At 30.5% G+C, this 72,089-nt stretch overlaps 4 protein-coding genes and 1 pseudogene across 5 annotated transcripts; 2 read left to right on the top strand and 3 right to left on the bottom strand.

The window, feature by feature from the left end:
- Positions 1-31,041: 31,041 nt before the first annotated feature.
- BDBG_17198 (uncharacterized protein) lies at positions 31,042-31,478 on the top strand (the record flags this gene model as incomplete). Its single annotated transcript, XM_031724976.1, has 1 exon — positions 31,042-31,478. Exon 1 carries the CDS (start codon positions 31,065-31,067, stop codon positions 31,476-31,478), a length of 414 nt encoding a protein of 137 aa, XP_031578778.1. The 5' UTR covers positions 31,042-31,064.
- Positions 31,479-51,425: 19,947 nt separating this feature from the next.
- Positions 51,426-51,514, bottom strand: BDBG_17199 (annotated as a pseudogene). Its single transcript has one exon. The product of its transcript is annotated as a tRNA-OTHER (tRNA).
- A 1,477-nt stretch (positions 51,515-52,991) lies between these two features.
- Positions 52,992-53,816, bottom strand: BDBG_17200 (uncharacterized protein; the record flags this gene model as incomplete). The annotated part of the gene is made up of 2 exons (XM_031724977.1): positions 52,992-53,165; positions 53,784-53,816. 2 exons carry the CDS (start codon positions 53,814-53,816, stop codon positions 52,992-52,994), a joined length of 207 nt encoding a protein of 68 aa, XP_031578779.1.
- Positions 53,817-68,782: 14,966 nt separating this feature from the next.
- Positions 68,783-70,006, bottom strand: BDBG_05148 (uncharacterized protein). The gene has a single exon (XM_031722011.1). The coding sequence runs from the start codon at positions 69,948-69,950 to the stop codon at positions 69,645-69,647; it is 306 nt and encodes a 101-aa protein (XP_031578780.1). The 5' UTR covers positions 69,951-70,006; the 3' UTR covers positions 68,783-69,644.
- On the top strand, positions 68,893-71,753 carry BDBG_05149 (uncharacterized protein). The gene is made up of 3 exons (XM_002624334.2): positions 68,893-70,446; positions 70,519-70,829; positions 70,938-71,753. The coding sequence occupies exons 1-3, from the start codon at positions 70,432-70,434 to the stop codon at positions 71,338-71,340; spliced, it is 729 nt and encodes a 242-aa protein (XP_002624380.1). The 5' UTR covers positions 68,893-70,431; the 3' UTR covers positions 71,341-71,753.
- The last annotated feature ends 336 nt before the right edge of the window (positions 71,754-72,089 follow it).

Here is a 72,089-nt window from a genome sequence, read left to right on the forward strand (position 1 = left end):
TATGATGAAGTTCAATATATGAGATAACTATTCAGACTCTTTGATTATATCAGATAATTGATCATTGAGTGTAACACTCTGATTAAGAAAAGATTCAGATGTTGAAACTTTCTGATATGAAGTGAACTCAGTTGAAATATATGATTGATTTACTGTTTCAGTTTTATAAGATAATGAAGACAGTCTCAATCACTCATGCATCAATACTGCAGTCAGCCTGATGAGTGTATAACAGTTTATTTACTCATCTTGAGAAGCAGTTGAATCACTTAAAAAGAAATTCAGTCTGGGATAATGCTATAGTGCAGGCTATTATTGCTGTAAGAAATAAACTGGTATATTATTACAGCAAAACTGAACAATCTTTTGCAAAGTACTATACTATAGCAGCTCTACTAGATCTCTTCTGTCAAGTTAATATCTACACTTCTCAAGATTGAATAGAGGAGAAATAAGACTCATATATCAAATTAGTCTGAGACTACTATAATATCAACTATCAGAGATTTGAATGAGCAGATGTTAGAGATGTAAAGATAGTGAAATATAATTCTCTAATAAGTACTGATCTTTGATAATACTTCATATTACATAGAACTATAATACTAACTTTGAAACAGAACTTGCATACATTGATTGTAACTGAAAATCAGGCAAAACTATATACTTGTAAAACTGAATTTAACTGCTATCTTCAAGATAATTCAATGAATTTACACATCAAATCAATTCTAGAGTTATGAAAAATTGTTGAGAGTACATAGTTAACTGTTACACTGATAATATGTGATATTCTAACAATTTTATTGACAGTGATGAAAATGAAGTAAAAGTTCAACTCAAGCTGAGATATTTATCACTATCACTGAGAACTATTATAAGAAGAAACAATCAAGAAACTCATGATTGTAAAACATGAAATTATTAGACAGTTCAATATCTCTGATCACAGTATATCAGAGAAGTGTAGTTTTCATGAGAAAGTGAAGAATAAACTTGTACAAGAATGTATTTAGTTGTTTCATAAGCATTATCAATAATTATTATCAAATTCTGATTATATAAGTAATCACTGAATGAACTGAATGAGACTGAATTTAATCTTCAGTTTTAGTCTTATTCTGATTTTGAAAGAATGATCATCTTTCACAGTCTATTCTAAGAAATTACTCTCATTTCACTGTTCTTGCATTAAATCTGATCATTTTTCACACCATTTCTCTCAGAAATGATTCATTTTCAGATTTTTTTGATGCTTGATCCTGGTGAGACTCACGCCAAGAAATGTATGAGATCAGACCAAATGAAACTAAATGTGAAATTCATGATCTCACCGGCCTGTCTAATTACTCTTATTAATGAGCATGTTAATAAGCTTCAGAACAATCTTCAGTGTTTAACAGATAGAAGAAGTTAACTAATAGTAGACTAATTATCAAGATTATAAATTTCATGTTTAATTTCATTTAGTCTGATCTTATACATTTCTTGATGTAAATTTCACTGAGACTAATGATTAAAAAAACATGCAAAGTAACTATATATCAGATCTCAAAATGAAATCATAACTTAGAAAAAATAAGAAAGTAATCTCATTTAATTTCATTTAGTTTCATTCTTAATATAAAGTTACTATTTTTAGACATTTTAAGGTTTTTTTTAGACTATTTTTAATTTTTTAAAAAAGTAACACTTTTTGATAACACTTAAATGAGATTTAAAGTCATTTAAAGTAATAAAAATAATTTAAATTGACAAGTGAAAATCATAGTCTTATTTGAAAAATATGATAAGAGTAGACAGTAAGTCTCACTGAGACAGTATGAAACTACTATCTAATCTTAAAACTGTGTAATGAGATCAGTTAAATTAATAATAAAATCATTAAATATTCTGATTCTAATCTCAGACACGGTCACACAGTCAGTCTAATTAACAGAGATATAAAGTATCTTTCATATAGAGAAAGTAGCACTCACTATTTAAAGATAAGAGCAGCAGTATAAATATTAACAGTAATAGAAGTAACTGACTTAAGTTAAAAATGATGATTTTCTCACTGAATCTGCACAGTGACTAAATGTCTTATTTAAGAAAGACTTCAAATCACTCTCTAGAACTCTGTGAACACTTGTAATCTCAAGAGAACTGTGTAATACTGAGTGAGATATGTTCAGAAATAGAACTTACTACTCAAATGTAATAAGAGATAGATTCAATTTTATATAAGAGACAGACATTTCACACTTCATCTATAATATAGAAGAGAATCAAGTATACAGAGAATAAGTATATACAGTACTCTTAAGAGAGAAGATCTGTCTCATCTGTGATTATTATGACGGGCTGCGCTCAATCAATTATATAGACTATTTTATTACACTTTATAGATTTCTATTCTCCTGCTCTGAAGCTCCGATTCTCAGCTGATCATAGATTCTTATTCTTCCGCCCCGAAGCTCCGATTCTCAGTCATCAATTCTCAGCTGAAAAACTCACAGAATTTCTATTCTTCTGCTCTGAAGTTTTATTATATATGTGTATAAATATTCACTCTGATTGCTGATTTCTGCACTTTTTCTTTTTTTCTTCTCTAATGTTTTTCACTTTGTTATATAAGATCTATAAATATCATACTGATCTATTCAGTGTAGGCCTCTTACACTTGAAAAACATTCATTGTCTTCTTATTAGAAATAATTATTCACATTTATTGTCTTCTTATTAAAAATGATTATTCATTGAGAAGATATCTGAACATATAACAATATGTAAGAAATAAGAGAAATGAATAATCAGTTAAGCAGACACTGAGTTCTTAGATAGAAGCTTACTCATCAGTCACTCTGATCTCATAACAAGATCTTGTGAAAAGAATAAGATCTTATAAAAGAATATCAGTGAAAGACTCAAGAGCTCTGACATCTTAGATGTATATATTCATACAATTACACTTCTTTCAATTTTATAGATATCATATATTTAATAAACAATATAATCATGTCTAATAATAATATGAGAGAACTCTCAAATGCAAGCATAGACACAGTATCACAGTGACTCTGAGCAATGTTGAAATTATAACAACAATAAATAGCTGATATGCATGTAACTCAACAACATCAATATAAAGAGATTCAATGATTATCTCAATAAGAAACCTCTGCACAGATAATTTCAACACTGACAGAATTGAATATGAATATAATATAAGCACTGAAGAAATGCTTAAATACTTCTGCATATTTTAATACTTCTGATCTCACTGTCTACTTATCATGAAGGTTGAAAATGCTCATGAAACTAAGTATAGATGAAGATGTCATCAGTTCACTAATTAATTAAGATTGATATATCAATGAATAATTGAAGAATTGTATGAGACAGAAGTTTTATTCATAGATGAAAGCATGTGAATCAGCATTGCAAATATCTGATAATACTATTAAATATCTTGATATTCTGTTCTGAGACACTGCTATATAACAGAAAGTATTAGATTGATTACAGAGTATCTGACAGAGAAACACCTTTCTTATAACATTCATTTCTGACTTTGACATCAAGATTCTAGAAGTAGATAGTCAATCTTGAGAGAATTGAATGAAGATTAGTATACTTGAGAAGATATTAACTTTTGAACTCTTACAGACTCTTATAAGTGAAGATAAAGACCTAATCTATGAAGGCTTCTGCATACAACTTCAGACATTGAATAACTGTCGTATCAAGCTCAAGAGTATACAGAACAGTGATAGAAGATATTACATCTCAGTCACTTATATATCTGCACTGAAGAATGACAATGCAGATGTTATGAATTGAGTGAACTTAAATGTCTATATATAAACAAGAGTTTTTACTGTCTGAACAGACTTCTGAGTCTCTGAGATCACTTCTGAAGAAGTCACTGATCAATGTTAATAAGAGATGTATATCAATTGTAATCAATCAGAACATATTGCTTTCAACTGTCAATCAGTCTATATATCTTCTTATCTAAAAGAAAGATTAATGCTGGCAGTCCATGCTAATCACATTGCATTGAAGAAAGATTCAGAAGATGACTATAAGAATGTCTCAATGAAACAGGGAAAAGATTAGCTTCTGTTCAAATTCACAAACAGAAGCTTGAAGAGATCAGATGATAATAATTTAAAGAAAAAATGATAATAAATGTAATTCTTATATCTACTATAATGAATAACATGTATAATATGAAGACTATGATAGATAGCAGTCTATGTCTCTATGCAATGATTAAATCTTCAGTTATAAGATATTATAATCTTCAGCATATCTTCTTATCAAAACTCTGACTTCTTGCAGAATTTAATGATTTAAAAAACATTTGCACTTATTACATGATGAAACTAAATATAGCTGTTGAAGAATATCAGCATGAGAATACTTATGCATATAAAGTTGACAATCTTGACTATAATTTTATGTTAGAACTTGTCTAACTATCTGAACAAGGCATCTTGTTAAATACTTGAAACAGAAGCTTGATATTCTCTAACAATGATAGAATTCACAAAGATGACATTTATAAAACTATGAACCTGACACAGATCTCTGTCAATACTTATAAAATGCTCTTTAAAAGAAGTCACTGATAGCAGAATTATGTGACAATCTATTTCATCAGTCTAATCAATATTAAGAAAGCTCTAGAAAAGTGATTCTATACTATAATAACAGATTCTTATATTAAACTCTCTTAATAATATCATGAATATCTAGATATCTTCTGATAAGATAATATTATGAATATACTTCTTATTATTATTATTATTCTTCAATTATAGATGTATACAGTCAGAGACTATGACATCTATCTGAGAACTTTTAGTTCTCAGAGTTTTTCCTATATAGACTGGCCGTGTGACCGTGTCTGAAACCAGAATCAGAATTTTTGATAGTTTTATTATCAATTTGACTCATCTCATTACACAGTTTTAAGATTAGATAGTAGTCTCATACTGTCGCAGTGAAACTTACTGTCTACTCTTGTCATATTTTTCAAATGAGATCATGATTTTCACTTCTCAATTTAAATTATTTTTATTGCTTTAAATCACTTTAAATCTCATTTGAGCATTATCAAAAAGCATTACTTTTTAAAAAATTAAAAATAGTCTAAAGAAAACCTTAAAATGTCTAAAAATAGTAACTGTATATCAAGAATGAAACTAAATGAAATCAAATGAGATTACTTTCTCATTTTTTCCAAGTCATGGTTTCATTTTGAGATCTGATATATAGTCACTTTGCATGTTTTTTTAATGATTAGTCTCAGTAGAATTCACACCAAGAAATGTATGAGACCAGATCAAATGAAACCAAATGTGAAATTCATAATTCCGGCGGCCAGTCTATTTCTATATCTATAAAGTCAACTATTATACATTTATCAATTTCAGATATGCAAAATCAGAAAATTTCAGCTCAGAATATAAAAACTGTTTACAAATTGCAGTATTTCAACATCTTCTGATACTTTGAAATTATTTGAAAATATCATGACAAAGGAAAAGAGAACATAGTCTTAAAGATAGACATATTAAATAGATAGATAGAAAAGAACAGAAATGAAAAAGTATATTAAAGAGAGACTATAACAAAATAAAATTATTACAAGATAGTGTAGAGCTGTTTTAACAGATTATATCTAATCAATTTTCATGTCTTTAAATTCAGATACTTCTGAATTCAGTCATTTTATTATAGCTGCTTGAGTTTCTGATAGAAAGTCTATTAAGTATTTAATTTCTATCTCAGTTGAGAATAAGAACCTTATATTTAATTAATTTAAATCATACTTCTTCTTCAATCTGACTCTGAGACTATTATATAATACATAATGCATTATAATATGCTCTGAATTTTCATTTGCATTGCAGAATAAGCATTCTGTTGAATCAAATCTATCATTAAATCTTTATATATAGAATTTGAAATAATCATGTTCTAGTTTCAGCTGAATTATAGATGAGAATACTTTCTTTTTACATTTAATTAAACAAGATTTTCACTTAGATTTTGTCTCAAATTATGAATAATGTATGCTCTTCTTTTGTTTCTGTCAGCTTTCATTTCACTTGTTTAAATAAGATTCTTTTATCTTTCTCTTTATAAAAGATCAGAACACTGTTTTTTAAATAGATCTGCTTAATTCTCAACTCTTTTTTGCTGCTGAATCAGTCAATTCATTGTCATGAATATTCATATGAGTAGAAACTTAGTGTAGATGAATTATTAGTTTTAATATTCTTCTCTTATGAACTTTTATAACAGAATTTAAAATCAGTTTAAGATTCATTTGATCATTATGAATCTGACTATTTTTAAGTCTTTTCAAAGCAGCTTGACTATTAGAGAATATTCATGTCTCTTTCAAGCTATTTCCTCTTTTATAAGATTTTATCTTAATAAGTTTGAAGACTTTTACTATTATAAATAGTTCAGCATTGAAGACTTCAGATTCACAGCTTAAATTTCAGAAATCTGAGATGAACTTGATATCATCTTCAGTATAAGTAATGTCTGTATCTAATCTGTTCAAACTCTTATTTTTTGAGTCATCTGAGTAAATCAGAATAGAGTCTTTTATATTAATTGTAGAGATCTTCTTCAAATACTGTTTATATTCTCTCTCTTTAGATAGTTCACTTATTTATAAGTCTATAAGAGATTTCACCTTTTCTCTTCAGAGAGATATCTTCTCATGATTAATTTTCTCAATATTTAATAAAGAAAATTGATTATTAATCAGTGAATATAATCTATACAGTTGAGAGAGCATTTTCTTTGAAGAATTATTCTTATTTCAATTAAGAAATCTATTTCAATTCAGTTCATTTTCTGAGTTGATTGATGAAAATGAAGAAGAGACTCTTTCTCTGATTATATAATTTAAGCTCATCTTCATGACTCTCAGAGTATAGTTCATACAGGCCTTTTCAAATTGAATAGTAGAAGGTGAAATTGAAGCTTCAATTTTCATTGCTTTAATAGAAGATGATTTGAATGCTCTCAGAATTCTTCTGAAAGTGTCATTCAAAGATTGCTTAAGCCAGCGTACAATTACAGGCGTACGCCGGCTTCTTATATACGTTATCTAAATTAATTAGTGGCCGCTAGGGCCCCCCTTTACATTCATAAGCGTGTTCGGAAGCGGCCGCGTTATTATCCGGCGGTCGTACGTTCTTCTGAATCACATTCTCTCTCACCAGATTCAGTCACGCTCACATGACCATGACATACACTCTAACTTCATGCGGATTAGCGCGTCACTAGTGTTCATGATAGTGTAGTCTATTCCTGATTCAGCTAGCATTCTGTGTACACTCTTATAAAGAAACTTTCACTATATTATATTACTTATTCACTAACTTTTTTCCTTCTTCAATTATCTTCTTTATCATCATCATATTGAATATTATTATCTTATTCAAGATTTCTACTTCTTCTTCTATTCAATGCTTTCTATTTGTTCATCTATTACATTATACACATTTCTGGCAATGATCTCTTATTCTCATAACAAGTGTTATTATAGTGTCTATATCAGACAGTTTATTAGCAGTAAGTGTAATATGTTGTGAAACATGATCAGAACTTGTTTTCTTCTAACAATTATCAGAACATATTACTATAAATGACACATCTTCTTTATCTTCTTATACACTCTCAACTGCTTTTCTTCTCAGCAGACTTCTAATCATGTTTTCTAGCATAATTTTTGCGTAAATGCAGATGCTGATGTTTGTTTTTATTCACATAAAATCTTCACATATTGACAGATCTGCATTCACTGATAATAGTGAATATCTCAATATTGAATCATTGATTAAAAACTTGAAGAACATGATAATGAAGAAATTGTTTATATCATGTATAATCAGATCTTTCATATCTTTCTCTATTTTCTCTGTTTCTTCTTCTGTTACTCTCTATTAATCTTCTACACCTGTCTCTGTATCTGATTCTCCTGCTCTTACTATCTCTATTTCTGTAACTCTCACTCTCACTACTTCTGCTTCTTCTGCTTCTATTATCTCTGCTTTTATTATCAGCTCTTCTCATTTCAAGAAGATGTTATATAGACTTAATGAATTACATTTCTCAGTGTATATACTTCTGCTCTTCTTATCAATCTCTAAAATAATTTATTATATGAAGACTGTGTACAACACAACTATTTAAAGCTCAGTTATAGACATCAATTATTATATTCATTTTAAGTATTTATAATGAGATAATTATTTATTCATGTTAAAGAATCATCTCTCTTCTTAACAGTATTAAAATTATAAGTCTTTTCTTTTTTCATCTTTTCTTTCTGATACTGATTTTTCTGTTCTTAGAAAAAATCATTATAAGTTTTATTATATATGAAGTTATATATTTATGATTAAGAAACTTTTTATAATCATCAAATTCAATATTGTGAGTATATTCACTCTGATAAATATCTTCAGAATAATTAATCTGTATCAGTCTATTCTCTAATATTTATTATCTGACTTTGTAATGCAGGTGAAGAAATATCTGTGTTTTCAGAAATGAGAAATACAGATATCATACTTTTTTACATCTATAGATATAAGGCTTGTACATCTTATCTGAGATGTTATTATGAGAATAAGCTATTCATACACTGTATTCTACTTTCTGTATTCTCTCATGTCTCTCTCTCTCTTTCTGAGAAGCCTTGTGCATGTTATAATTGTATGTACAACTCTAAGATCAGCAGGTTTTCATTCAGTAACTATTCTCATCTCTGATTTTACAGTTTTCATATACTAATAATAGTTCTTAGTTACTCTGATGCCAGAGATCATTTCAATTGAAGATGATTATACTGCTGAGACTACTCTCTCTCACTCTTAAGCTTCTCTTATCACTTTCTCTTTCTTCTCTGTGAGAAAGGTTGTGTGTATATTGAATTATAAGTATTCAGTCTCAGATGACTTCTGCTATCATTTATTCAGTTCTGTATCTTCTTCTTCTTTTATTTCTTTCATCTCTGTTCTCTCTGTCTTGACTTCTAATTCTGCAGATTTCATGCTCTTCTTCAATTTTTCTACACACACATGTATGTATTTCTATATTAGCATTTCAGTCAATCTTGTGATAAATGATATTAATGTTGTATGCAGAGTGATAGAGAAATCAGAGATATATATAATATTATTATAAGAGTGGCTTACAGCTCTTGAATTTCTTACAGATCTCAAGTTTTGAGATTTTCTTTATTTTTAGTGTTATTCAGATGATGTGGCATTAAAAATAGATTAAATATATAACATATGAAAATGAATGAGATGTACATGATAATATTTATCTTTTTACAGCTAATTCTTACAGTTGATAATCAATTCATTATTTCTTCTCTTTTCTTACACTTTACTTTGTCTGCTAGTCACTACTCTTACACAATCTTTATATAATACAGGATTCAGTGACTAGATTTGACAGTTTTCATCTCTTATAATTCTGTCTCACACATTATACTATCTCTCTTTGCCTGCTCAGATCACTACAGTGAACAGCTCATTGAAACTAATCTTACTCAATCTCTGAGTATTCTCAAAAATTAAGATGACTTGATCTTATATATTTGTGAATGTTTCAGATGATTCATTCTCTGTGATCTCTGCAATTGAACTGATGTAAACAGTGAAATTCAACTCTGAAATTCTTTTTCTTCTGCAATCTGATTCATATGTAAGTCTGCTACTTTGAGACTACTCTTTACTGTGTTATGTCTGCTATCTGCAGTGTATTATCATACAATCAGCTACAGTCTTATTACTTATTAAAGTGTAATATTCATCTGATTTCTTCATTTCTTCTTATTCTTTTCTTATAATCATGAAAAGATTGAAATAAGTGAGATTATCTGATTCATAAGTGTCTATGATTTCTCTTACTTTGTGAAACTTTTTAATTATAAGTTTCTTCTTTTTTAACACTGATAATAGTGCTGCAGATAATTATAATTCACTCAGATCTTATATCTTTACTTTTATAAGATATAAATTATTTATTAAGTTGTATAAGATCTGTCTCTCTGATTTCTTTAATGTATATATTTTCAGAGAATGTGATTTAAGTATTTTATAGAGCTTAAATCATCTAGATTGAAACTTCTCAGAACTTTCATTATATACAAGAACTCATATTTTCATCTTGAGACTCAATTTCTTAACTAGTGAGTCTCATATTCTTTTCAATTGAATTGCTCAGTTCAGAAGTAACTTATTAGCTTTTGCATGTACATGACTGATCTCTTTCAATCTTGATTTCACATTCACAACTGTTGTGTTCACAACTGCTGTTTTCTTTCTCACCTCTTTCAAAACATTCTTCAGAATGCGCGGATGCAATTCATACAACAGATAGAATGATGAACACTTGAAGACTGCATACTGCTGAATTCGCATGACTAATAGTGCCTGACTGAGATATTCATCTCATAATTGCATCAGCTTGCTCACTAGATATTTCATCAGTATGTTACTCAAGATTTCATTCAAGTATTTTATCTTTTCATTTGTCTGTGAGTGATATGACATTGTTCTACAATATCTTGTCTGTAACTAGCTTATGAAATGCCTCACTACTTCTTCTATAAGATTCACACTATTATCAGTTAGAATCTCACACAGTATTTCATAGTTAATATAGATCTCATTGTATAGAAACTTTATCACTATCTTCTCTATCATCTCTGAAACTGCTTTCATAACTGATCAGCTAGTAGCATAGTCAATAACAGTGATTATTCAATGATTTTCATTTGATATTTGTGATAATATGTCTATGAGATTTATCTCTTATTATTCAAACAGTTGTATCATACACTTCATCTGATGTTATACTTTCTCATATTCTAATTCTTTCTTAGATTCTTTTACAACCTGATAATTCAGACACTTGTAAGTATATATCTGAATGTTCTTAGTCATGCTTGATTAGTACACTCTTGATTTGAGTATACTCATGAGTTTAGAGCTTTCTAAGTGACTGAATTCCTTGTACATGTAAGTCACTAAGTCACATTTAAATGAATGTTCTAGATAGAGAGCTTCTATATATTCTAGATTGTAATAAAGTATAATATTGTTTTTCAATTTTCTCAGCTTGAAGTTCAGAAGTATCTCTTCTACTACTTTTATAAGACACTTGTTATTCAATATCTTATCATTCTTCAAGTAGAAGATCATTGTGTTCACTCATTCTGATTTCTTGTATTTTCTCAGTATATTTAATATGAACTTCTCTTATATCTGATTCACAGAATCCTCACTTATGAAATCAGATCTGTAACTGATTATATCAGATATCACAGCATCTGATCTCTTTCAGTATTTAATATATAGATTATATACTTGAAACTTCGAGATTCAACATACTAAGCATTTGAAAGATTTTATCATTAATTGTAGATAGATAAGGCTTTTATAATTTATAATCACTGTTGTTATATGTCTGTTGTTGATATATCTATTTCATAACATTAGCATGTGCTTGATCACTAGTAATTTCTTTTCATATACTGAATAATTGAGCTCAGCATCTGATAGTTTTCTATTATTATACACTATCAGATGCAGCTTGCTGTTCTTATTCATCTGTAGAAGAGTGTCTTCAATAGCTCATTTAAATACATTCATCTCAATATAGAAAGGTTTATCACAATCTGATTAAATAAGCACTGAAAATGTTATTATATATTCTCTCAGTGTGAGAAAAGTCTTCTCACACACAGCATTTCAGATAATTGAATAAAACTTCTTCTTTCACAGATTTGTCTCTATTTCTCTTAAGAGATCTGAGAGTGATACAGATATTTATACAAAATTCTTGATAAATCTGCAGTAATATGAGATTAACTCAAGAAACTGTTGTACATAATATATATTTCTCAGTCATAATCAATTCACTATAACATTCAATTTCTTCAAAATGAGATATATACAGTCATCACTCACTGCATATTCTATAAACTACAACTCTTTCATTTTAAACACATACTTTGTTGATTTGATATAGAGCTTATACTCTGTCAGAGTTGTAAGCACTTTATCAAGATACTTCAGATATTCATTATATAGATTTGAAAAGACTAGAATATTATCAAGATATATAAGATATGAGGTTTTATTCTATTTATAAAGAATCATATTCATCATCATTTGACAGATAATAGATGCATTTATCAGATTAAATAATATTACTAGAAATTTGAACTTCTCTCATTACATATTAAATGCAGTTCACAGAACTGACAGTTTATTTATACAGATCTGTCAGTATTCTGAGAGAAGATTGATTTTTAATAGATATCAGGTATTTTTAACTGTATTCAACTGTTATTGAATTCATGATAGTGAATATTCATTCTTAATTATAAGCTTATTGAGTGCTTAATAATCAATACACATTTATCACTTCTCATCTGTCTGTTTCATAAATAGAACTGAAAAGTCTTATATACTTGATAAGAATTGTATAAGATCACATTCTAGAAGGTTCATAATCTGATACTTCTATTCTTTAAGATGCATTTGTGACAGAAGATACACATTCTGATTGACTGATTTCACATCTCTCATGTTAATCTTATGTACAAATTCTCATTTCAGTGATAATTCTGATGAAACATCTGTTCAGAAGATCATCTCATGCTTCTTCAGAAGCTTCTTCATACACTTGTTCTTCTGCATATTCTTTATCTTGATTTTCTTCACTTCTGAGTTCTGTATGATGTACAGAATGCTTTCAGATGAGATCTTGTAAATCATTCTCTTTACTTATTAATACATAAGCAGATTTAACTCTTCTATATCAGAGATGTGAAATGTTCTTCTTATATCAGTTAATAGAATCATATGAACTGTTTTCTTCTTATCAGTTAACTACATATAATATGTACATCATTGAATCTACAGATTGAACCTTTAAAATCAATTAAGTTTAAGAATAAGATTGTATTTCATGTTCTGCAGCTCTTATACTTAAATATAGCAAGATCATTCTCTGAAGTGTAAGAGAACTCTTACTCTTACAGATGATATTAAATATTAATTATCAGATAATCTTATATATCAGAAATTCTTCACTCAGCAGATTTCTTTCAGTCTTCAGATTATATAATCACTAATATATTATATAGAAGCTTCTATATTCACTAACACTTTTACAGTCATCTCTCAATTTCTACTCAAGTGCTTTTTATATATTAACATTTTAGATCTTAAGATATTGAGATAAGTATCTGCTTTATCATTCTCATCTGTATCTCATTCAGAAGCCTGCTTTCTCTTGACATTCATAGAATTCAGAGAGTCATCTAACACAGACATCTCTTTCACTTTGAAAACTTTTCATAGAATATCAGTGAGTGTCTCTGAGCTCACTGATTCTACTAGTTTTTTAACTCTCTTACTTCTCTTGACTGTGTATACTGTGTGCAATCTTTTATATCATGATTTTAATATTCACAGTTGAAGCAAGCTCAATACTTATAATATCAAGATTTTCACTCAGTAAATTTCTTTTTCAGAAGATTCAGCACTTTAGCAATGATATTCAAATCTAGATTTATCATATTCAGGTGTGTGACTTGTGTTATTAAAGTCTGATGATCTAGTCTTCACTGAGATATACTCAATTGCAGTATTGTCTATTACAATTGACTCACTTATTCTCATATAATGAGAATATTGTATACTTCTTTCACTATATCTGATTACAAGATTAAGCATTTTCATTTCACTCTTAACTCAGATGTAAGATCATGAATGAAGATCTGTAAACAGAAAGATATTGAAAGCTCTTTATTTAATGTGAGATAGTATAAACTGAAGTATATAAAGTATGATATAAGATCACTTACTTATCTGCACTCAGTGAAGTATTTATAACACTTATCTTATATATTCACTTTCTCAAAGTTATGTAAGATTCATTTGAAAAACTCATTTCATATTCATGAGAATGAATATCATTTCAAGTTTGTGACATTTATCTGTTCATCAGTTATTTATAATGACTTCACTTTTTCACATAGAAACACAGCAGATCTTAAGACTTGTTGAAATTTCATTGACTGTCTGTCTGTGAGTTCATATTCAATTCAATAATATAATTGCATCTGACTTAGTCAGCTGATTACAGCATTATTTTTTCAGTTATCATTGAAGCTTAATGACTACAGCAGATCTTCTGACTTGATATATTTCATGTTCAGATTCTTATTCTACACAGTAGTCTCAGATAGTGTGTACACTTCTGAAGAGATCATGAATAATCATGATAAGATCTTCAGATTCAGTATAGTTATCTGTCTGTATAAACATTCAATTTCTCACTGCAGATCTAAGACCTGATTTTCTCTATTCTTATTAATAATAGTAATTGCATCAGTGAAGCTCTTCATAGTGAATGTTTAATTCACAGTAAATGTCAATTATTGTTTAACTTCTGTCTTAGCCTGCCACTGCATACACAAGGCCTTGATTTTGTTTAGAATTCTCATACATGTACAGAGCTTCAATTTCAGTTCAGCAGTCTCAGTCACTTTTCTTACTACTTTAAGTAAACTCTCTGAGAGGTTCTGCATATCTTTCAGTTCAGATAGCAGAGAAGAGTGTTCATATTGACTAGAGAAGATGTTCATTTCAGTGGTTTCTCATTGATTATACAATGTCTATCATTATATTGCTATATTATTATATGATTTCTATTATCATCATATAACTTCAGTGATGATTATCTCTCTTTTATTCTTCTGAGTAGAGAGCAGTCTTCTTTGAATCTGGTTCATCACTCTCATTCCTTTTCTCACATCTCATCTGTTTGCATACATGGCATTCATCTGAGTATGGAGTTTTTCTTCAACAAGCAGAGCAGTATCAATCAGATGCTCTTTTACTCATCACTTTTTATACACTATCTTTTGAGGCATTTTAGAACCACACTGGCATTATAACTATAAATTACTTCATAGATGGAATTATCACACTCTGAAGAAGCCTGCACTTCTCACCAGTTTTTAGACATGCTATCAGATGTGATTCAAAGGTTGCTTAAGCCAGTATACAATTACAGGCGTACGCCGGCTTCTTATATACATTATCTAAATTAATTAGTGGCCGCTAGGGCCCCCCTTTACATTCATAAGCGTGTTCGGAAGCGGCCGCGTTATTATCCGGCGGTCGTACGTTCTTCCGAACCACAAAAGCTCTGTTTTACAGACTTTGAAAAAGTTCAGTGAAATTATCTTGATTATTTCATCAACCTTGAACTTCATAATCAGCTACGGAGATAATACAGACTATGTATAACTGTCTCATAGTCTGAAAGAATAGACCTCTCTCAGTATTTAATAGTCTGATTACACTATTCAGTAGTCTCTCTGTCTTGATGATTCTTTGTTGAATATAATATTTAAAATTCAACTTGAAGTTTAACCATACTTCTAGTTATTTGACATTCAAACTGGGTTTAATCTCTTTATTCAAAGGAGTTAGACTTAGTTCTTTCTCATTGAATCTGGGAAAAAAGTGAATTAACTCAGTTGTCAACTGATCATGTGACTGTGTCTGAGATCAGAACCAGAATTTTTAATAGTCTTATTATCAATTTGACTGATCACATTACACAGTTTTAAGATTAGATAGTAGTCTCATACTGTCTCAGTGAGACTTACTATCTACTCTTATTACATTTTTCAAATGAGATCATGATTTTCACTTCTCAATTTAAATTATTTTTATTGCTTTAAATGACTTTAAATCTCATTTAAGTGTTATCAAAAAGTGTTACTTTTTAGAAAATTAAAAAGAGTCTAAAAGAAACCTTAAAAGGTCTAAAAATAGTAACTTTATATCAAGAATAAAACTAGATGAAATCAAATGAGATCACTCTCACATTTTTTCCAAGTCATGGTTTCATTTTGAGATCTGATATATAGTCACTTTGCATGTTTTTTTAATGATTAGTCCCAGCGGGATTCATGTCAAAAAATGTATGAAATCAGATTAAATGAGATCAAATGTGAAATTCATGATTTCAGCGGCTAGTCTACTCAGTTTTATTCATATTAAATTGAATTAGATTGATATCTGCTCTAACAAAGATTTTCTTTGTTGCTTTTTCAATTACTTCTAAATTCTCTTTGATTGTCTTTGAACTGTAGAGTAGATTAATATTATCTACATAACTTGAAGATCTCACTATTTTCATCTCTCTATTCTTGAATAGATATGCAGTGTATATTGCAAATAAAACAGATGAGATTGAACATTCTTACAATACTTCTATTTTTATCTCAGTCTTATCTTGTTTCATTTCATCAAAGAATAGTTGTATAATTCTTTTAGATATAAAACAGTTAACTCATTTTATTAGACAAAGTGTCAGTTTTAACATCTTCATAGTTTGCATCATCTTAGACTTTGAAACATGATTAAATGCACCTTTTATATCAATAAAAACTGCAGTTGAGACCAGGTCTTCATGCTTTACTACTTGAATATTATAAACAACTGAAAGAACAGTGTTAATTGCAGAACATTGTTTTCTATCTCTCATTTATTTATTAAATAGAAGAGAATCACTAATAGAGCTTATAAAAGATAATCTAGTAGCTATTATCTTTTGTAGAATTCTTTTCAAACAGTTCAACAGAGATATTACTATATATAACTTAGAAATTGAAGTTTTTCTATTAGGTTTTGCAAGGATTACTTCAGTAGCTTCTCTTCAGCATTCAGAATGATAATCATTTTTTAAGAGATTGAAAAAGAGCTCAAAATATTCATTTTAAGTAGAAATATATGTTTTGAATAATTAAGTGATTGATTGAATCAGACCCTGTAGCAGTTTTAATTGAACTTGAGAATATAACTGACTCTAGTTTATCATGTGTAACCTCAGATCATTCTCAGTTATTTTCATCAATATATTTATTAAATGACATATTCTTCTCTTCTTAATATGATGAGTTTGAAAGAGAATTCTTATAAAAGCTTGACACTTTTTCTCAAAAGAGTTTGCTGTATATGATTCATTCTGAAATTCATATTCTAAGATTAAAAGCTTTGCTACACTTCTTGTTTTAGTATAGTTGAAGGCTTTAAAAACTTCTTTTTCTTATACTTCTTTAAGAAATTTGTTTCAGTAGTCTGTTTTGACTCTTTTAATATCTGAAAAATACTCATTTTGAATAGCTTTGAACTCTTCATCAGGTATTAAGTTATTCTTTCAATCTCTCTTAGCAGTAACTAATTATTTTCTTTTAGAAGTGATATTCTCATTTCATCAAGATTTAAAATACTTAGAAGACTTTTTCTTTGAAATATTTTCTTTAATACTTGTTAGAAGAATAGATGTAATCAGCTTTACTCTATTCTTAAGCATTTTATTTGAGATATCTTGACTCTGATTTCAATAGAGCTCACTCTGCTTTTTAGATTTCAGCTGTTTTACACTTTCTTTAACTGCTTTTCAATCTGCTTTTTCAAAGTTATACTGATTAGAGAGAAGAGGATTTTCACTTCTTTATTTTTCACTCAGTTTAATATTAAATTGAATGATCTCATAATCTGATTCTGAGGTCTCATTTGAATTAATAAACCAGTTTATAAGTCTTTTTTTAATTAGATTTTGTAATATGAAAGTTTGATCTATAATAGATTTCTGTTTCATATCTTTTCTAAAGAATGTTTGTTGATCAGATTTGTTAACTAAATCTATTGAATATTTAAAAGTGTATTTAATCAGTTTATCTGCTCTTACTGCTCTTCTGCATTCTGAGTTTTATCAGAAATGATGTGTATTGAAGTCTTCTATAATTATAGAGTTTTTTAAGAGAGTTATATTTAAAAATTCTCTGTCAATTGTTCAGATATTGTTGTTTTCTTTCAATGACTTTTCATTATAGATATTTATGAGTTGAATAGTATCAAACTTATTCTCTTTATCTATAATATTACTCACTAGAATATTAAAGTCAGATATAATATCAAATCTCAGATTAAATTGATATCTTAATCTTTTTCTCTTATAAATCACTACTCTTGATTTTATCTCAGATTTTTCAGGTAGAAAGTAGTAATAGCTTGAATGAGAAATAATGTACTTTTACTCAGCATCAAAGTTTGATTCTTGCAAAGTTAACTTTTTATTCAAATACAATCTGAAGATAAGACTAAATGCAATTTGAGTTTCTATTCACATTGTTTTGAATAAATGTGATTTTTGAAGAGTATTTAAACTTTTTTTATTGTTTTTATTGTATATTCATACTAAAAGAGAGTGAAGATAGAGTAGAATCTAATCACTAGCATCAGATAGTAAATTATAACTATTATGAAAAGCAGAAATCTCAACTACTTAGACTGACTGCTGAGATCATGAATTTCATGTTTAGTCTCATTTAATTTGATTTCATACATTTCTTGACATGAATCCCGCTGGGACTAATCATTAAAAAAACATGCAAAGTGACTATATATCAGATCTCAAAATGAAATCATAACTTAGAAAAATTAAGAAAGTGATCTTATTTGATTTCATTTAGTATCATTCTTGGCATAAAGTGACTATTTTTAGACATTTTAAGGTTTTTTTAGACTATTTTTAATTTTTAAAAAAGTAACACTTTTTGATAACACTCAAATGAGATTTAAAGTCATTTAAAGCCATAAAAATACTTTAAATTGAGAAGTGAAAATCATGATCTTATTTGAAAAATGTGATAAGAGTAGACAGTAAGTCTCACTGAGACAGTATAAGACTACTATCTAATGTTAAAACCAGGTAATGAGATTAGTTGAATTGATAATGAGATCATCAAATATTCTAGTTCTGATCTCAGACACGGTCACACGGTCAGTCTACAACTACTTACATTCTATCTAGTTTATCATCAGAGTCATTTCTCAATTCTCTAATCTTAACAGATGTTTAAGAATTCAAATTCTGTTTATATTTAACTGAAGAATTGAAGTTTGAAGATTTAGATAGTTAAGAGTTTCTTCTTTTTAAGCTTGCAGTTGTAGATTTACTGGCTTAACTTTTCTCTTCAGTTTTAGATTTACTTTAAGCTTTATCTTTTCTTCAGTTCTTCTGAGTTCTTGAAGTAAATATATATTCTTTTGAGCTAGATGCATATTTTTCTTTGCAATTGAAGTATTTAAGCAGAATATATTAACATATTTCATCTCTTTTTAAGTATGTTTCACATTTATACTCACTAGTTTTATGATCTCTAGCACAGAATGCGCATTTTGAGTATCTGAAATAAGAGATTACAAAGTGTTCATATCTCTAACAGTTTGAACACTGTGTTTGATAATAGAAATGCTTTAATTTCTAAGTCATATAGAGTAATATCTCTGTTGAACTGTTTGGGAAAAATTCTAGAAAAGATAATAGCTACTAGATTATCTTTTATAAGCTTTATTAGTGATTCTCTTCTATTTAATGAACAAATGAGAGGTAGAAAACAATGTTCTGCAATTGACACTGTTCTCTCAGTTATTCATGATGTTCAAGTAGCAAAGCATGAAGGCCTGGTCTCAACTGCAGTTTTTATTGATATAAAAGGTGCATTTGATCATGTTTCAAAGTCTAAGATGATTCAAACTTTGAAGATGTTAAAACTGTCACTTTCTCTAATAAAATGAGTTAATTATTTTATGTTTAACAGAATTATACAACTATTCTTTGATGGAAGAAAACAAGATAAAACTGAGATAAAAATAGAAGTATCACAAGAATCTTCAATCTCATCTGTTTTATTTACAATATATACTGCATATCTATTCAAGAATAGAGAGATGAAAATAGTGAAATCTTCAAGTTATGTAGATAATATTGATCTACTCTACAGTTCAAAGACAATCAAAGAGAATTTAGAAGTGATTGAGAAAGCACTCAAGAAAATCTTTGTTAAAGCAGATATCAATCTAATTCAATTTAATATGAATAAAACTGAGTTAATTCACTTTTTTCTCAGATTTAATGAGAAAGAACTAAGTCTAACTCTTTTAAATAAAGAGATTAAACTCAGTTTGAATGTCAAATGACTAGAAGTATGGTTAAACTCTAAGTTGAATTTTAAATATCATATTCAATAAAGAATTATCAAGACAGAGAGACTACTGAATAGTATAATCAGACTATTAAATACTGAGAGAGATCTATTCTTTCAGACTATGAGATAGTTATACATAGCCTGTATTATCTCAGTAGCTGATTATAGAGTTCAAGTTTGATGAAACAATCAAGATAATTTCACTGAACTCTTTCAAAGTCTATAAAACAGAGCTTTGAGAAGAATTCTGAAAGCATTCAAATCATCTTCTATTAAAATGATGAAAATTGAAGCTTCAATTCCACCTTCTGCTATTCAATTTGAAAAGGCCTGTATGAACTATGCTCTGAGAGTCATGAAGATAAGCTCAAATCATATAATCAGAGAAAGAGTCTCTTCTTCATTTTCATCAGTTAACTCAGGAAATGAACTGAATTGAAATAGATTTCTTGATTGAAATGAGAATAATGCTTTAAAGAAATGCTCTCTCAACTGTATAGATTATATTCACTGATTAAAAATCAATTTTCTTTATTAAATGTTGAGAAAATTGATCATGAGAAGATATCTCTCTGAAGAAAAAAGCTGAAATCTCTTATAGACTTATAAATAAGTGAACTATCTAAAGAGAGAGAATATGAACAGTATTTGAAGAAGATCTCTACAATCAATATAAAAGACTCTATTCTGATTTATTCAGATGACTCAAAAAATGAGAATTTAAATAGATTAGATGCAGACATTGCTTATACTGAAGATAATATCAATTTTATCTCAGATTTCTGGAATTTAGACTGTGAATCTGAAGTCTTTGATGCTGAACTATTTACAATAGTGAAAGCTTTCAAACTCATTGAAATAAAATCTCATAAAAGAGGAAATAGTTTGAAAGAGACATGAATATTCTCTGATAGTCAAGCTGCTTTAAAAAGACTTAGAAAAAGTCAGATTCATAATGATCAAATGAATCTTAAACTGATTTTAAACTCTGTTTTGAAAATTCAAAAGAAAAGAATATTAAAACTGATAATTCATCTACATTGAGTTTCTGCTTATATGAATATTCATGACAATGAATTGACTGATTCAGCTGTAAAAAAGAGTTCAGAATTAAGCAGATCTATTTAAAAAACAGTGTTCTGATTCTTCATAAAGAGAAAGATAAAAGAATCTTGTTTAAACAAGTGAAATGAAAGCTGGCAGAAACAAAAGAAGAGCATACATTATTCAAGATTTGAGACAAAATCAAAGTGAAAATCTTGTTCAATTAAATGTAAAAAGAAAATATTCTCATCTATAATTCAGCTGAAACTAGAACATGATTATTTCAAATCCTATATACAAAGATTTAATGATAGATTTGATTCAACAGAGTGCTCATTCTGCAATGCAAATGAAAATCCTGAGTATATTGTAATGCATTGTGCATTATACAATAGTCTCAGAGTCAGATTAAAGAAGATGTATGATTTAAATCAATTAAATATATGATTCTTATTCTCAACTGAGACAGGAATTAAATACTTAATAGACTTTCTATCAGAAACTCAAGCAGCAATAAGAAAATGACTGAATTCAGAAGTATCTGAATATGAAGAGACAGAAATTGATTAGATATAGTCTGTTAAAACAGCTATACACTATCTTTTAATAATTTTATTTTCTTATAGTCTCTCTTTACTGTACTTATTTCTTTCTGTTCTTTTCTATCTATCTATTTAATATGTCTATCTTTAAGACTATGTTCTCTTTTCCTTTGTCATGATATTTTCAAATGGTTTCAAAGTATCAGAAGTTGTTGAAATACTGCAATTTATAAACAGTTTGTGTATTCTGAGCTGGAATTTTCTGATTTTACATATCTGAAATTGATAAATGTATAATAGTTGACTCTATAGATATAGGAAAAACCCTGAGAACTAAAGGTTCTCAGGTAGATGTCATAGTCTCTAACTGCATACATCTATAATTGAAGAATAATAATAATAATAATAATAATAATAATAATAATAACACTGTGTTTGAGCTTTGAGATTCATTTTTGAGTCTTTGTATTCATGAACTCTCATTTTCAAATCTGTTACTCTTACTTCAGAGATTCTTGATTGTTCAAGTATTTTTATATATACTAGAACAGAGACATTTCTTCTGCTTTATCTGAACTTAATTGAATTTAGTCATACAGGCTCTTTTCTCAGTTGAATAGAATTGTATTCTTCTAATATATTTTTGAGAAGTAGTATTTCTTTCTCACAGTCAAAAATTTCAACTGAAATATCATGAAGAATGAATTTATCTCACTTTTTATCTCTCTTAGATAGAATTGTTGTATTTAACAGAGATTCTATTACTAATTTTCAGAGATTCTTATTCTGAATGAGGAATTCTACACTAAATTCAGACATTGTAGTCAGAATAATGAAATTTTCAAAGAAAGATAACTCAATTGAAGCTATAACTGATTTTTGAACTTTAATATCAGTTATTAACTGAGAAAAGAACTGCTGATTAATTTCATTTCTAATTCTGAAAATGAGATTTGAGTTTAGCTTGTTTCTTTGTAAGATCTTCTAATTTGAGACTTTGAGAATAAGTCTTCTATTTCTGAAGATTTGAATATTTTTCTCTTTTTACATTTTTTTCTCTTCTTTTCTATGAACAGAGATCTGAGTAATATTCTTCTCAGTTTTCTCAGAATTTTGAGCAGATTTTACAATAGCAGGTTTAGAGACAGCAGATTCTGCTGCTTAAGTGTATATTTTCTTCTAATTTAAAGAAGAAGAAGAAGAAGTAGAAGATAAAGAAAACTCAGTGCTTATATTAGAAGTTTTCAATGTTTTTTAAACTGTGTTTGAAATTCCAAGTTTGAACTTGATCATCTCTTATAGTTGTCTAGTCTGAGTATGAAGAATTAACAGAACTTCTTCATTCTTCTCACTCAGACACTGTTTTTCAAAAATCTTACTTACTTTTTTAAGTTTCTGTATTTCAAGAACTTATTATTTCTCTATTTCTTTCTTCTTTCTTCTCTTCAGAATTTCAATCTCAGAAATAGCATCTGAGAAAACATCTTTTTTCACATTAACTAAGTATAATTTTGAACTCATTTTACTCACTGAATGAAAAGTTGATCAGACTGTTTCAATTGAGAGATTTATCAGTCTATTTTCAAATGAAAAGTTGATCAGACTGTTTCAATTGAGAGGTTTATTAATCTATTTTCAAATGAAAATGTGGCGGGCTGCGCCCGATCAATCATATAGACCATTCCGTTACACTCCACAGATTCCTACCGCTCCGATTCTCGGTCGCCGATCCTCGGCTGAAAACCTACGGAATTTCTATTCTTCCGCCCCGAAGCTTCACTGTGTACAAAAACCCCTATTCTTCCGCTCTGAAGTTTCACTGTGTACACCACCACATACATGTATAAATATTCACTTCAATCACTGATTTCCATACTTTCTCTTTCTTTCCTTCTCTAATGTTTTTCTCTTTATTATATAAGATCTATCAATATCATATCAATCTATTTGATGTAAGTCTCTTATACTAGAAAAACATTCATCATCTTCTTATTAGAAATGATTATTCATTGAGAAGATATCTGAACATGTAACATGTGTAAGAAATAGAGAAACAGTTATTCAGTTAAGTAGATATTAAGTTCTCAGATAGAAGCTTACTTATCAGTCACTCTAACTCTGTTATTATTATTATTATTATTCTTCAATTATAGATGTATGCAGTCAGAGACTATGATATCTACCTGAGAACCTTTAGTTCTCAGGGTTTTTCCTATATCTATAGAGTCAACTATTATACACTTATCAATTTCAGATATGCAAAATCAGAAAATTCCAGCTCAGAATACAAAAACTGTTTATAAATTGCAGTATTTTAACACCTATTAATACTTTGAAATCATTTGAAAATATCATGACAAAGGAAAAGAGAACATAGTCTTAAAGATAGACATATTAAATAGATAGATAGAAAAGAACAGAAAGAAACAAGTACAGTAAAGAGAGACTATGACAAAATAAAATTATTAAAAGATAGTGTATAGCTGTTTTAACAGACTATATCTAATCAATTTTCATCTCTTCATATTCAGATACTTCTGAGTTGAGTCATTTTCTTATAGCTGCTTGAGTTTCTGATAGAAAGTCTATTAAGTATTTAAGTCCTGTCTCAGTTGAGAATAAGAACCTTATATTTAATTGATTTAAATCATACTTCTTCTTTAATCTGACTCTGAGACTATTGTATAATGCACAATGTATTACAATATACTCAGAATTCTCATTTGTATTACAGAATGAGCACTCTGTTGAATCAAATCTATCATCAAATCTTTGTATATAGAATTTAAAATAATCATGTTCTAGTTTTAACTGAATTATAAATGAGAATATTTTCTTTTTGCATTTAATTGAACAAGATTTCCACTTTGATTTTATCTCAAATCTTGAATAATGTATGCTCTTCTTTTATTTCTGCCAGCTTTCATTTCACTTATTTAAACAAGATTCTTTTATCTTTCTCTTTATGAAAGATCAGAACACTGTTTTTTGAATAGATCTGCTTAATTCTGAACTCTTTTTTGCAGCTGAATTAGTCAATTCATTGTCATGAATATTCATATGAGCAGGAACTCAATATAGATGAATTATCAGTTTAGATATTCTTCTCTTTTGAATTTTCAAAACAGAGTTTAAAATCAGGTCAAGATTCATTTGATTATTATAAATCTGACTATTTCTAAGTCTTTTTAAAGCAGCTTGACTATCAGAGAATATTCATGTCTCTTTTAAACTATTTCCTCTTTTATAAGATTTTATTTCAATGAGTTTGAAAGCTTTCACTATTACAAATAGTTCAGTATCAAAGACTTCAGATTCATAGCCTAAATTTCAGAAATCTGAGATAAAATTGATATTATCTTCAGTATAAGCAATGCCTGCATCTAATCTATTCAAATTCTCATTTTTTGAGCTATCTGAGTAAATAAGAATAGAGTCTTTTATATTGATTGTAGAGATCTTCTTTAAATACTGTTTATATTCTCTCTCTTTAGATAGTTCACTTATTTATAAGTCTATGAGAGATTCCAGCTTTTCTCTTCAGAGAGATATCTTCTCATGATCAATTTTCTCAATATTTAATGAAGAAAATTGATTCTTAATAAGTGAGTATAGTCTATACAGTTGAGAGAGCATTTTCTTTAAAGTATTATTCTCATTTCAATCAAGAAATCTATTTCAATTCAGTTCATTTCCTGAGTTAACTGATGAAAATGAAGAAGAGACTCTTTCTCTGATTATATGATTTAAGCTCATCTTTATGACTCTCAGAGCATAGTTCATACAGGCCTTTTCAAATCAAATAGCAGAAGATGAAATTGAGGCTTCAATTTTCATTGCTTTAATAGAAGATGATTTGAATACTCTCAGAATTCTTCTCAAAGCTCTGTTTTATAGACTTTGAAACAGTTCAGTGAAGTTATCTTGATTATTTCATCAAACTTGAACTTCATAATCAGCTACTGAGGTAATACAGGCTATGTATAACTGTCTTATAGTCTGAAAAGATAGACCTCTCTCAGTATTTAATAGTCTGATTATACTATTCAGTAGTCTCTCTGTCTTGATGATTCTTTGTTGAATATAATATTTAAAATTCAACTTGAAGTTTAATCATACTCCTAGTCACTTGACATTCAAACTGGGTTTAATCTCTTTATTTAGAAGAGTTAGACTTAGTTCTTTCTCATTAAATCTGGAAAAAAAGTGAATTAACTCAGTTTTATTCATATTAAATTGAATTAGATTGATATCTGCTCTAATAAAGATTTTCTTTACTGCTTTCTCAATCACTTCTAAATTCTCTTTGATTGTTTTTGAACTGTAGAGTAGATCAATATCATCTATATAACTTGAAGATCTCACTATTTTCATCTCTCTATTCTTGAATAAATATGCAGTGTATATTGCAAATAAAACAGATGAAATTGAAGATTCTTGTGATACTTCTATTTTTATCTCAGTTTTATCTTGTTTTCTTTCATCAAAGAATAGTTGTATAATTCTTTTAGACATGAAACAATCAACTCATTTTATTAGAGAAAGTGACAGTTTTAACATCTTCAAAGTTTGAATCATCTTAGACTTTGAAACATGATCAAATACATCTTTTATGTTAATAAAAACTGCAGTTGAGACCAGGCCTTCATACTTTGTTACTTGAATATTATGAATAACTGAGAGAACAGTGTCAATTTCAGAACATTGTTTTCTATCTTTCATTTATTCATTAAATAGAAGAGAATCACTAATAGAGCTTATAAAAGATAATCTAGTAGCTATTATCTTTTCTAGAACTTTTCTTAAACAGTTCAACAGAGATATTACTCTATATAACTTAGAAACTGAAGCTTTTCTATTAGGTTTTATAAGAATTACTTCAGTAACTTCTCTCCAGCATTCAGAATGATAATCATTTCTTAAGAGATTGAAAAAGAGCTCAAAATATTCATTCTTCAAGTAGGAATATGTGTTTTGAATAATTTAATAATTAATTGAATCAGACTCTATAGCAGTTTTAATTGAACTTGAGAATATTGCTGACTCTAGTTCATCACATGTAAGCTCAGGCCATTCCCAGTTATTTTCATCAATATATTCATGAAATGACATATTCTTCTCTTCTAAATGTGATGAGTTTTGAAAGAGAATTCTTATAAAAGCTTGACATTTTCCCTCAAAAGAGTTTGCTGTATATAATTCATTCTGAAATTCATATTCTAAGATGGAAAGCTTTGCTACACTTCTTGTTTTAGTATAGTTGAAGGCTTTAAAGACTTCTTTTTCTTATGCTTCTTTAAGAAATTTATTTCAGCAATCTGTTTTGACTTTTTTAATATCTGAAAAATATTCATTTTGATTAGCTTTGAACTCTTTATCAGATATTAAGTTATTCTTTCACTCTCTCTTAGCAGTGACTAATTGCTTTCTTTTAGAAGTGATATTCTTATTTCATCAAGATTTGAAATACTCAGAAGACTTTTTCTTTGAAATATTTTCTTCAATACTTGTTAGAAGAATAGATGTAATCAGCTTTACTCTATTCTCAAGCATTTCATTTGAGATATCTTGACTTTAATTTCAATAAAGCTCACTCTGTCTTTCAGATTTCATCTATTTTACTCTTTCTTTAACTGCTTTTCAATCAGCTTTTTCAAAGTTATACTGATTAGAGAGAAGAGGATTTTCACTTCTTTATTTTTCACTCAGTTCAATATCAAATTGAATGATCTCATAATCTGATTCTGAGGTCTCATTTGAATTAATAAACCAGTTTATAAGTCTTTTTTCAATTAGATTTTATGACATGAAAGTTAGATCTATAATAGATTTCTGTTTCATGTCTTTTCTAAAGAATGTTTGTTGATCAGACTTGTTAACTAAATCTATTAAATACTTAAAAGTTCATTCAATCAGTTTATCTGCTCTTACTGCTCTTGTGCACTCTGAGTTTCATCAGAAATGATATGCATTGAAGTCTTCTGCAATTATAGAGTTTTTTAAGAGAGTTATATTCAAAAATCCTCTATTAATTATTCAGATATTGTTGTTTTCTTTCAATGACTTTTCATTATAGATATTTATAAGTTGAATAGTATCAAACTCATTCTCTTTATCTATAATATCACTCACTAGAATATCAGAGTCAGATATGATATCAAATCTCAAATTAAATTAATATCTTGATCTTTTTCTTTCATAGATCACTACTCTTGATTTTATCTCAGATTTTTCAGAAAGAAAGTAGTAATAGCTTGAATGAGAAATAATATACTTTTACTCAGTATCAAAGTTTGGTTCTTGAAGAAGTACAAAGTCAACTTTTTATTCAAATACAATCTGAAGATAAGAATAAATACAATTTGAGTTTCTATTCACATTATTTTGAATAAATGTGATTTTTGAAGAGTTTTTAAACTTTTTTTATTATTTTTGTTGTATATTCATACTAAGAGAGAGTAGAGATAAAGTAGAATCTAATCTGTATCATCAGATAGTAGATTATAACTATTTTGAAAAGTAGGAATTTCAACTGCTTGCATTATATCTAGTTTATCACCAGAGTTATTTCTTAATTCTCTAATCTTAACAGGAGTTTGAGAATTCAAATTCTATTTACACTTAGCTGAAGAGTTAAAGTTTGAAGATCTAAATAGTGAAGAATTTCTTCTTTTTAAGCTTGCAGTTGTAGATTTACTAGCTTGACTTTTCTCTTCAGTTTTAGATTTACTTTGAGCTTCATCTTTTCTCCAGTTCTTCTGAGTTCTTGAAGTAAATACACATTCTTTTGAGCTAGATGCATGTTTTTCTTTGCAATTGAAGCACTTAAGCAGAGTATATTGATATATTTCATCTCTTTTTAAGCATGTTTCATATTTATGCTTACTAGTTTTGTGATCTCTAGCACAGAATGTATATTTTCAGTCTCTGAAATAAGAGATTGCAAAGTATTCATATCTTTGATAGTTTGAACACTGTGTTTGAGCTTTGAGATTCATTCTTGAGTCTTTGTATTCATGAACTCTCATTTTCAAATCTGCTACTCTTACTTCAGAGATTCTTGATTATTCAAGTGTCTTTGTATACACTAGAACAGAGGCATTTCTTCTACTCTATCTGAACTTAATTGAATTAAGTCATACAGACTCTTTTCTCAGTTGAATAGAATTATACTCTTTCAATTCATTTTTGAGAAGTAGCATTTCTTTTTCACAGTCAAAGATTTTAACTGAAATATCATGAAGAATGAATTTATCTCACTTTTCATCTCTCTCAGATAGAATTATTGTGTTTAACAGAGATTCTACTGCTGACTTTCAGAGATTCTCATTCTGAATAAGGAATTCTGTACTAAATTCAGACATTGTGATCAGAATGATGAAGTTTTCAAAGAAGAATGACTCAATTAAAGCTATAACTGATTTTTGAACTTCAATATCAGTTATTAACTGAGAAAAGAACTGCTGATTGATTTCATTTCTAATTCTGAAAATAAGGTTTGAGTTTAGCTTATTTCTCTGCAATATATTCTGATTTGAGACTTTGAGAATAAGTCTTCTATTTCTGAAGATTTAAAGATTTTTCTCTTTTTACATTTTTTTCTTCACTCTTCTATCAATAGAAGTATGAGCAGTATTCTTCTCAGTTTTCTCAGAATTTTGAGCAGATTTTGAGATAGCAGATTTAGAGATAGCAGATTTAGAGACAGCAGATTCAGCTGCTTGAGCATATGTTTTCTTCTGATTTAAAGAAGAAGAAGAAGAAGAAGTAGAAAAGAAAGAAGAGCAAACTGAAGAGTCAGTGATTGTATTAGAAATTTTCAAAGTTTTTTGAACTGTGTTTGAAATTTCAAGTTTGAACTTGATCACTTTCTGTAGTTGTCTAGCCTGAGTATGAAGAATTAACAGAACTTCTTCATTCATCTCACTCAGACACTGCTTTTCAAGAATTTTACTTACTTTTTCAAGTTTCTGTATTTTAAGAACTTGTTATTTCTCTATTTCTTCTTTCTTTCTTCTCTTCAGAATTTCAATCTCAGAAATAGCATTTGAGAAAGCATTCTTTTTCACATCAACTGAGTGTACTTTCGAACTCATTGTTCTTACTCAATGAAAAGTTGATCAGACTAATTCAATTAAGATATTTATTAAACTCTTTTGAAATTGAAAAAGTTGATCAGACTGTTTCAATTAAGAGGTTTCTAAGTCTGTTTTCAATTGAAAAGTTAGGTCAGACTATTTCAAAAGAAGAATAACAGACTTTTGTGTATAAAACACCTGATTTTTTTCACACTAGTTCAGTAACTAGGTTAGATTTTTGAAGAGAATCTAATAAACTAAAATTGATTTTTAAGATAAATCAGTAAAATCTTTACAATCTCTTTCTTAAGATACAGTGAGAAAAAGTATGATATTAATTGATAATAAATCAGATAATATAACAGTTTTTGAGAGAAAAACTGACAAAAAATACATCAATTTTTTGCAGAGAAATTGATTAAAACTATTCAATTTTATTCTAAATTATTCAATTCTTCTCACACAACAAGTGTGCAACTCAAATCAGTTAATAAAGAGTGTAAAAAAGAATTAAGTATTAATAAAAGCTCTTCAGTCACTGAAAAAGTAATTCTTACTTAAAAGAATATGAAATTATGACAGAAAATAACTCTGTTTTTAATTCTTTGTAAGAATATTGTATAAAATCCAGAGAAAAACATCTTACTTTTTCAAGAGAAGTAAAAAACTATTTCTAAAATCTTTTTTTTTTTTGCATTAACTGCTGTAGAAGAATGAGATAGAAACTGCTAAAATATATACTACTGTATATTCTCTATCAAGACTTTCTCTCTTCAGAGTCTTAATATTATAGAGAATATAAGTCTGTTTCTATATAATAATATAAATATTGTCAGCAGAATGTAGAGGAACTGGTTATTTATATCTCAAAATAGAAGACTTTATCAATAATTATATCAATATAGAGTTAATTCTTAAATTTAATAGAAATCTAGTGTTGCTGTTCTCAATTCCTTGCAGAATCTATTGAATATTGAGATATTAAAACTAGATTTAATATATCTCACTGTGCAGGGATCAAAGGCTCAGTCAGACCTTGAGATATACTGATTTTATAGTTGTCATGTCTGCTGATTATATATCAAGTACAGTTGCTGAGGTATCTTTTTGTACTTTTCTGTCAGGGATGGGCCAGATTGAGAGGGGTGGTACAAGGGTGAGACTTGGCATTGATGTCTAGATACACTGAAGACAGACCGCGGAGATTACACTTCAGAAGTGGTCATTGATTATGTGCTTGATATTATCACCGAGGTATCTTTTTGTATTTTTCTGCTGGGGATGGGCCAGATTAGGAAGGGCGGTACGAGGGTGGGACTTGGCATTGGTGTTTTGGAACATCAAAGATGGACAGGGTTTTCGCGGAGGTCGCTCCTCAGATATCTCCACAACTACAGATCGGGGATCTTCCAAAATCGAGAAGATTGGTGCATATGGCTAGGTCTCTTCACCTTACAATTTGTATGGCAATTTGGCCCGGGGTTGTGGTGTGGTAGGGGAGAATGGGGGATAATCCCACACAGGAGTTTCGAACGACGTCTGGTTCACATTTGGCTGGATAACTCCACCACCACACGGGGTATGCGGTCGGCGATGGGGTCAAAATGCTCGTATGATCGAGGGCTTTTCGATGGATCTATCGGCGGGTTCTTATTCGAAAAATCGAGCGAGTTCGTGGTGGAGCGGTTGTTGTAACAGTGCATACTCTAACTCTGTAATAAGATCTTATAAAGAGAATAAGATCTTATAAAGAGAATATCAGTGAAGATCTGAGAGTTCTGACACTACAGATGTATGAGATATTCATATAATTACACTTCTTTCAATTTCATAGATATCACACATCTGATGATCAATATAATCATGTCTAACAATAGTATAAGAGAACTCTCAAACATGAGTATAGATGCAGTGTCACAGTGACTCTGAGTAATGTTGAAATTACAATAATAATAAATAGCTGATATGCATACAACTTAACAATGCTAATATGAAGAAATTCAATGATTATCTCAATAAGAAATCTCTGTATAGACAATTTCAATATCTACAGAATTAAATACAAAAGCACTGAAAGAATACTTAAATACTTCTGCATATTTCAATACTTCTGATCTTACTCTCTACTCATTATGAAGAATGAAAATGCTTGCAAAACTGAGTGTGAATGAAGATATCATCAGTTTGCTAATCAATCAAGATTGATATATCAATGAATGATTGAAGAATCACGTGAAACAGAAGTATTATTCATGAATGAAAGCATGTGAATCAGTGTTGTGAATATCTGATAATATTATCAAATATCTTGATATTCTGTTCTGAGACACTGTCATGTAACAGAAAGTATTAGATTGATTACAGAGTGTCTGACAGAGAAACACATCTCTTACAACATTCATCTCTGACTTTAATATCAAAATCTTAGAAGCAGATGATCAATCTTGAAAGAATTAAATGAAGATTAGTATGCTCAAGAAGACAGTAACTTTCAAACTCTTACAGACTCTTATAAGTGTAAATAAAGACTCAACTTATGAAGACTTCTGTACATAGCTTCAGACATTGAATGACTATCTTATCAAGCTCAAGAGTATACAGAACAGTGATAGAAGATATTATATTCATATATCTGCACTAAGAAATAACTCAGTCACTCACACATCTGCACTGAGAAATAACAACAATAATGCAGATGCTATGAACTGAGTAAACTTGAATATCTATATATAAGCAAGAGTCTTCACTGTCTGAACAGACTTCTGAGTCTCTGAGATCACTTGTGAAGAAGTTGCTGATTAATGTCAATGAGAAGTGTATATTAACTGTAACTGATCAGAGCATATTACTTTCAACTGTTGATCAGTCTATGTATCTTCTTATTCAAAGAATGAATCAGCACCTGTCTGTGTCAATCACATTACATTAGAGAAGGATTTGAAAGATAACTATAAGAATATTCTGATGAAATAGAGAAAAGATTAGCTTCTATTCAAATTTATAAGCAGAAGCTTAAAAAGGTCAGATGATGATAATTTGAAGAGAAAATGACAATAAATGTAATTCTTGTATCTACTGTGATAGATAACATGTATAATATGAAAGTCATGATAGACAGCAGTCTATATTATTATACAATGATTAAATCTTCAATTGTAAGATGTTATAATCTTCAGTGTATTCTCTTATCAAGATTCTGACTTCTTGCAGAATTTGATGATTCAAAAGACATTCACACTTATTATATGATGAAACTAAACATAGATGTTAAAGAACATTAATGTGAAGATGTCTATGTATATAAAATTAAGAATCTTGACTATGATCTCATGCTAGAACTTGTCTGACTATCTGAACAAGGCATCTTATTAAATGCTCAAAACAGGAGCTTAATATTCTCTAACAATGATAGAATTCATGAAGATGATATTCACAAGACTATAAATCTTACACAGATCTCTATCAATGCTTATAAAATGCTCTGAAAAAGAAGTCATTATCAAAACTACTGACAGAGTCACTGACAAAGTCATTAACAGTAGAATTATGTATCAATCTATTTCATCAGTCTGATCAATATTAAAAAAGCTCTAGAAAAGTTATTCTATACTATAATAACAGATTCTTGCATAAAACTTTCTTAATAATATTATGAATATCTAGATATCTTCTGATAAGATAATATTATAAATATATCTTCTTTACAAGACTCAGAAGTGAATCACAGTATTAAGTTAGAAAAGAAGAATAATAAGAACTCTGAGTCACTGTGAGATCCTCTTTATAATATGTCTTGAGATGAACTTCTTCTTCTTTGAAAGACACTTAATGATCTGTTGAATAAGAAATTTATATATATTAGTAACTCTTTCACTGCAGCTTCTATTCTCTTTGCAAAGAAGTCAGATAAAGCACTTTAATTCTGTGTGAACTATCAAGATCTGCACAGATTGACAAAGAAAGATTGTTATCTCTTATCTTTTATCAATGAAATTCTAGCATGTATCAGATGAGCTTAATAATTTACAAAGCTAGATATTATCACTGTGTTTCATAAGATTCATATCACTAAAGAAGATGAATAACTTACAGCATTTCAAACATGTTATAATCTCTTTGAATAAGTAGTCACACTCTTTGAACTGACTAACACTCTCAGTATATTTCAGAAGTATATCAACTGAGTACTCTGAGATTTTCTTGATAAGTTTGTATTTACATATCTAGATAACATTTTCATCTTCACTGACAGATTCAGAAAAGAATATCAAGAATATGTGTGAAAGATATTACAATAATTATAAGAGACAGAACTATCAATAGATATTAACAAGTGTGATTTTGAAGTCAAGAGTATAAAATATCTAGGCTTTATCATAGAAGCTGATAAGAGAATTTAAATGAATTCTGAGAAAGTCTCTGCTATTCTCAAGTGAAAGACTTCATATACTGTAAAAGATGTATAAAGCTTCATTGAATTCACTAACTTCTATTGATAATTTATATAAAACTTCTCAGATATTATGAGATTACTTACAGAACTTACTAAGAAAGACTCAGTATTTTAATAATTAGTAAATGCTGAAGCTGTATTTATATAGATAAAGAAGATGTTTATTAATATCTCTCTGCTGATAATATTTGATTCTGATTATAAGATAGTTGTTGAAGCTGATTTCTCTGACTATATCATAGAAGAAGCTATATTACAATATAATAATAAAGATGTCTTACAATCATTTGCCTTTATATCTAAGAAACTGAGTTCTGCTGAATGCAACTATGAGATCTATGATAAGAAACTTCTTACAATTGTATACTATCTAGAAGAATGAGACTCTGAACTCTGAAGTATCTCTGAATTTAAGACAATTATAATTTATAAGAATCTCAAGTACTTTATAACTATCTGTAAACTCACTGAACAACAGATATGATAATCTGAGTTCTTAAGCTACTTTTTTTTTATAATATACTATTATTCTGACAGTCAGAACTCAATGACAGATATTCTCTTATAATGAGAGTAAGATATATTATCTGATATAACAGATGCTTACTGAATGAACTGAGAGCATCAGCTCTTGAATTTAATGATACTAGTTAATCAAGATGAAACAGCTTATGACACTATATATACTTCTCTGATTAGAACTGTTACTAATATCTCAACTTCTTCTGAATCTACATTAGATGAACTATAACATATAGCAGCTCAAACTGATGAACTTCTTTAAGCACTCACTGAAGTAGTATGATAAGAAGCACTCTGATTTCTCTCAGAACTATGTATAAGAACTGATATCTCAGAATGTTTAATTAATGATAATAATACTTTATAATTCTGTGAATAATACTGAGTTCTTCACTCTAAATTCTTACACATCTGAATAATATAAGAGATGCATGACTCTTATATAACTGATCATTCAGATTATGAATAACTATATTGAATAATCTCTTAAGAGTTCTACTGATCTGAGATATTAAACAGTATCAGATATTTTATCTGAAACTGTAATCATTATTTCTTCATCATCTTGTAAAAGAACTGTAGAAAAGATCTACTGAAACTGCTTAATATCTCTGATAGAATCTGATAAGATGTGATAATTGACTTCACTGTTAATCTCTCTGAGAGTAAGAATTGTAGAAATGTTCTGATCATTATAAACTGATTGAGCAAGAATATAATATTAAAATCTTGTAATAAGATGAATACTGAATAAGTTACTAAAGCTTTTCTAAGAAGTCTATTCTATTGAATGTATGAATTACTGAGATCTATAGTATTGAATCAGAGATATTAATTTATAAGTACTCTCTGAACAAGAATCTGTTAAGTTCTCAAGATTATATACTATTTATTAACTATCTATCACTCTGAGACTGATGATGCATCAGAATGAATAATTCAGACTGTAAAGAATTATCTTTATAAGTTCTGTAATTACTTATAAGATAATTGATATAATCTTCTTCTACATACTGTAAGAAATCCCGCTCCTCGCGGATCCTTTACCCCTATTCCTATCTCTCGCATAACCAATAGGGCTAGCGGCCCTTGGCTACACACAACTATATAGACTGGAATTCATGAATACTATTCACAACTCAGCTTGAATACTATGATACATTTGATCTCTACATTTATCTTTCTACTGTGAACACTTCTAGTAGTTAACAGTACATATCATGTCAAGCTGCAAACACTCAAATAATCACCTGTGAGTACTTATTCTTACATTTCAAGCTCAGTCAGTCAGCAATCACTCATTATGACTGAAAGAATTAGAAACTTGCATGCTTCAATCCCTGCAAACCCTACTACAGGCACTCAGGAGCAGTCATCTGAATCATGAATAATCTCTGTGAAAGAAGTCCCAGAGGACTTATCAATCACTCACAGAACACCATTCTCTGCATCTGTGACAGAGGAACCCTCTGAACTCACAAATGAATCAATCTCAGTGAAGAACATTCTTGAGCATCTTCTACAGAATCAAGCTATTTTTCTACAAGAAATGCTTACTGTCTGTAAACACTCTCAAACTAAGTCTCTAGACATGATCTTCAGAGATACCTGTGAACTGAAAAGAAACTTTCTCAAGCTGTAATCACTTAAGACCACCTATCAAATCACAATCTATAAAAGCTTTTACAAGTTTGCATTTGAAATTGACTCACAAGCCTGACTGTGTGATATGAAAGATGAAGAAGCTGTTATCTATACAATGACAGACCTCTATTACACTGAAGCCAAGAACTGGCTGAATTATCTAGAGAATGATCATGAGAGATTCTGATGATCTGTTCTCAAGACCTATCTAGAGAACAAGTTAAGAGACTTCACAAGCTGAACAGAGAACATCTGAGCTGTGATCACTAATATTAGAAAAAGAGACAAGAAATCTGATGAAGACTACTCACAGTGCTTCATAAAATTATGATGTGAATTGAGATCTGTGAAAACAGGGCTCTGAAACAAGACCTGAATGATAATATTCATAAAGAGACTGAATAAAGACATGCAGAACAAGCTCATTGAGCAAGACTCTAAGCTCTTGACTCTGAAGAAACTGATGACTCTCATTCATCACTTACAGATCACTGTGAGAGTCACAGACTCATGAAGAGTGAATCATCAATCAGTTCTATGAGAGTCAGAACAACAGAGAACAGATTTATCAGAAAAAGATGATAAGATATAGAGAGATTCATATCTGACTGCTGAGCAGAGAGAAAGAGCTTCACAAGCTCTTATAAACAGAGTACACAACAGAGAGATTAAGAAAAAGAAACTCTGCTTCATCTGTTCTAAATCAGAACATCTTCATGCAAACTGTCTGAATAAATCAAAATAGAAATTTGAGAAGTTGTGAACAGAGTCAGCAACAGTCTTCTTAAGAGTCTTGAAGCTAACATCTGAATCTGTTGCTCTCTCAATGAAAATGCTTACTCACAGAGAGAGACTGCATCACAGTACTGCTGTCTCACAAGCATGAAAAGCATTGATGAACTCAGGATCCCAGGTCACTGTGATGTCTCTAAAGCTCATAAAGTGAATGAGCTGAAAGATGAAGACTGAGAACCTGCTCTTATAATAAGCAGAGTGTGAGAACTCAGATCTGAGAGCTGAGAGACTTACAAGAGTCATCTTTGAATTGTAAGATCTCTCTGAAATCTGAAGAAGATTTGCAGAAACTGTGATTATCACAGATATCACAGATGACATGTATTTGAGACTTATATGACTTCAAAGACACAATTCACACATAGCTGTTCATAAGTCAGGTTTATACTTCTGATCAGTGTTGACAGACTCACTCACAGAGATAGAAGCAGTTGATGCTGCAGAGTTGATTAGAGAAGACAAGCCCATCTATATGATGACTTTGTAAGTGTCTGAGAATCTCACAGTCATGAAAACTGAGCTTCAGATATCAGAGAAATACTGAGATCTCACAGAGATATTCAGTCCAGCTAAGACAGCTGAGCTTTCTTCTCACTGTGAGAAGAATCTGATAATAGATTTGATAGAAGAGCAGAAACCCTTCTGAGAATCAATCTATAAGCTCTCTCATTATAAGACAGAGGTCTTGCAGACCTATATGAAGAAGAATCTGAAGAATAACTTTATTCAATCTTCACAGATCTCTGTGGAAGCCTCTGTGATGTTCATAAAGAAGAAGAATAAAGATCTCAGATTGTGTGTAGACTACTGTGATCTGAACTTCAAGATAATAAAGAGCTGTTATTCCCTGTCTCTGATTGAGAATGTGATCAACTGTCTCACAGAAGCTGTCATATTCACATAACTGAATATGATCAATACATATACACAGCTGTGAATACAGTCTGAGAATGAATGAAAGACTGTCTTTAGAACTGCACTGGAATTGTTTGAATATCTAGTGATGTCTTTTAATCTTGCTAATATTCCTGTAATATTTCAGTCTTTCATCAATAAAATACTTTATGTATATCTGAATGTCTTCATGATAATATATCTGAATAATGTGGTGATGTACTTCATGAAGAAGGAAGAACACACTGAGCATGTGCAAAGCATGTTAAAGGCCTTAGATAAGGCAGAACTGTATGTTAAGCTTATGAAGTGCAACTTCAGTGCTCATCAGATTAATTTCCTAGAATATGTAATCACTGCAGATGATATTCAGATGAAACCTTCATGAGTTGAAACTATTCTATCATGACTGAAGTCAACTAGTATTCATGAGATTCAGATCTTTCTGAGCTTTGTGAATTTCTATAGATGATTTATCTTTGTATTCATAAGAATCTTCTTAGCTCTTACAGACATGCTGAAGAATGAAAATAAGAAGAAGTTATTCCATAAATAGAGAATGAAAAGATTATTAAGAAGAGAGAACTGTGAGAACTTTCTTATCTCAGAAGCTCACAGAGTCTTTGCAAGATTGAAACAGATATTCATGAATACAGTGATACTGTTTCACTTTGATCTCTTGCTCTTAATCAGATTGAAGACAGATGTCTTCTTCTTTGCAATTTCAGAAATAGTCTCACAACTACAGTTAAATAAGAACTGGGTTTCAGTGGTCTTTTTCTCACAGAAGATACAACCTGCAGAGATCAACTATAGCATTCATAATCAGAAGCTTCTCATAATAGTGAAATTCTTTCATCACTGATGTCACTACTTCAAGGGCCTCACAACAGTGATTACTGTTAGAATTGATCATGATAGCTTATGATAGTTTACTTCAATCAAGAAACTCTCACAGCAGCAGATTCACTGAGCTCAGAGACTAAGTGAGTTCTGGTTTAAGATAGAACATATCAAGAGAACTAAGAACTCAGTGAATAGATTCTCTCACAGGTCAGACTATGTTAAGAAGACCAGGATGACAGACATAGAGAGACTAGAGAAGACAGAAAAGCTTCACAGAATGCTCAGACTGAGTATTATGAAGAGATTGACTGAAGAGTCTTCTAATTCCTTATAAGAGAAGAGGAAGAAGAGAGAGAAGAAGCCTGTGCAACTACTCTCTACAACACTGAGAGTCAACACTCTGAGAATCTTCATGAGAATTCTTGAAGAGAATATCTATAATCTGAAGAATTTACAGGCTTTGAGAAGCACTGCAGAAGACCTGATGCAAGAAGAAACAGAGTATAAGTCTTTATAAGATCTTCTATTCAGATTGTCTGAACTGTAACTGAAGAATGAATATGCTCAGTATATTCAGAAACTGCTTACAGCAGAGATCAATCCTGCAGAAATAAAGAATTGAAGAGACTTAAATAATCTCTTGCAAAGAGAGGACTGGATTTATGTGCCTGTGAATAAGTTTTTATGTATAGAACTTATTAAAAGATATCATAACTCTTCTCTAGTGAGTCATTTTACAGATACTAGAACTCATGAGTTGCTTATAAGAAAATACTTCTGACTGAAGATACAAGAACTTATGAAGAAGATAGTGAATTCTTATACTATTTATCAGAGTTTGCAGATAGTATGGTCCAGACTATATAAAGAACTCACTTCTCTACTCATCTCACAGAAACCTTGGAAACAGCTAGAAATGAATACTCTTGTGAGCCTCTCTGAAAGCAAGGACATATATGATGCCTGCTTTGACAGTGTGCTGGTGATAGTGAATCACTTTATCAAGATAACACACTTTATACTCACTCACAAGAACTTAAAGTCAAAGAATTTGACTCACATCTTCATTTATAATATGATTCAGTTGTATGAGTTGTCTGCAAACATTGTCTCAGATAGAGAATCAATCTTCACAGAAGAGTTCTGATCTGATCTGATAACTATACTGAAGATCTTATAAGATCTAAGCACAGCTTTTCATCAATAGACAGATGATCAGACAGAATATCTGATAAGTATATTAAAACAGTATCTGCAGTGCTTTATCAATTACAATCAGAATGACTGAGTGTATTGATTATCACTCACAGAGTTTATATACAACAACTCAAAACATGTCAGCACAGGCAAAATCCTCTTTGAAATGCTCACTGAGACTCATCTGTGAATGATCTTGATGAACCTGTGAGAGTACACTATAGAGTGTGATGATGCCTGTGAATAAGCTGAGAGAATTCAGAAGATTCAGAAGAAAGCCTGTGAATTCTTGAGAAAGACTCAAGAGTATCAGAAGAGATACTATGACTTCAAGCATATTACAAAGAGTTTCAAGAAAGATGATAGAGTCTGACTAAGTCTAGAAAACATCATCATACAGAGATCTAGTAAGAAGCTGAATCTCTTACAGACAGAGTCTTATAAGATTATGAAGAAAGTTAGCTTATAGTTCTACAGATTGAAACTATTATCTGAGTTACAGATGTATAATGTTTTTCATGTCTCTTTACTTCATGAATATAAGAAATTCTCAGAAGAGAACTCTGTGATTCATCACTCTGTTTATGAAGCACTAGAGAGTGAAAGAGAATATCAGGTCAAAGAGATTATTGACTCAGAGAAGTGAGATCACAAGCTCTGATTCAAGATTTAGTGATAAGAGTATTCTGACAAGATGAATGAGTTCACTTGAGAATCATCTGAGTAGATAAGACATCTGCAGAAGCTGAGACATGACTTTCATACTGTGAATTCTGATAAGCCAGAATGATATAATCTTCACTAAGAACCTGATTGTGATAAAGATATTAACACTGTCATTTGTAAACTCTAGTCTATAAGATGATGAGTTTCTACTGAGATGAACAGTCTGCAGTGTATATAAGAGAAGAAGAAAACATATTCTTATTAAAGCTAAAAAACAAGAAAATAAACAGGGCTGTGAATACAATTTAGAGACTAATAAAGAAAAAACAAAGAAAACTCATATTCATATTATCAACACTCATGACACTCAATTCTCTCACAACTATCAATTTTTCTCTTCAAAGAAGCAGAGAGCATCATGCTCATGATACAGATAATTATTGCATTTGATGTGAAGATTATCAGAAATGCACAGACTTCAGAGAAGTCAGACATCAGAGTACACACAGTTGTGACAGAACCTTGAAGACTGGTTATCTGCATGTGTGATCAGATACTTCTTATAAAGCTGTGTCTGCTCTCTCAGTTATGCTGAAGTATTCAGCCTGAAAACAATGAGAATATGAAGAGAGAGCTCATCTGTTCAGATTAACTCTTATTATGAATTCATGACATTTGCATTACCTTGATTACTCAGATTTTGCAGGTATCTGAGAACTCATCTCTTATTGATAATGAGATTGCAGAAATGCGCCATGACATGAGAATCATTGATAGAAAACCTAGACATATTCACATATGCCTGGTCAGAGATTGTGTGAGCAGAGAGAAGATGGTTGTAGGCCTGCAGAACTGCAGGAGACACTGGCAACATCAGAAGCTTTACAAGAACTGTCAGCTAGAATCTGTAAGGAATTACTTATGAGAAGACTTATAGCAAAGGAAGGGACTGCACTGCTTAGAGCCAGGGACTGGTCTGAGAGAGGAATGAGATGAGCTGCTGGCCTGAAGATCAGGTGTAGTGGCAGGGCTAGAGAGAATGAAGGCACAGTCATGGACAGCAGTGCCCCTGCTCCACCAGCTGATAAAAAGTGATCAGAGAAGTCACAGAGACACTCACAAGAAGCTCAGCAGTAGCCAGACATTGTTTACAAAGATATTGAAATTGAAAAAATTTTTATTCTTGAGAAGTTCTTGAATCAATATACAGATATTGTCAGAAACACTCTCTCTCTGTCATCTGAGTGAAAACACTTCATAAATGAATGAGAATACTTACAGTTTATAAGAATAAAAGCTGTTATAGAAAAAGGAAAAAGAAGATGAGATTTCACAGACAGATCTGAGATATTTATACTACTCTAGAGAGATTTACTTACACTGTGAGTGATCTCACAGAACAGCCAGATCACTCTAGTAAATAAGAGTGATTGTGAATCACAGGTCTGAATCTTTCTATATAACTATAAAGAGTGATTGCAGACTGCAGATATCTTGATTCTACAATTCTACAGAGTTAATAAAAGAATGAAAAATTCCTCATAATTCTACAGTGTCAAAGAGCAATGATTTATGAGAATGAATGAAAGATTAACTCACAAATGTTTCTCTTTGATGAGAGTGATCTCATAGAGAGTGATTCACCTGCAAGATGAATCTGTATAATGATTACACAAGAATCTTATGAAAATGATTGAGAGTCAACTGAAATTCTTCTATATGAAAGATGTGAGATGAATCTGTGTGATAGTCAGAGAAGAATCTGTAGATTACAAAGAATCTCATGAAATAAGAAACTGAGTGATAGACTCTTTTCTCTTTATAATAACAAGGGATTTTTCCTCACTGAGGTTTTTTATAGATGTGAAGGATTTTTAGTGAGTATCACTGCAGTGCTGAGCTGACTATGAAGTCACTCAGTGAAAGGCTTTGCAGATGAAGTCTTAGAGAGAGAGAAGTATGTAAGAAATCTCACTTCTCATGAATTCTTTATCTCTATTTCTATCTCTCACATAATTAATAGGGCTAGCAGCCCTTGGCTACACACAACTATATAGACTGGAATTCACAAATACTATTCACAACTCAGCTTGAATGCTATGATACATTTGACTTCTACATTTATCTTTCTACTGTGAACACTTCTAGTAGTTAACAGTACATATCATGCCAAGCTGCAAACACCCGAATAATCGCCTGCGAGCACTTATTCTTACACATACTGAAGTCACTATCAATGACTGAGATGCTGTTTCAACAGATATAAGTCTGTTCTTTCTCATATACAGATATTACATGAAAGTACTGAATCTTCTAGAGATTATACATTTCACACTGAATCTCTGCAGTCTGATTCAGATCACTGATAATATAGTAATAAAACTCTGAGATATCTGTGATTGAGCAGAAGTCTTCATGATAAGTGCTAAATAGAATTAAGAAGATTGAATTAATATTCACTGAAACCTCACTAAGTAATATAAGATAGAAGATCTAGTATAATTGAATCTTCAGAATATACAGATTACATACTCATCTCATACACTGAATTATCATTATACAAAGTATAAAGTGATAGAAGTTCTAGACAGTTATAACTACTGTCTTAACATATTATCAGAAATTTATAATATCTTTCATATGAGCTTGCTCTGTCATGCTGTCACTGATCTGTTCTCTTCTCAACTGACTTTCAACTGACAGTTATCAGGAATCATAGAAGAAGATAATGAACTTGAATGAGAGATTGAAGATATTCTTGATAAGAGATTCTGCAATCACAGCTGATAATATCTTGTGAAATGAGTTGACTATAATTACTCAATCTGAACTCTGAGTTCTATGTTATCTAAGATCACAGCTCTTGACTGATAAGAGCTATGTACAATTAAGAAAGAGAGAGAGGACTAATGTGACAGGCTGTACTCAATCAATTATATAGATCATTTCATTACACTTCACAGATTTCTATCACTTCAATTCTCAGTCACTGATTCTTGGCTGAAAATCTACAGAATTTCTATTCTTCCACCCCGAAGTTCCACCGCGTACACCACCACGTATGCGTATAAATATTCACTCTGATCACTGATTCTCACTACTTTCTCTTTCTTTCCTTCTCTAATGTTTTTCTCTTTGTTATATAAGATCTATCAATATCATATCAATCTATTCGGCGTAGGCCTCTTACAGAAAAGTTGATCAGACTGTTTTAATTGAGAGGTTTATTAGTCTATTTTCAATTGAAAAGTTGATCAGACTGTTTCAAAAGAAGAATAAAAGACTTTTATAGATAAAACATCTGATTTTTTTTCACACTAGTTCAGTAACTAGGTTAGATTTTTGAAGAGAATCTAATAAACTAAAATTGATTTTTAAGACAAATCAATAAAATCTTTACAAACTCTTTCTTGAGATACAGTGAGGAAAAGTATGATATCAATTAATAATAAATTAGATAATATAACAGTTTTTGAGAGAAAAACTGATAAAAAATAAGTTAATTTTTTACAGAGAAATTGATTAAAACTATTCAATTTTATTCTAAATTCTTCAATTTTCCTCACACAACAAGTGTGCAACTCAAATCAGTTAATAAAGAGTGTAAAAAAGAATTAAGTATTAATAAAAGCTCTTCAGTCACTGAAAAAGTAATTCTTACTAAAAAGAATGTGAAATTATGACAGAAAACAGCTCTGTTTGTAATTCTTTGTAAAAATATTGTATAAAACTCAGAGAAAAACATCTTACTTTTTTAAGAGAAGTAAAAAACTAATTCTAAGATCTTTTTTTTACATTAACTACTGCAGAAGAATGAGATAGAAACTGCTAAGATATATACTACTGTATACTCTCTATCAAGACTTTCTCTTTTCAGAGTCTTGATACTATAGAGAATATAAGCCTGTTTTTATATAATAATATAAATATTGTCAGCAGAATGTAGAGAAACTGATAGACTGACTGTGTAACTGTGTCTGAAACCAGAATCAAACTTTACAGTTATTATGTTATCTAAAAGCATTACTTCTGATCATGATTTATGTTTATCACATTGATCTCAAATCATGTTATTTCAAATATTAAAGATCTCAGATTCACTTTTCAAATAAAAATCTAGTCTCAGATAAAAAATATATTTAAATTCTTAGTCACATTTTCATTCTGATCTCATTATTGAGAAGGATATTAAATGAGATTATGAAATCATTTCTCACTTACATAATATTATAACATAGTACTCATTTGTTGAAAATTCAATAGAAAGTGTTACTAAATATCATTACTTTTCTGAATACAGATTATAATTCATATAATTTTAATTATAAAAAAAAATATAAAATATAAAAAAAAATAAAAAACAAAAAATAAAACAAAACAAGAAAAAATCACAATGAAAAAAAAAAGAGAAAGAAAAAATAAATAAAAAATAAATAAAAAAATAAAAAATAAAAATAAAAAAAATCAAGATCACAGAGCTGCAGTATTCTTAAAATACTCACTTTTCAGAGTCTTTATAATATTTATCATTAATTATGTATTTCTTACAGTGAGAGTAACACAGCTGTAATAAGTCATTGTCTTAATATTATCTAATAAATAATCAGTATATATCTGTATAAATGTGAATAATTAGAAAATATACACTTAAAAAGTGCAGTCAGAATGAACTCTGCTGTCACTTGAATGATATTAAGAACAGAATACTGAAATCAATGATTCTTCTCATCAATTTCACAGATAAAATATATGAAGATAATCTTGAGAAATATAAGATCTCTTAACTTTTGATAAAAACAGATCTCACAGAGAGACTCTATTTTCATAATATCAGAGACTGAGTGTTATTAAAAAGTATTACTTTTATATAATATACATGTACTTACTGCAGTAATTCATTCTCTGCATATATAGCTGAGAGTTGCAGCTTTTTCATGTCATATAACTCTTTCTGAAATACTGCTGCTGATTTGCAACTCATACAGTCTCTCAGTTCAGTATATACTGTGTATATACAGCTCTGTGTACTGAGGCCGTGTTGATTATTATGATCTGATATGATACTCACTTTTCACAGATTATGTTTTGTTTAAAGAAGAGGAAAGAGAGAAAGATATAACTATTATTTTATTAAAGAAGAGATGAATAATTAGTATTATTAAATGTAATTTAATTTATCTGTATTTAAAATTTGATTAGTCTATACTCTTCAATTTGAGAATTTCTAAGAGTGTTTTAATAGTTTTCATATCAGCTTAAACTTAGTGATGAATTGAAGAAGAAGAGAAAAGAGAGAAGAAAGAAATAAGAATAACTTATCTTTATAATATGAAAATAGAGAATTACTGCAATTATTCTCTTTAGTAATAAAGATCTGTTTTCTGTATATATCTCTGATATAGATTATATAATAACTGTATATAAAGAATATCAATAGTGCATGTATTGAATGAAGATAATATTGCTATGCAATACTGTAGTCATTTCTATACATCTCTGAAAGCTGTTAATAGTTTCTTTGAGTCTCTTTATATTTAATAAGTTAATAATATATTCTGATGCACTTCTTCTTTCATCATCATTATTATCATTATTATTATTATCATTATTATTATTATCACTATCATCATTATTATCATCATTATTATTACTATCATCATTATTATTATATTATTACTAGCTGTCTCTTCTATCTTCACTCTCTTTTAATACTTATTAAAATCAATTATATTATCTCTCTTCAAATATTCTGCGATTCTGCAGATTATCAAGACATGTGAGCACTGTCACAGATTAAAGAAAGAGAAGAAGAAGATGTTTAAGCAAGAGAAAACAGATTGTAAGACATGTTATAATACCTTGAAGAGACTCTGTAAGAAAGTAGAATAATAATGATTTTAAGTAACACTTCTAATAGATTTAGACTGAACTAAGTATAGAAATAATGCAGATGACACTGTCTGTAAGAGATTGAAAAAGAAGACAGTGAAGAGTCTTATATAGTAGTGATAAGATCAGAAGAAGTTCTGAGAATAATTTAAAATCAAGATAAAGAGAGAGAGAGAGAAGAAGAGTATTACTATAAATAAGTAATAGCAGAAGAAGATTGAGAGAGTATTAAAGTAGAAGACAAAGATGTTAAAACTGATAAGTTTTTTATTAAGAGATAATGATTTTTAATAATACTTCTGTTCTCTAATTAATTAGTAGAAGCTGATATAGAAGAAGGGAATTGAGACCTTGTTCAGATCTTAAATACACTTCATAATCTAGAATATTAAGAAGACAGCTCTGCTCTCTGAGTATATCAATCTGCTTACTACTGAGATGGAATCTGAGACAGCAGATCAGGAAATGTGAGATTTTAAGATACAGATTGATCTGACTGAAGAAGAGCAGTAGAAACCCTTCTCTGAAAAGATAGTGAAGAGAGATTTTAAGATAATTATCATCTCAGATGAGAAGAAGAAGAAGAAGAATAAGAATAAGAAGTATAAGAGGCCTACACTGAATAGATCAGTATAATATTTATAGGTCTTATATAACAAAGTGAAAAATGTTAAAGAAGGAAAAGAAAGAGAAAGTGTGAGAATCAGTAAGCACAGTGAATATTTATACATGTACATGATTAGACTGACCGTGTGACCGTGTCTGAGACCAGAACCAGAATATTTGATGATCTCATTACCAATTCAACTGATCTCATTACATGATTTTAACATTAGATAGTAGTCTTATACTGTCTCAGTGAGACTTACTATCTACTCTTATCACATTCTTCAAATGAAACCATGATTTTCACTTCTCAATTTAAATTATTTTTATTGCTTTAAATGACTTTAAATCTCATTTGAGTGTTATCAAAAAGTGTTACTTTTTAAAAAATTAAAAATAGTCTAAAAAAAACCTTAAAATGTCTAAAAATAGTAACTTTATGCTAAGAATGAGACTAAATGAGATTAAATGAGATCACTTTCTTAATTTTTCTAAGTTATGATCTCATTTTGAGATCTGATATATAGTCACTTTACATGTTTTTTTAATAATTAGTCTCAGCAGGATTCACATCAAGAAATATATGAGATCAGATCAAATGAAACCAAACGTGAAATTCATGATCTCAGCGGTCAGTCTATACATGATATATACATAGTGAAGCTTCAGAGCAGAAGAATAGAAATTCTGTGAGTTTTTCAGCTGAGAATCAGTGATCAAGAATGACTGAGAATCAGAGCCTTCAGCGGAATCTATGAAGTGTAAAGAAATAGTCTATATAATGATTAGATGCAGTCTGTTATATTAGTCTCTCTCTTCTCTGATCATGCACAGTTCTTATCAGTCAAGAGCCGCAGTCTCAGATAATACAGAACTCAGAGTTTAGATTGAGTGATTATAGCTGACTCATTTTACAAGATATTATCAGCTACAGCTGCAGAGTCTCTTATTAAGAATATCTTCAATCTCTCATTTAAGTTCATTATCTTCTTCTATGATCTCTGGCAGCTGTTAGTCAGAAATCAGTTGAGAAGAGAACAGATCAGTGATGACACAGTGAAGCAAGCTCATGTAAAAGATATCATAAATCTCTGATAATATGTTAAGACAGTAGTTATGACTATCTAGAACTTCTATCACTTTATACTTGATATGATAATAATTCAGTGTATAAGATGAATATGTGATCTGTATATTCTTGAGATTCAATCACATCAAGTCTTCTATCTTATATTGCTTAGTAAGATCTCAGTGAATATTGATTTAATTCTCTTGATCTTGTTTTACAATTGTCATGAAGATCTCTGCTCAGTCATAGATATCTCAGAGCTTTATTACTATACTATTAATGATCTGAATTGAACTGTAGAGATTCAGTGTGAAATGTGTGATTTCTAGAAGATTCAATACTTTCATGTGATAATCATGTGTAAAGAAGAACAGACTTACATCTGTTGAGACAGCATCTCAGCTGTTGATAGCAATCTCTGCATGTAGAAGAAGATCATACTAATCATCTTATAAGTAATTGCAGAACTTATAAAGATAATTCTTTACAGTCTGAATTATTCATTCTGACATATTATCAGTCTCAGAGTGATAGACAGTTGATAAACAGTGTATAATCTTGAAAACTTGATAGATTCTTGTTCAAAGAATACTCATGAATTGACAGTTCTAATCTGATACTATAGATCTCAGTAATTTATACATTTAATAAAACAGACTCTGTAGAAAAGCTTCAGTGACTTATTCAGTATTTATCTTATTACAAGGTTTCAATATTACATCTTTACTTAATCAATTCATAATGATCAGAATATTCTTATAACTCTTACTCTCAGAGAGATTAATAGTGAAGTCAATTACTACATCTTATCAGATTCTATCAGAGATATTAAGTGATTTCAGTAGATCTTTTCTACAGTTCTTTCACTAGATGATGATAGAATAATAGTTGCAGTTTCAAATAAAATATCTGATGCTGTTTAATATCTCAGGCTAGTAGAACTCTTAAGAGATTATTCAGTATAATTATTCATAATCTGAGTGATCAGTTATATATAAATCATGCATCTCTTACATTATTCAGATGTGTAAGAGTTCAGAGTGAGAGACTTAATATTGTTTATGAAATCACAGAGTTTTATTATCATTAATTAAGTATTCTGAGATATTAGTTCTTATATATAGTTCTGAGAAGAATCAGAGTACTTCTTGATGTACTGCTTTAGTGAGTGCTTGAAGAAGTTCATCAGTTTGAGCTGTTATATATCATACTTTATTCAGTGTAGATTCAGGAGAAGTTGAGATATCAGTGTTAATATCAGTGTCAGTATCAGTGTCAGTGTCAGTGACAGTTTGAAGAGAGAGTGTTCTAATCAGAGAAGTATATATAGTGTCATGAGTTGTTTCATCTTGATCAACTAATATCTTCAGATCTAGAAGTCAGTGTTCTTAGTTTATTTAACAAGTGTCTGTTACATTGAAAGATATATCTTGCTCTTATTATGAGAGAGCATCTGTCATTAAGTTCTGACTGCTGAAATGATAGTGTATTATAAAATGAAAGTAGTTTAAGAACTCAGATCATTGTATCTATCATTTAGTAAGTTTACAGATAGTTGTGAAGTACTTGAGATTCTTATAATCTGTGATTATCTCAAATTCAGAGACACTTCAGAGTTCAGAGTCTCATTCTTCTAGACAGTATACAATTGTAAGAAGTTTCTTATTATAGATCTCATAGTTACATTCAGCAGAACTCAGTTTCTTAAACATGAAGATGTATAATCATAAGATATTTTTATTATCATATTGCAATATAGCTCTCTCTATAATATAGTCAGAGAAGTCAGCTTCAATAACTATTTTATAATTAAAATCAAATATCATTATCAGAGAGATGTTAATAAACATCTTCTTTATCTATATAAATACAGCTTCAGTATCTGCTAATCACTGAAATACTGAGTTCTTTCTGATAAGTTCTGTAAGTGATCTCACAATATCTGAGAAGTTTCATATAAATCACTGATAGAAGATAGTAAATCTGATTAAGCTTCATATATCTTTCACAGTATATAGACCTTCTCATTCAAGAATGATGAAGACTTTCTCAGAATTCATTTAAATTCTCTTATCAGCTTCTATAATAAAACCTAGATATTTGATACTCTTGACTTTGAAGTTATACTTATCAATATCTATTGATAGTTCTGCTTCTTATAATTATTGTAATATTCTTTGCATGTGTTCTTGATATTCTTTTCTGAACTCATCAGTGAAGATGAGAATGTCATTAAGATATACAGATACAAATTCATCAAGAAAATCTCAGAGTGCTCAGTTAATATACTTCTGAAATGTACTGAGAACATTGATCAGTTCAAAGAATGTAACTATTCATTTAAAGAAATCATAATATATTCAGAATACTGTAAGCTATTCATCTTCTTCAGTAATATGAATTTTATAAAACATGATAATAATATCTAGTTTTGTAAATTATTGAGCTTGTCTGATGTGAGCTAGGATTTCATTGATAAGAGATAAAGAATAGCAGTTCTTCTTAATTAATCTGTTCAATTCTTGATAGTTCACACAGAATTAAAGTTCTTTATCTGATTTCTTTGCAAAGAGAATGAAAGCTGCAGTAGAAGAGTTACTAATATGTATGAATTTCTTATTCAACAGATCATTGAGTGTCTTTCAAAGAAGAAGAAGTTTATCTTAAGACATATTATAAAGAAGGTCTTATAATAACTCAGAGTTCTTATCATTCTTCTTTTCTAACTTAATACTGTGATCTACTTCTGAGTCTTATAAGAGAGGTTAGACTGACCGTTATTATTATTATTATTATTCTTCCATTATACTCATATGCAAGCGGAGCTTATGATGAGTCCTTGCGTGATGTTAAATACAGGTCAAGTGTTGGTTATACAGGAGGAAATACAGGTGTTGAGACCACGCCAAGATAACAAGAACATAGGAAAATACAAAGGAGTGACAATTAGATACATGCGATAATAACTTCCCAGCCCAGGAACATAGAGCGATTCATTGGAGCGATTTGTACACCTCTGTATTTATTAGGAACCTGAGGTGCTTGAGTTCCGGATTTAATGTATCCCCTGCGGGTTTCGAACCCACGCGCCTTGGTTTCCCACGCCAAGGCGCTACCGGGTGGCCGCATTAACCATTCGGCCACCGGGGCGTTAGACTGACCGTGTGACTGTGTCTGAAACCAGGACCAGAATTTTTGATAGTCTCATTATCAATTCAACTGATCTCATTACATGGTTCTAACATTAGATAGTAGTCTTATACTGTCTCAGTGAGACTTACTGTCTACTCTTGTTACATTTTTCAAATGAGATCATGATTTTCACTTCTCAATTTAAATTATTTTCATTGCTTTAAATAACTTTAAATCTTATTTAAGTGTTATCAAAAAGTGTTACTTTTTAAAAAATTAAAAATAGTCTAAAAAAAACCTTAAAATGTCTAAAAATAGTAACTTTATGCTAAGAATGAGACTAAATGAGACTAAATGAGACCACTTTCTCATTTTTTTCAAGTCATGATTTTATTTTGAGATTTGATATATAGTCACTTTGCATGTTTTTTTAATGACTAGTCCCAGCGGGATTCACACCAAGAAATGTATAAGACCAGATCAAATGAGATCAAACATGAAATTCATGATCCCGGCGGTCAGTCTAAGAGAGGTATATTCATAATATTGTCTTGTCAGAAGATATCTAGATATTTGTGATATTATTAAAAGAGTTTTATATGAGAATCTGTTATTGTAGTACAGAATAACTTCTCTAGAGCTTTCTTAATATCAGTCAGACTGATAGAATAGATTGTTACATAATTCTGCTATTAGTAATCTTTTCAGTGACTTTCTTTTCAGAGTATTTTATAGATATTGACAGAGATCTGTGTCAGATCTATAGTCTTGTGAATATCATCTTCATGAACTCTATTATTGTTAGAGAATATTAAGCTTCTGTTTTGAGTATTCAATAAGATGTCTTGTTCAGATAATCAGACAAGTTCTAATATAAGATTATAATCAAGATTATCAACTTCATATGCATAGGCATCTTCATATTGATGTTCTTCAACATCTATGTTCAACTTCATCATGTAACAGATACAAATGTCTTTTGAGCTATCAAATTCTGCAAGAAGTCAGAGTTTTAATAAGAAAATATACTGAAGGTTATAATATCTTACAACTGAAGATTTAATCATTATATAATAACATAGATCACTGTCTATCATGACTTTCATATTATACATATTATTGATCACAGTAGACATAAGAATCATATTCATTGTTATTTTCTCTTTAAATTATTATCATCTGACCTCTTCAAGCTTCTGTTTATGAATTTGAATAGAAGCTAATCTTTTCTCTGTTTTATCAGAGTATTCTTATAGTTATCTTCTGAATCTTTCTTCAATGCAATGTGATTGATGCAGACAGGCATTGATTCATTCTTTGAGTGAGAAGACATGTAGACTGATTAACAGTTGAAAGTAATATGTTCTGATCAGTTACAGTTGATATACACTTCTCATTGATATTGCTCAGTGACTTCTTCAGAAGTGATCTCAGAAACTCAGAAGCCTGTTCAGACAGCAGAGACTCTTGCTTATGTATAGATATTTGAGTTCACTCAATTCATAACATCTGCATTGTCATTCTTCAGTATGAGTGTATAAGTAACTGAAGTGTAACATCTTCTGTCACTGTTCTGTATACTCTTAAGCTTGGTAAGATGATCATTCAATGTCTGAAGTTGTATGCAGAAATCTTCATAAGTCTGGTCTTTATCTACACTTATAAGAGTCTGTAAGAGTTTAAAAGTTAATATCTTTCTGAGTATACTAATCTTCATTCAGTTCTCTCAAGATTGATCATCTACTTCTAGAATCTTGGTGTCAAAGTCAGGAATGAATGTTATGAGAGAAGTGTTTCTCTGTCAGATACTCTGTAATTAATCTAATACTTTCTGTTGCATAGCAGTGTGTCAGAACAGAATATCAAGATATTTGATGATATTATCAGATATTTGTAACACTGATTTACATGCTTTCATTCATGAATGAAACTTCTGTTTCACATAATATCTCAATCATTTATTGATATATTAATCTTAATTAGTTAGTAAACTGATGACATCTTCATCTATACTTAGTTTCGTGAGCATTTTCAATCTTCATGATGAGTAGAGAGTGAGATCAGAAGTATTGAAATATGCAGAGACATCTAAGCATTTCTTCAGTATTTATATTATATTCATATTCAATTCTGTCAGTGTTGAAATTGTCTGTGCAGAGGTTTCTAGTCAAGATAATTATTGAATTTCCTCATATTAATGTTGTTGAGTTGCATGCATATTGACTATCTGTTACTGTTGTAATTTCAACATTGCTCAGAGTCACTGTGACACTGTATCTATACTCACATTTGAGAGTTCTCTCATATTATCAGTAGACATAGCTGTATCATTCATCAGATGTGTGTAATTATATGAATATCTCATACATCTGTGTCAGAACTCTCAGGTCTTTCACTGATATTCTCTTTGTAAGATCTTATTCTCTTCATAAGATCTTGTTGTGAGACCAGAGTGACTGATGAGCAAGCTTCTATCAGAGAACTCAGTGTTCACTTAACTGTTTAATTATTTCTCTATTTCTTACACATTGTTACATGTTTGAATATCTTCTTAATAAATAATCATTTCTAATAAGGAGATGATAAACATTTTTCAAGTATAAGAGACCTATACTGAATAGATCAGTATAATATTTATAGGTCTTATATAACAAAGTGAAAAATGTTAAAGAAGAAAAAGAAAGAGAAAGTGTAAGAATCAGTGATTGATGTGAATATTTATACATGTACACAGTGCATACACGGTGAAGCTTCAGGGCGGAAGAATAGAAATTTCATGAGTTTTTCAGCTGAGAATCAGCAATCAAGAATGACTGAGAATCAGAGCGTTCAGTGAAATCTATGAAGTGTAAAGAAATAGTCTATATGATAATCAGGCGCAGCCCGTCACAAGAAGTGAATTATAAAGAATGATGAGAAGAATAAGAAAGAGAAGAAAGATAATAAGTAGAAAAAGTTTTTTTCTTTTATATTAATTAGTTATAAGTTTGTAACTGTTAGTTAATAATTGAAATTAATTTTGAGTTTTTAAAAATTATTGTACAAGTTGTAATCAATTATCAATATTAGAAATAATATATATATATATATTTAACTATCATGATTTATAAATCACTATAATATATAAGTATTAATATTTTTTCAACATTAATATTTACAATATTAATATATTTTTAATGATATTATCTGATAATATAATTTGATAATACTCTCTTTTATAATATTAATATATTTCAAGAAATATGACAGAGATTAATCAAGATTATTTATTTACTTTTATACATCAATGATATTCAATCTGAGTTAGTATTAAAATTATAACTAAGCTAAGAAAGAAGATTATTTTCTCTTATATTAATTCTTCTTACACACATCAGTGATCAGTTATTGAAAATAAATTATTATCTTTCTTAAATTATTATTATATCTTCTAAATTCACTTCTTTCACTTCTTTTACTTCTATTGAAGATTCATAAACTTTTCAAGAAATCACTGTGAATTATAAAGTCTATATTATTTACAATTCAACACAGAATACTCTCTTTCAATTATAATAAATAATCACTTCATTCTTCACATCTGATTCCAGGTCATGAAATTTATGAAAAACTCAATATAAACACTGAGATAAACTATGAAATAATTATTAATAGATTGTATTATAGATTACTGAAGAGTTATCTCTCTGCTATAATTACTATAACTTTATTCAGAAACATTTATTATGAACTGATTATAACTCTAAAGAAATTTTCTGATATCTGAAGTCATCAGAATGCAGACAATAAAAGAAAAATAATCAGAAAATTACTACTAAGCTGATAAGTTACTCTATTAAATAATGATTTTTAATAATACTAACTTTCTAATTTGAAGAAAATTATATGAAAATAATTATGTATCAGTACTCTGATTTCATAACTCTTATCTGATAACTTTCATGAATAATTACTTTATATATATATATCTCTGAATCTTTCTCTTTAATTAATTGAAAAGCCTGAATTTTAAATACTTCTTTAAATACTTAATTTAAATCATATTTCACATTGATTCTGTCTTCAGTTCAATCTCAAGATATACTACAAAGTTAATATATAATATCTAGAATCAGAGTTGAAGAATCATTGAAGAGTGTCTCTTACATTTATAAGAGTTATATGTTATTATATTGATAAGAACTGAACTTATTAAGAGATATATATTAATTGAATTTAAATCATTGATTAGTAGTCATACTGAGAATTATATAATAGAGATATTAATAACTGTGATTAAAAATAACTATTAAGATATTAGTCTCAGTCTTCTTACAATTATAACTGATAATACTGTGAATAACTATACTATAATAAAGAGCTTAAAGCAAAAATTGACTTTATATTTCTGAAATAATAAATAAGATTATATTTTCTGTATTACTTATATGATTCAACTTATAATATAAACACTGATAAAGAATCTTAATATTGAGATGAAGAATAATGAGATAACTGATTCTTGAAATGAGAATGAGATGAAAGTGATTACTCAAGTAACTTTTATATTCATTTTATAAAAGATAATATTTTTTAATAATACTTTTTAATATTGCTTTTTAATAATGCTTTTTAATAATGCTACTGTTAATTTTGAATAGATTGACTAATAATTTAAATATTACAGATTTAAAACATTGTTAATATAATTTATATCTTCTCTAAATAATAATAATAATTCTATAATATTTAATAAATAAATAAATCAGTCATATCACTGAATATAATACAGAATGTTAAAATATAGTGAAGTTTAATATATAAGATAACTGTTCAGACTCTTTGATTATATCAGATAATTAATTATTGAGTATAACACTCTGATTGAAAAAAGATTCAGACATTGAAACTTTCTGATATGAAGTGAACTCAGTTAAAATATATAATTGATTTACTATTTCAGTTTTATAAGATAATGAAGACAGTCTTAATTACTTATATATTAATACTGCAGTCAGTCTGATAAGTATATAACAGTTTATTTACTCATCTTAAGAAGTAGTTAAATCACTTAAAAAGAAATTCAGTCTGAGATAATACTATAGCACAGACTATTATTACTGTAAGAAATAAACTGATATATTACTACAGTAAAACTGAATAATCTTTTACAGAGTACTATACTATAGCAGCTCTACTAGATCTCTTTTATTAAGTTAATATCTACACTTCTCAAGATTGAATACAGAAGAAATGAGACTTATATATTAAATTAATCTGAGACTATGTAAGAAGCCTACGCTGAATAGATCGGTATAATATATAGGTCTTATATAACAAAGAGAAAAATGTTAGAGAAGAAAAGAAAGAGAAAGTGTAGAAATCAGCAATCAGAGTGAATATTTATACATGTATATAGTAATATATACAGTGAAGCTTCAGAGTGAAAGAATCTATATGCATTCATAATAACTGAGAATCAGTGATTGAGAATGACTGAGAATTGAAGTGTATGTATTTGAGAGTGAAGTGAAAGAATCTATGAAGTGAAGTGAAATAGTCTATATAATTGATCAGGTGCAGTCTGTCACATTAGTCTTCTTCTTTCAGAAGCAGTTCTCATCAGTTAAGAACTGCTGTTTCAGATAACACAGAACTCAGAGTTCAGATCAGTTAATCATAGCTGACTTATTTCACAAGATATTATCAGCTGCAGTTACAGAGTCTCTTATCAAGAACATTCTCAATCTCTCACTCAAGCTTGTTATCTTCTTCTATAATGTCTGATGACTGTCAGTCAGAAGTCAGTTGAGAAGAAAATGAATTGATAACAGTGTGATAAAGCAAGCTTGTGTGAAATACATTATGAATTTCTGATAATGTGTTAAAATAGTAGTTATGACTATCTAGAACTTCTATCACTTTATATCTGATATGACAGTAATCTAGCATACAAGATGAACATGTGATTCATATATTCTTAAGATTCAATTATACCAGATCTTCTATCTTATATTGTTCAGTGAGATCTTGATAAACATTGATTTGATTCTCTTGATCTTGTTTCACAATTGTCATGAAGATCTCTGCTCAATCACAGGCATCTCAGAGCTTCATTACTATATTATCAGTGATCTGAATTGAACTGTGAGAGTCTGATATGAACTATGTAATCTCTAGAAGATTTAACACCTTTATGTGATAATCATGTATAAGGAAGAATGAGCGTATATCTGTTAAAACAGCATCTCATTCATTGATAGTGATCTCTGTATGTAGAAGCAGATCATGTCAATCATCTTGTAAGTAATTGCAGAACTTACAGAGATAGTTCTTTACAGTCTGAATTATTCATTCTGATACATCATCAGTCTCAGAGTGATAGACAGTTAACAGATGATATATAATCTTAAGAACTTAACAGATTCTTATTCAGAGAGTACTTATAAATTAACAGCTCTGATCTGATACTATTGATCTCAGTAATTCATATATCTGATAGAATGAACTCTGTAAGAAGACTTCAGTGACTTATTCAGTATTCATCTTATTACAAGATTTCAATATTATATCTTTACTTAGTCAGTCAACAATGATCAGAATGTTTCTATAACTCTTACTCTCAGATAGACTAACAGTAAAGTCAATCACTATATCTTATCAGATTCTATCAGAAATATTGAGTAATTTCAGTAGATCTTTTCTACAGTTCTTTTATAAGATAATAGAAGAACAGTGATTACAGTTTCAGACAAAGTATCTGATACTATTTAATATCTCAGATTAATAAAACTCTCAGAAGATTATTCTATACAGTTATTCACAGCCTGAATAATTAGTTATATATGAATTATGTATCTCTTGCATTATTCAGATGTGTAAGGATTCAGAGTGAGAGACTCAGTGTTATTTATGAAATTATAAAGTATTATTATCATCAATTGAACATTCTGAGATGTCAGTTCTTACACATAATTCTGAGAGAAATCAGAATGCTTCTTGTTGTACTGCTTCAATGAGTGTTTAGAGAAGTTCATCAGTTTGAGCTGCTGTATATCATAGCTCATCTAATGAAGATTCAGAAGAAGTTAAGATATCAGTGATAGTTCTAATTGAAGAAGCATGTATAGTGCTGTGAGCTGTTTCATCTTGATTAACTAGTATCTTCAGATTCAAGAGCTGGTGCTCTCAGTTCATTCAGTGAGTATCTGTTATATCAGATGACATATCTTGCTCTTATTATAAGAGAGCATCTGTCATTGAGTTCTGACTGTCAGAACAGTAGTGTATTATAAAATGAAAGTGACTTAAGAACTCAGATTATTAAATCTGTCATTCAGTGATTTTACAGATAGTTATGAAGTATTTGAAGTTCTTATAATCTATGACTATCTCAAATTCAAAGATACTTCAGAGTTCAGAGTCTTATTCTTTTAAACAGTGTATAATTATAAGAAGTTTCTTATCATAGATCTCATAATTGCATTCAGCAGAACTCAGTTTCTTAGATATAAAGACATATAATTGTAGAACATCTTCATTATTATATTATAATATCATTTCTTCTATTACATAGTCAGAGAAATCAGCTTCAACAACTATCTTATAATCAGAATTGAATATTATCAGTAGAGAGATATTAATGAACATCTTCTTTATCTGTGTAAATACAGCTTCAGTGTCTGCTGATTATTGAAATACTGAGTCTTTCTTAGTAAGTTCTGTAAGTGATTTTATAATATCTGAGAAGTTTTATATAAATCACTGATAGAAGTTAGCAAATCTGATAAAGCTTCATACATCTTTCACAGTGCATGAGACCTCTCATTCAAGAATAGCAGAGATCTTCTCAGAATTTATTCAGATTCTCTTATCAGCTTCTATGATGAAATCTAAGTATTTAATACTCTTGACTTCAAAATCACACTTATCAATATCAATTAATAGTCTCACTTCTCATAGTCATTGTAATACTCTTTGTATATACTCTTGATATTTCTTTCTGAATTCATCAGTGAAGATGAGAATGTTATCTAGATAAGCAGGTACAAATTTATCAAGAAAGTCTCAGAGTACTCAGTTGATATACTTCTGAAATATACTGAGAGTATTGATCAGTTCAAAGAGTGTGACTACTCATTCAAAGAGATTATATTGTGTTTAGAATACTGTAAATCACTCATCTTCTTCAGTGATACAGATCTTATGAAACACAGTGATAACATCTAACTTTGTAAATTATTAAGCTTATTTAATATAAGCTAGAGTTTTATTGATAAGAGATAAAGAATAACAGTCTTTCTTTATTAATCTGTTCAATTCTTGATAATTTACACAGAACTAAAGTTCTTCATCTGATTTCTTTGCAAAGAGAATAGAAGCTGTGACAGAAGAGTTACTAATATGTATAAATTCTTTATTCAACAGATTATTAAGTGTCTTTTAAAGAAGAAGAAGTTCATCTCAGAATATATTATAAAGAGAGTCTCATGACAGTTCAGAGTTCTTATCATTGTTTTTCTCTAACTTAATACTGTGATTCACTTCAGAATCTTATAAGAAGAGTATATTTATAATATTATTTTATTGAAAGACATCTAGATATTTATAATATTATTGAGAAAGTTTTGTATGAGAATCTGTTATTGTAATATAGAATAACTTTTCTAGAGTCTTTTTAATATTGATCAGACTGATGAAATAAATTAATATATAATTCTGCTATCAGTGAACTTATCAGTGACTCTGTCAGTGATTTTGATAATGACTTCTTTTTCAGAGTATTTTATAAGTGTTGACAGAGATCTGTATAAGATTCATAGTCTTGTGAATATTATCTTCATGAATTCTATTATTATTAGAGAATATCAAGCTTCTATTTTAAGTATTCAGTAAGATATCTTATTCAGATAGTCAGATAAGTTCTAATATAAGATTATAATTGAGATTATTAACTTTATATATATAAGCATCTTCATATTAATGTTCTCTCACATCTATGTTTAGTTTTACTATGTAATAAGTATAAACATCTTTCAGATCATTAAATTCTGTGAGAAGTCAGAGTTTTAATAAAGAAATATACTGAAGATTATAATATCTTATAACTGAAGATTTTATCATTGTATAATAACATAGATCACTGTCTATCATAGCTTTCATATTATACATGTTATCAATTATAGTAGATACAAGAATTGTATTCATTGTTATTTTCTCTTTAAATTATTATTATCTGATCTCTTCAAGCTTCTGTTTATGAATTTGAACAGAAGCTAATCTTTTCTCTGTTTTATCAGAGTATTCTTATAGTTATCTTCTGAATCTTTCTCTAATGTAATATGATTGATATGAACAGACACTGATCTTTCTCTTAAGTGTGAAGATATATAGATTAATCAGTAGTTGAAAGTGATGTATTCTGATCAGTTACAGTTAATATATACTTCACATTGACATTGATCAGTGACTTCTTCAGAAGTGATTTCAGAAACTTAGAAGTCTGTTTAAACAGCAGAAACTCTTGCTTATGTATAGACATTTGAATCTATTCAGTTTATAACATCTGCATCATTGCTGTTCTTCAGTGCAGGTGTATAAGTGACTGAGATATAACATCTTCTATCACTGTTCTGTATACTCTTGAGCTTGATAAGACAGTCATTCAATGTCTGAAGCTATGTGTAGAAGTCTTTATAAGTCTGATCTTTGTCTATACTTATAAGAATTCATAAGAGTTTGAAAGTTAATATCTTCTTAAGCATGTTAATCTTTATTCAATTCTCTTAAGATTAATCATCTGCTTCTAGAATCTTAATGTTGAAGTCAGGAATAAATGTTATAAGAGAAGTATTTCTCTGTCAGATACTCTGTAATCAATTTAATACTTTCTGTTACATAGCAGTGTCTTGAAACAGAATATCAAGATGTTTCATGATATTATCAGATATTCATAACACTGATTCATATACTTTTATTTATAAGTGAAATTTCTGTTTCATATAATTCTTCAATTATTCATTGATATATCAATCTTGATTGATTAATAAACTGATGACATCTTTATTTACACTCAGTTTCACAAGCATTTTCATTCTTCATGATGAGTAGAGAGTGAGATCAGAAGTATTGAAATATACAGAAGTATCTAAGTATTCTTTCAGCACTTTTGTATTTAATTCTGTAAATGTTGAAATCACATGAGTAAATTATTAAATCTCTTTATATTGAAGTTATTGTGTTGCATGTATATCAGCTATTTATTATTATTATAATTCTAATATTACTCAGAGTCACTGTGATATTATATCTATACTTGCATTTAAGAGTTTCATATTATCATTAGACATGATTATATCAATTGTTAAATATGTAATTATATAAATATCTCATATGTCTGAGTGTTAGAACTCTCAGATCTTTCACTGACATTCTCTTATAAAATCTTACTCTCTTTGTAAGATCTCATTGCAGGGCTAGAGTGACTGATGAGCAAGCTTCTATCTGAGAACTCAGTGTTCACTTAACTATGTTTCTCTTTCTTACACATTGTTACACATTCAGATATCTCTTGATAAATAATCATTTTTAATAAGATAATGATGAATATTTTTCTAGTGTAAGAGGCCTACACTGAATAGATTGATATAATATATAGATCTTATATAATAAAGAGAAAAACATTAGAGAAGGAAAGAAAGAGAAAGTGTAGAAATTAATGATCAGAGTGAATATTTATACACATATATAATAATATACACAGTGAAGCTTCGGGGTGGAAGAATCTATATGCATTTATAGTGGCTGAGAATCGGCAATCAAGAATGGCTGAGAATCAGAGTGTATGTGTTCAAGAGTGAAGTGGAAGAATCTATGAAGTGAAGTGAAATAGTCTATATAATTGATCAGGTGCAGCCCGTCACATACTACTATAATACTAACTATCAGAGATTTAAATAAGTAGATGTTAGAGATGTGAAGACAGTGAAATATAATTCTCTAGTAAGTAATAATCTTTGATAATACTTTATATTATATAGAACTATAATACTAACTTTGAAACAGAACTTATATACATTAATTATAACTGAAAATCAGATAAAACTATATACTTATAAAACTGAATTTGACTACTATCTTCAAGATAATTTAATGAATTTATATATTAAATCAATTCTAGAGTTATGAAAAATTATTGAGAGTATATATTTAACTGTTATATTAATAAAGTATAATATTCTGACAATTTTATGTGAGAGGTGTAAAGCTTGTGTGATTGAAAGGTTGCTAGCTTGTGGAAAGTTATATGGTGGAAGGATTAGTAAGCCAGATCATGTGACCTGACACTCTCACTCACCAGAGTAACTATACATGATGCTATATATAAAATTCACCTTCAAATCAAGTATAGATACAAAAAATTACTGGAAAATGTGTAGCAATGAAAAATCAGTCATGATATACATCATTTTTTTATCCCTCTATCCTTCTATCTTCTTTATATTCTCTTTTCAATGTGTATATTTCAAATGATTGACCTCTTTAACACAGGCCTTGTAATAATATTTTCATTCCATGAAAGCTTTGGCGCGTGTGAGGTTTTTCAGGATTGGAAGTGCAGCAATCTTGGGATCAATGAGTAGGTCTTCAAGACTGTCCCCCACTGAAGATTCCCCCACTGTAGATTCCCCCACTATAGTGATATCCCTTGTAGATGTTGAAGGGTCATCAGATTCAACTGTGAGTTCTGGGGAGTTCAGTGTATTCTGCACTAAAAGAGTAGGTATTCTCGCGGAGATATCATAGTCAATCCACCAATTATTAGTGAGTATGAGAAATAATGAACACTCAGGTTGGATTTCCTCATCAATGAACAGATCATCAATTGATGGATCAGGAATCGCCGAAGGAATCGTTGCAGGAATCGTTGCAGCGGGTAGGCCTGGTGTCGCCGAAGGAATCGCCGCAGCCGCTTTACAGGCCGCATTGGGTAGGACCTTCGGGTTGTGTGGAGTAGTCAGTATCAATGGATCGGCAAGATGGAGGTCCTCCTGGAAGATGACGTCTTTTGATATGTATAAACGCCCGTTGAAGGGATCCTTGTGGGGTTTCATAAAACAGGCTGGCACATTGATAATCTCTGTGAGATTTGCCATCTGATAGGTCTCTGATTCATCTGTAATAAATAGTTAGATTCTACCCTTACTATTCTTTTCCTTCTTTTCTTTGAATTCCTTTATCTTTGCAGCATTGTAGATCCTTCAATTATCTGAAGCACTGTCTGAATTGATTAATCAACAGATGCCAAAGTGAGATCTCTCGCATTCAGAACATATAGGTGGATTTTCTGATCTCTGATGGTTTCGGGAGCCTCCTTGTGAACTGTCATGACCATGTCCAGTGCGGCCTTCATGGGCTGAATTCAATGTATTGTTATTAGAATTGATAGATGTAGTGGTCATTGTATCTGTTGTAGCGGTGTTGGCTGCAGAATCTGTATTCTGTAGATTCTTTTTATCTTTTGAAGAATCAAGTCATGAACAGATCTCCTTCATAAGAAGATCAACATTCAATATCACAGCTGTGGATTTGAAATCCTGTATCTCCTCTATCTTCTTCTGAACATAATTCCTTTAATTGTTGAGTAGAACTGAGTAGAAGATATCAAATATTCACATATCTGAGAAGGAAGCATTCAACATCTTCAATTTCATGATAATGAACTGAAACTTGTCAAAGAATATGTGTAGATTGATGATCTGTGTGTCACTAAGAGACATGAATTCCAGAACTGTCTCACAGCATAACTGTGTTTTGAGGACAGAGTATTCCTGTTTAATTGCATTTCATAGAGTATAAGCAATCTGATTTTCATCATATTTGAAGAAACATGATCTGACACCTGTACTCAAGAAGTTCAAGATGAATGTGTAGAGTTACTGATTTCTGATGTCTCAGAATAATGCTTATTCATCATCTTTTTATAGAGAGTTCTGAGTCTGTTATTTCTCTATTATATACTAACACTGTGCATTAACCAGTTTCAATTTCATGAAGATGCTTCATATAGTGTAATTGAATATGTCAGTTAGACTGTTTAATCTCACAGTATTCTTGATATCTTTCTTGAATTGAGAGATTATCTTGTCAACATAGCTATTCAGTTTATAAAGATTGAATTTTAATCTTTCACTAAGATTAGAATTTCATGTGGCTGTACAGACTGTTGATGTGATAACAGAATGATTATTAACATTCTGTGATTAATCTGTAGAGAATCTCTGTTGACAGAGTTTTTTCAGTTGTAGTTTAAGTTCTAGAACTCTTCACTTCTTCTTCTTCATCTTAAATATTATCTTGAGATGCTTCATCTGTTGATCTGATATTATTTTACCTGAACTGTTAACTTTATGAGAACCAGCTTTATCAAGCTGTTGAGTAGATTGAGAGACTGATCTGATCATGTCAGAAGCTGTATTCAAACCAGCTTTGAATTAAGAGAGTGTTTCAGAGCATTCATCAATGAAGCTTTCAAAGGCTTCAGAAGAATGTTCACTGACAGAGTATAAGTGTAAAGAATCATCATTATTAACTGTAACTGATTCAGTGAAAAGAACATGAGATTATGAACATGTGTGTGAATAAGATTATATTGAATTTATCATCTTAATATTTATTTATTGAATTCTTATCAATATTGTTCTCTTTTCTTGCTTTTTTTTTTTTTATAAATGTGATATGTTTTCTGCAAGTCTCTTTTTTAAGTGAGCAGTAGTATTATTAATTATCAAGATCTCAAACATATTAATACTGATAGAATAAGACAATTTTAACTTCTGAAGAGTGTATTAAATGAAGCAGTAGTTAAATAATGATTATATTGATAAGAAATTCTGAATTGACAGTGATTTCATACAAAACAGGTCTCATAACCTGTGAGAGATGTAAAGCTTGTGGGATTGAAAGGTTGCTAGCTTGTGAAAAGTTATATGATGGAAGAATTAGTAAGCCAGATCACGTGACCTGACATTTTATTGACAGAGATAAGAATGAAGTGAAAGTTTAACTCAAACTGAGATATTTATTACTATTATTAAAAACAATTATAAGAAGAAATAATCAAGAAACTCATGATTATAAAATATGAAATTATCAGATAGTTTAATATCTCTGATCACAGTATATCAGAGAAGTGTAGTTTTCATAAGAAAGTGAAGAATAAACTTATATAAGAATGTATTTAGTTATTTTATAAGTGTTATTAATAATTATTATCAAATTCTGATTATATAAGTAATCACTGAATAAACTAAATGAGACTGAATTTAATCTTCAGTCTTAGTTTCATTCTGATTTTGAAAGAATGATTATCTTTCATAGTTTATTTTGAGAAATTACTCTTATTTCACTGTTCTTGAATTAAATCTGGTCATTTTTCATGCTATTTCTCTCAGAAATGATTGATTTTCAGATTTTTTTAAGGCTTGATTCTGGTAGAACTCACATCAAGAAATGTATGAGATCAGATTAAATGAGATCAAATGTGAAATTTATAGTCTCAGTAGCCAGTCTAAGCAGAACACTAGTCAGATCAGAGATAGAATATTTAATTATAAATACTAGCAGCATACTAATCTGCATAAAGCTAGAGCTTATATTATAGTCATATGAGTGTGACTGAATCTGATGAGAGAGAATGTGATTCAGAAGAATGTATAACTGCTGAATAATAACACAGTCACTTTTAAACATGCTTATAAATGTAAAGAGGTCATAGCAGTCACTAATTAATTTAGTATACTGTATATAAGAAGCCAGCGTACGCCTGTAATTATATACTGACTTAAGCAATCTTTGAATCACAGACCTCTTACAGTTACTTTTTAAAAAATTAAAAATAGTCTAAAAAAAATCTTAAAATGTCTAAAAATAGTAACTTTATTAATAAAACTAAATAAAATTAAATGAAATTACTGTTTTATTTTTTCTAAGTCATGATTTTATTTTAAGATCTGATAAATAGTTACTTTGTATATTTTTTTAATAATTAGTCTCAGTGAAATTCATGCTAAGAAATATATAAGATCAGATTAAATAAGATTAAATATGAAATTTATAGTCTCAGTAACTAGTCTAGAGCTGACTATTTAATAAAATTTATAAATTTGATAAAATATATATAATATTATATGAGATTATATTACAGAGTATTTTACTTAGAAAAGTTAATTTTTCTATAAAAAAAGAGAAATTAAACATCTTTTCATTTTAATTAGTTACTTAGTTACTATGTGAAAAAAAAGCTTGAAAACTCTTCTGTTCATCTTATCTATAAAAGTACTTTTTATAAAATTTAATATCTCTCTTTTCTAATCTCTATTTCTTCTTTATTATTACTGTTACTGTTCATTCTTTATTTACTAATCTGAATAGATGATAACAGAGATTAATAATAAATAGAGAAGTTAGTTACTAGCTAAGAATATAGAATTTGTTTTTATAATAATAACTGAGATTGAGCTTCTTTCTCTTCTCAGAGCACAGCTAGCTCACAAGCTAGTCATGTTAATTGAAACATATTCACATATTATTAACTGATTCTGCTGATTTCTGCAGAACTGCTGACCTGATCTACAATTTATACAAGTTGTAGCAAAATTTATAGCTCGAGAAGTGTGTGTCAGAGCTGAGTCTCACATCTGCACAATGAAAATTCTATAGAGGTCTTGAATTTTTTTATTTTTTTCTCTCAAGAAATAAGGCGGTAACAGAAAGCGGGGCTGGTTTCGTTCTTCTGAGCGAGAACACTGAGGTGGTCCATCCTTAGAAATGAACTCTTGAATACTACCCTTTTCCAAGTTGTTTCACAGTGATGATGAAGCTCGGTAAGGTTTATTATATTCGATCACCACCGTAAAAGATATCTAAGAGGCCTTGTAAATCATTCTCTCAGCACATTTCAACTGCTAGGTATACAATGTACAGAATGAATGGAATGGGGATTAAACCACTAATGCTAAATTTCCCAATATCAACTGGAATGCAGAAGAGGAGAAATTCTTTAGGGCAAGAGAGTGATAGTACATTACATGTCGGAATTGAAAAGCATTATCAAGGCTCTCTAAGCCATCTGGGCTATGTAGCTTGATGCCTTCTGAAACCCCATTAGGGGAACGGCATTTTCTGCCATCTCAACCGCATCATTAGCGACACGGCATCAGGGGGACCTCTATCTTCAGTCGAGCAATGGCGCAGATGCATTGTGGTCTATCGCAGAGAGCGATGTATAGAGGGTTTGAGGGTCAAATAGCATCTAGTTAAGCCATTCGAAACCGCGAGCCCTAATCAAGTCAGGGAAGGCAAGTCGTAATTATTTTTTCTCCCCAAGTCCCGACAGGCAATGTAGGGCTCAAATGATAGTTAACCGTGGAAAAGAGGTTCGATCATGCGCACTTGGTTATTGGCTTATATAGATCTGGAGGCAGACAGATGTTCATGCAATGTGATAGATATGAACTAGGACGTTTCTGGTGTGTGGAGCAGCACACCTTCTGTAACTGAAGTCCAAAACAAGCGCTCATGACAAGGGTTAAGTCAGTGTATCTTAGATGAAATCTAGGGCCCTCCAGTGGCTCTGCTGATTCGCTTGTCGGATTGAATATGATATCCGCTGGTGGCGGGGGATTGTATGTAAATGTGGATGAATAGAATAACTGAATTGACGCTGGTGAAATTGATGCTTCTTTCGACGTATAACTGAAAACAGCAAAAAGGAAGTGTTTCCCAGATACTGGGATATGAGACAGAATGCGGAGTGCGTACCTGAGGGGGGTGTGATCGTGTCACATCGCATCACCAAGATGTGTACGGTGCAGAGCTGGCGATGGAGAGATGAATATGGCACAACACGCAATGTAAGCAGCATCTCACATACAGCAGACGTTATATACCATTTCTTGGGCGATGGTTCAGGTTCACTTTGTACTGTCTTTTCCCGGTAACAGGGGCGCCGTGTGCAGCGAACGACAATTGTCCGATCAACGCGATCGTAAAGCTCTAACTGACCCCAGATTGCAGTTTTTCTTTGTTGACAAACGCGACTTATTTTTCGTGGCACGGCAAGGACTGATTCCACGAGAGAGAGGATGCAATATGTAGGTACAGTGTGCCATGGCAGTAATCTCCATCTTTGGCAGCGTTCCTCGGATATTCTTCCTATCCCCTGGTCCCAAAATGCAGTGAAGGGGGGAATAGAGGTAAGTGTCGACTCCAATTACCAAATGATGGTTCCCAAGAATAATTAATACTATTCTGATGCTATTTGGTGGCTAGGAAGGAAATCAAGGAATTTCCAAGGATTTCTTTTTTCTTTTTTATTCTATTTTTTTAGAATCGTCATCGCTGTGGTCAAGTTGAAGAATAAAATACACAGTTAATTATAACTGCAAAATGTCCCTGATTATCTCAGTAGCCGGCTGAGGATCTGTTCTTATTCTAAATGGAGAGAAGAGAGTCTTCAACTTTGACAGGGACATGTTCATCAAAATACTTTCTTCAAAAGCAACCTCTCAGACTGTCACCGTGAGCAAGGGGCAAGACGCGAGCATCGAACCCGAATTTATGTACTCCTGGTGTGAGCAGATGGCACCACCACCCGGTTCCTTCAACAAAACCCTCCAAGCCCCAATGGCGGTGCCTGGAAATATCTTGGCTGCTTGAGTCTAACTAACTGGCTTCAGTTAGCATCCATTCGCTGGTGGGAAACGGGATTTCATTTGACAGCAGACTCTGCTCGTTTTCAGTATGATGCCCCCTTGTGGCCCCGCACCGAACAAGGAACCAAGCCACTGCCAAAGCGCCAGGAATAATACAACTGCACTGCGGCTTTGCGTGTCAGAATTGTCCCCAGTTCCCGGTCAATTCTATCTTATCTCGCTTCTCTTTTTTTATTCATCCTGCTCAAGATAGTTAGAAGGATGAATTGATCCTTACCCCAAGCAGGCGGCTATTGTTATTGTTGCACCTATATTGAAAGTGCCCGCGATTCCCCTGATGCCCTCCTCTTCTTCTGATCAACCGCCGTCGCTAAGATACAGTCCTCTGTACTGCCAAGAGAATCTGGTTAACCTGGGGCTAAGAGCCGCGAGAGTCTATAATAAGAAACATCTTGTCAGAACCAAATCATGAAATTTGCTGCTTGGCTGGCCAATCGCGTTGTTCCTCTCCTCGTGTGGCCTTTTGGCCGGACGCGGTGGGTGTGGAGGAGAATGCAAGAAGTGCGGATTTTTTTGTCTGCTGGGCGAGATGCCTGGCGCTCTGCGGCTGTGGGTGGGGTGGACATGCAAGGAACATAAAGAGATCCTTCGGGGTTTTCGTTGGGCCAATCTGGGGGCTCTCCGTATTCAGGGTCGCAAAACTTCTTCTGAGGGAACGGTATGGCTGTCCCTTTGGCCCCGTCAGCTCGAATTGCAGCCATGTCATGGGCCGTATCGTGGGGGCTGAGAACCGAGCATGTCCCTGGCTCGAGCCAACATCCTGGCCGCCAACATGGAGGGCCAGAATAATTTCCCTAATGAGCTAAATGTGCAATACGATAATAACAGGAGCTAGACGGTGAACTGTGCTTTATTATTATTAGAGACGCACGCGATGCTCAGGTGTGGATTTGCTGCTGAGATTCGCCTATATAAACTTCCCCGACTACCCCCACCGAATCGGAATATCTATCACTCTAAACACCAACATTTCATAGTTCATTATCTGATCTGCATCTCGAAAGCTCCCCTGCCGATCTCTATAAATCCATTGTCTACGCCTCAAAAAAAAATTTCTAGCATACATCTTTGATACCCATTGGATGTGAACATATTTAAGACTCGCTCGCGCCCCAAAAGTTCTCTCTCCAAATTTTTTTATATCTTTTCATATATATTTCATCATTAAATATCAACTTAACCATGCTCCTCAAATCGGTATGTCTTTTACCTCTCCAGAGCTCCCACTCCCTTAGTCGAAGTAGTATTATTAACTCCCAGCTTTCTTAGATCCTCGCCCTCCAGGTCCTGGCATTGAGCCTGACTGCAGCCTCGCCAATTAATAAAGCTCCAGCTTGCCCAGGAGAGCCCAACGGGTACGAAACTGGAAAGTGCGCGCGTTCTCTGCCCCGGTATCAATCACAGGCAGCCGGACCTGTATGCTACAAGGGCACGCAATTCCCAGCGGCTGAGGAATGGCTTTCATTCAATGAGCTATGGGCCATTAATAGCCCAGTCATGTCGAAGTTCAATAGCAAGTCTGAGATGAACGCGATTAAGAAATATATTGGCGAAGCTGCGGCGGCGGCGGGAATTGATAAGTATGTCTCAATTGATTAAAACACGTTCCCATTTGGCGTATTTACAACAAACCTGCCAGAGCAAAGCGCCAGACGGACACAGTAGCTAACATTCAAACCCCACTACAGAGGAATCTTCCTTACCATCATGATGCAAGAATCCAGAGGAAACGTCCGCACCGTCGCAGGCGACGGCGTGACGCCCGGCCTCATGCAGGCCCTGGGCAGCCCGAGCTGTCTCGGCACCCCCTTCGGCGGCTGCCCGGACTCAACAATTAGAGCCATGATCTTCGCCGGCGCACTAGGCACCGGCCAAACCGAGGGCCTGTCTACCTGCTTCAAGAAGAATCGCCGCCAGTACGGCCCCATGCTGCGCTGCTATAATAGCGGCAGCGTTGTTGACCCCCTGCGCTTGGAGATTGTCAACTTCGGAACCCCCAGCTATGTCAGCGACGTCGCCAACCGCCTGAGAGGGCTCGAGCCGCGCAGGGACTGCGGATTTGATGCTGCGACCCCATCGCCGGGCTATTGAGCACGGAGTGGTGGTTGAAATGTTTATATATGCATCTGGCGTTTACGGTTTGGGTTTTCTGTGGGCGCTTTTTTGGTTATACAAGCGCTGGTCGTGGTTTTAGCATTGCTGTTTTGTACAGCTTGCTATATTGTTGCATTTTCCTTTTCGTTTTTTTTTTCCTCTGAGATTGTTTTCTTGATATCCATATTTCCGTATGTTCTTGCATATAGATGGTCCACGAGATAGATTCTCATAGATTCTGTTATTTAAAACGATACCATACCTTTGGATATATACAAAATGTAACCCCTCAAATATCATTTGTGGGATGCAAGCCGTCTAAGAAAAGTCACTCCAAACTAAGTTCGAGAGCTCGAAGCTTTCATAGGGAGTGACAGGGGCATAGTTCAACTTTTTTTGTTTCTTTATTTATTCATTTATTTAATTCATTTATTTGTATATTTGTATATTTAAAATGAAAAAAGAAAAAAAAAATTTGCATGCTCCTTCTCCATGGTTGATGCAAGGGCAGAGCTCGCTGGCTAGTTGGCTGGTTGGTGGTATCAAAAAACGCGTAAAACGTTAGCCGAAATTTTCGGTTTAGATACAGAGTAATGTTATAGTTTTAAGTCAGGTTAATTTTACTAGTCTCTAGTAGAGCACAGCTGCATCCAGCACAGAAGTACTCTGTACAATGTGATTATTTCCGCCCGCTTCGCATTTTGACACAAACCGGAGGTCTCCAACGGTTAGATCTAGCGCGCTGA

Source organism: Blastomyces gilchristii (genome assembly GCF_000003855.2).
Source record: "Blastomyces gilchristii SLH14081 genomic scaffold supercont1.10, whole genome shotgun sequence".
NCBI classification, from domain to species: Eukaryota; Fungi; Ascomycota; class Eurotiomycetes; order Onygenales; family Ajellomycetaceae; genus Blastomyces; species Blastomyces gilchristii.

Excerpts from the sequence above, each read along its gene's own strand:
- BDBG_05149 (XM_002624334.2), top strand. Across the intron at positions 70,830-70,937 it reads GCGGCGGCGGGAATTGATAA|AGGAATCTTCCTTACCATCA; the intron begins GTATGTCTCAAT and ends ACCCCACTACAG.
- BDBG_05148 (XM_031722011.1), bottom strand. The coding sequence starts at position 69,950 with ATGGCTGCAATTCGAGCTGACGGGGCCAAAGGGACAGCCATACCGTTC.